Source organism: Odocoileus virginianus, chromosome 32 (assembly GCF_023699985.2).
Source record: "Odocoileus virginianus isolate 20LAN1187 ecotype Illinois chromosome 32, Ovbor_1.2, whole genome shotgun sequence".
NCBI lineage: Eukaryota > Metazoa > Chordata > Mammalia > Artiodactyla > Cervidae > Odocoileus > Odocoileus virginianus.
In genome coordinates, this window is record NC_069705.1 from 1,563,874 (window position 1) to 1,633,295 (window position 69,422).

Below are 69,422 nucleotides of genomic sequence, written 5' to 3' on the forward strand. Positions count from 1 at the left end.
AGGAAGAGGGCTCTCGTCAGGACCCACCCACACTGGCACCCTGACCCAAGTCTTCCAGCCTCTAGAACTATGGGAAGTAAATGTTGTTTAAGTCACCCAGTCCGTGGTGTTTTACTTTACTGCCCCAAGCTAAGACAGCAAAGAAGGGATTCACGAAATGCCCATCCCTGGGGGCCTCTAAGAAAGGCATAACACTGTCCCCTCTCACCTAGGAAGGTCCTCACTGCTTGTGACTCACAGCAAACCATGGTGGCTTAGACTTTAGTGACCATTAAAATGAAGCTGCTCCATTTAGTGAATTAACCAGAACTGCTGGAGATCTGGACCTGATGATCAATGATAAGATCATCAATTAGCATGTTGTAATTCAAGGCATAAACTAGATCTGATGACCCAATTTGATCCTGGATTTTAAGAGGCAAATTATTTTTGTGGGATGAAAAACCCAGGAGGAAATGGTTAGGAAATTAACTGAAAAGAGAAGGAAGGAATTGAGTAAGTTGTGTTTTTTTTTAATGAATGTTAAAAGACCAAAATTTCCTAATATTATGCCCAGTAGGCAGAAAACAATGGAGTCTGATAAAAATCAAGCTGTTTTTCTAAAACACAAGATGTCATGCTTGGAACATATATAGAGCAGAGTCAGGACAGTAACAAATAAGCCCAACCTAGGTCTTTTATGAAGAGGAAAGAGACCTATATCATGTCCTGAAGAAATGGCCTTTTCTCATCCAGTTAACTGGAGTGGTCCAGAAGGTCATAGAAGCTATGATCTTGGAGATGCCAGTGAATAGATATTTTTGTCCTGGAAGGTATAAATATTTGCTCACCTAACACTTGCATAAGACCAGACCAGAAAATATGAGTTGCCTTGCTGTTTTCCATTTGCCTGCAGCCCAACAGCCCTCTGCAGTTTTCGTGTCCCATACATACCTCTTTCAGAAAATCAATATAGTTCCTTACATCTGTAAGGTGCCTTTTGGTTTTCAGAAATGATCCTGGGCCGAGAGTCGGAGGCAAGATGGCAAAGGAGGAGGACTCTGAGCTCACCTCTTCTCAACAAGTACACCAAAATTACAATTAACTGCTGAACAACCATCGATTAAAAAAAAAAAAATGTCTGGGATCTACAAAAAAAATAAAAGGTATTCTACATTCAAAGCCATACAGAAGAAACCACAAGATGGTAGGAGGTCTGCACTTGCAATATAATCAAATCCCATACCACCTGGATGGGCCATCAAGCTAGAACATTAGCATGGAATTTGCAGTTAGAAAACGAAGCTCAAGCCCTACATACACACTTTTATCAACTCAGGAATGCTGGAGAAATGACTTCCTTATCTGTAAAATAGGGATGACAAAATAACACCATAACAAGGTTGTTGTAAGTAAAAAGTAAGATGAAGTATGGAACGGGTTTTGAGAATTCCAAAATATTTTGCACATAGAAATGGTTAACCAATTATTGCTTTCTTTTTTAAAAATTTGTTTCATTTATTCATTTTTGGCTGTGCTGGGTCTTCGATGCTGCTCTGACCTTTCTCTAGTTGTGGCGAGTGGGGGCTACTCTGCGTTGCGGTGTGCAGGCTTCTCATTGTGCTGGCTTCTCTCGTTTCGGAGCACGGGCTCTAGGGTGCGTGGCTTCAGTAGTTGGGACACACAGGCTCAGTACCTGAGGCTCCCCGGCCCGAGAGCACAGGCTCAACAGTTGCGGCACACAGGCTCCAAGACATGTGGGATCTTCCCAGACCAGGGGTTGAATTCGTGTCTCCTGGGTTGGCAGGCGGATTCCTAACCTCTGAGCCACAAGGGAAGCCCTGCCTTCCTTTATAGTACGTTGTCACAGGTGTCACTGTCCCATTGGAAGATGTATCGTGGCTTTTCCATAATCAACAGGAGGAGATTTGGCCAAGACTGGAACCCAGCCCTTCGGACTCAGAAGTTTAGCTGTCTTTTCCCGATTGATCCCCTGCTGCTTGTCCACTGGGTTTGTGCCCTGGCCTCCCGCTCTTCAGGCGGCTCACACGCAGGCTGGGCTTCCCAGCTGCCCCGTGGAAAACCTGTGTTGAATAGTGAGGTCGCTTAGTGTGCAGGAGCTCTTCTCCAGTTCTCACTCTGGTTGAGTATCTCCCTCCAAGTCAGGGTCTCTTTGTGGGTGAAGGATTTTTAGAATCTTTAAGACTTTGGCATATTCATGTGTGTGCAGGCGTGTTTCCGTGTTGAGCAGATTTAAGAGGTCTAAGGCATGCAGGATGAATGCACACAATCCTGATAAAAGAGGTCTAGATAATTGCCTGTGAAGCTGTTCTTGCAATCTACATGAGCGCTGATGGCAGTGCCAGGATCATGCTGAGCTAGATGCTTGGCATCAGCCAATATAAACAGAGAAAAACAAACTTACACAATGTAGGTCAACCGAAAACAGAGCTTTCTGAAAGTGCAAGAGAAAAAGAGGTCAAATCTAGAAAAGCACAGTCTGACTGCTTTCTGTTCCCCCCAAATAACTCGACATTTAACACAGTGGGAAAGTGGATAATAGAGAAATAGACGAAGCTCTAACAGACTAATACTGACAAAGCAAATTAGAAGTACCAATAGCATTACCAACATAGACTGCAAGGCAAAAAATACTAGCTAGGATAAAGAGGTTTATCATTGATTATATGAGATGAAACCACCAAGAAGATATAATAGTGCTTCACACACCAAATAAGATACTGTTGCAAAAATATGAAGCCTAAACTCTGGGAGAATATTCAAATTTGAGAAAAATACAATCGTCACAGGAGACTTGAACTCTCTTTTCTCAGAAACTGAAGATCAAGTGGAGGAACCTTATTTGAACAAACTGAGAAAACACTTGCTTTTTAAAGAAAATTTGTTCACATACTAGCCAACAAAGAAAATTTTAATAATTCCATGTTTTCTGCATGCTAGAAATTAAACCCCAAGGTGATTAGCAACCTTGCCGGTTTTATTCACCTTTGTATTGGAGCAGCAAACACATTGTTTAGCACACAGTAGGGATCCAGAAGTATTTGTTTCATAAGGAAGAAAGGATGAAGGATGACCCATGACACAAAAGCAACATGAAAAATGCATCCTCACCCCGATATAATCCTTTAGAAATTTCACTTACACTCTTCACAAGAATTCTTGTATCAAAGAGAAAATGAAGTGGGAATTAGAGCCTATTTAAAATGAAATGGCCATGAGAGTATTGCACATAAAAATGTACTGTTTTTTCTGTGAAAAATGTACACCCAAATGCATTTCTTGGAAAACATAAAAGGTGGAAAATAAATAAAGTATTCCACTGAAGAAAGTGAAAACAAAGTAGAAAAAGAAAAGGGGAAAATCATAAAATGAAAACAAAAAATCATGAGCTAGACAAAAAGAAAGTCACGCCTCTAAAATTTAAGAAAACCTCATCTGATCATGAAGAAAATAAAACACACAAGTAAAGTATACTGGGAATAATAAAAGGACTGCAGAGAACTTCCCTGGTGGTCCGGTGGTTAAGAATCCTGCCAATGCAGGAAGCACAAATTTGATCCCATGTCCGGGAGGATTCCATATGCCACGGGGCAACTGAGCCCATCCTCCACAACTATTAAGCCCACATGCCACAACTACCCGAGCCCCCTAGACCCGGTGCTCTGCAACAAGAGAAGTCACAGCGACAAGAAATCTGCGTACGGCGACTAGAGAATAGCCCCTGCTCACTGCAACCAGAGCAATCCCTGCTCATCACCTGCTAGAAGCAAGGAAGACCCAGTGTAGCAAAAAAATAAAATAAAGGACTGCAGATAACATGGAACTTTAAAAAAATTAAGAAAACACTATGCCTAACTTCATAGCACTATTTAAGTTTAAAGTTTACAGGAAATAGCTGATTTTCTAGGAAAATACAAAGGGTCGAACCTGACTCAGGAAGAAGTAATATAGCCTTGGTTGGTCAAATATTTCCAAATACATTTTACTAGTCTTCTGTTCTGTTGATTTTTTTATGGTGTCATTAGCCATACAAAATTTCTCACACCCCAAAACCATACAAATATTCTCCTATAATTCTTTCTCATAATTTATAGTTTCTTAAATTCTTCAGTTATTTTTGGTGTGAAGTAGAGTTCTACCTTTATCTTCCTCCAGCTAGATAGTCCACTCTGCCAATATAATTTATTAACCTAAGAGCTACTATCACTTAATTTAAAAATATACAAATGGTTTACTATAAAAGTTGGCCAGAGATTGGAATATGCATTTGATTGAGAAGGAAATGGCCAGTAAATCATGAAAAAATACTACTACCATTTTTGTTTAATCAAAACAATCATGAGATAGTTTTTCACCTATCATATTGGCAAGTATTTAAAGTTTGATCATTTTTAGTGATGGTGAGGATACAGGAAAAAGGCAATTCAAGGTTACTGGTGAAATCAGAAATTTGCACAGCCTTTCTGGAGGCAATTTGGCCATACTTACAGAATTTTTTAAACGTACCTTTGAACTAACAGTCTTCATTCTAAGTATCTGTCATGAAATTCTCACACATGTACACAAATGTATGTATACAAGACTGTTGATTGGACTATTTTATTAGCCAGAAACATTGAGAACCACTTAAATGTCTGTAGTAGAGTACAGTAGACTGAGATGATGGAATCCTATGCACTACGGTGAAAAATGGGCTATGTCTATATTAATATGAAAAGATGTCTAATATATAGTAGGTGAAAAATGCATATTGCCTATATATACTCTGAGGCTGTTTTTGTAAGAGTAAAATCTCCAAGCTATTTTATAATTAACAACCTCCTTCCTTTAAAAAAAAAACAAACTTATGATTGATTGAAGTAAAACACATATACAGAAGATTATGCAAGGGGCATACCTGAGTTACCACCACCCAGATCAAGGAGTGAATCATTATCTAGGAGTCTGGAGCACAACAGAAAGTTCCAGGCTAAAGGCAGAGACTTGGGAGTTAGCATAGGAAAGCAATTGAATATTGTCAAAATCAAATAAGGACATCCAAGGAAAAGGTAGAAACTCGGGGGTCAGGGGGTGAGACAGGAAGGTATAAAGTGGAAAATGTGAGGGCTGAGGACTCGGGGTACATTAAAGCTTAAGGGGTAGGGACAGTGTACTGGATCTGCAAAGGAGACTGAGAAGGATGCCCAAGATAAGAACCCTGAAAGAGACAAGATAGTGGAGTAGAAGGATGGGAGCTCACCTCTTCCTAGGAAAACACCAAAGTCACAAATAACTGCTGAACAACCAGCAACACAAAAAACCACTTTGTTGTTATTGTTCAGTCGCTGGAACCTACTAAAAATGATATCCAACTTCCAAAGACAAAGAAGCCACAACAAGATGGTCAGAGGGGCACAATTCAGTTTAGTTGCTCAGTTGTGTCTGACTCTTTGCGACCCCATGGACTGCAGCACGCCAGGCCTTCCTGTCCATCACCAACTCCCTCTAAAGGCAGGAGGAGAAGGGGACAACAGAGGATGAGATGGTTGGATGGCATCACCGATTCAATGGACATGAGTTTGAGTATGTCCATTGAGTCGGTGATGCCATCCAACCATCTCATCCTCTGTCATCCCCTTCTCCTCCTGCCTTCAATCTTTCCCAGCATCAGGGTCTTTTCTAGTGAGTCAGTTCTTCCCATCATGTGGCCAAAGTTTTGGAGTTTCAGCTTCATCAGTCCCTCCAATGAGTATTCAGGACTGATCTCCTTTAGGATGGACTGGTTGAATCTCCTTGCAGTCCAAGAGATTCTCAAGGGTCTTCTCCAGTATCACAGTTCAAAAGCCTCAATTCTTCAGCACTCCACTTTCTTTATAGTCCAACTCTCACATCCATACATGACCTCTGGAAAAACTATAGCTTTGACTAGACGGACCTTTGTCAGCAAAGTAATGTCTCTGCTTTTTATTATGCTGCCTAGGTTTGTCATAGCTTTTCTTCCAAGCAGCAAGCATCCTTTAATTTCATGGCTTCAGTTACCATCTGCAGTGATTCTGGAGCCCCCCAAAATAAAGTCTATCACTGTTTCTGTTGTTTCCCCATCTATTTGCCATGAAGTGATGGGACCAGATACCATGATCTTAGTTTTTTGAAGGTTGAGTTTTAAGCCAAATTTTTCACTCTCCTCTTTCACTTTCATCAAGAGACTCGCAAAGGAAAAAAGGAAAGATATACCCATTTGAATGCAGAGTTCCAAAGAATAGCAAGGTGGGATAAGAAAGCCTTCCTCATTTTTCTTTAAGCTGATTAGTTATGTTTTATAATACTCTTCTGAATGTATAATTTTTCAATAACTAAAAAAAAAGAAAAAAGAAAGCCTTCCTCAGTGATCAGTGCCAAGAAATAGAGGAAAACAATAGAAACGGAAAGACTAGAGATCTCTTCAAGAAAATTAGCGATACCAAGGGAACATTTCATGCAAAGATGGGCACAATAAAGGACAGAAATGGTATGGACCTAACAGAAGCAGAAGATATTAAGAGGAGGTGGCAAGAATACACAGAAGAACTATACGAAAAAGATCTTCATGACCCAGATAACCACAATGGTGTGATCACTCACCTGGAGCCAGACATCCTGGTATGCAAAGTCAAGTGAGCCTTCAGAAGCATCACACCAACAAAGCTAGTGGAGGTGATAGAATTCCAGTTGAGATATTTCAAATCTTAAAAGATGATGCTGTGAAAGTGCTGCACTCAACATACCAGCAAATTTGGAAAACTCAGCAGTGGCCACAGGACTGGAAAAGGTCAGTTTTCATTCTAATCCCAAAGAAAGGCAATGCCAAAGAGTGCTCAAACTACCGCACAATTACATTCACCTCACATGTTAGAAAAGTAATGATCAAAATCCTCCAAGCCAGACTTCAACAGTATGTGAACCATGAACTCCCAGATGTTCAAGCTGGATTTAGAGAAGGCAGAGGAACCAGAGATCAAATTGCCAACATCTGCTGGTTCATCAAAAAAGCAAGAGAGTTCCAGAAAAACATCTACTTCTGCTTTATTGACTATTCCAAAGCCTTTGTGTGGATCACAACAAACTCTGGAAAATTCTTAAAGAGATGGAAATACCAGACTACCTGACATGCCTGCTGAGAAATCTGTATGCAGGTCAAGAAGCAACAGTTAGAACTGGAAAAGGAACAACAGACTGGTTCCAAATCGGGAAAGGAGTATGTCAAGGCTGTATATTGTCACCCTGCTTATTTAACTTATATGCAGCGTACATCAGGCGAAATGCTGGGTTGAATGAAGTACAAGCAGGAATCACGATTGCCGGGAGAAATATCAATAAACTCAGATATGCAGATGACACCACCCTTATGGCAGAGGGGCACAATCGTGGCAAAATCAAATCCCATCCCTTCCAAATCATCAGCCTACAAACTAGATTCCCAGGAAAGTGTGAGGGCTGAGGACTTGGGGTACATTAAAACGTAAGGGGTAAGCTTCAGGTGGTCTCTCCACCACCTGAGACAATCTGAGCTGGCCCAGCAGAGGCTCGGAGTCCTGGAGTGCCGTCCAGGTACACTGGTGGGATGCTACTGATATACTTTGTATCCCACGACCCTGTAACTCTGGCCACAACTGCCTGAACCAGAGATCTTGGCCCAGGTCTCTGTACCAGCTCTCAGTAAGGGTCCAGGCGTGGTCTCCTTGAAGCGCACACACACACAAGTACAAAGTAGTGGGTCAACAGAGAATCCAACACAGAGAGAGAAGCCAGTAACAGGCGTGTGGCTGGGAGGAAACCGTGGTGGAGAAAAACAGCCAGAAAGCGGGCAGCTTGAGGAAGTCAGGAAAAGGCAACAGGAGCGGGGGAGAGTGCGGTGCGAGCCCGGGCAAGCCGCCCATTCCTGAAAGCCCATCTGTTTGCAGCCCAACGAGCTCGGTCCCCTCGCCGCGCGCACTCGCCTTCCCACAGGTGACCCGGAGCCCGCCAGGTCAGAGACGCAATGCCATCGCCTGGGCACAGTGTCTGAGTCACGCTTGCCTCTTGTCACATCCTTGTCCATTTCCCCCAACGTTTGACACGACAGGCTTTTCTGATAGGCTGTCTCCGCGGTGGCCTCAGTACGGCTGACTCTCCGGGGGGTCAGGATTATATAAACAGTTGCTGCCGGGGGCACCTGGTCTCAGACGGAGGAGCGACATCTCTGCCGCCGCGGCTGCCCGGTCCCGAGGCGGGGTAAGCGCTCCTGAACGTGACAGTTCGCTGGGCGCGCCGCCCTCCGCCCGGTTCTGACCGACCCTCCGTGTCGTTTCATCCCACGCGGGTGGGCCAGGGACCCAGGGCGGGAGAAGGGCGGTGGTGGGACGAGGGGTCGGGGGCGGCGGGCTGCAGCTGGGAACGGCTGGCCCTTCGGCCCTGTCATCAGAAGGCCTCTCCCCCGCTCTTTTCAAAGGTCCGGGTCGCCCGCGCGCCGCCCCATGCACCTCTGCCTCGGCCGGCGCGCACCCCCGCGGATCGGCCGCGGTGACCCGCGGCCCCGGCCGGCCTTCCGCTCCTGTCTGGCACCATCTCCCGAAGCCCGGAGGCCCAGGAAGCGGGTGGTGTTCGCAGACACCAAAGGGCTCTCGCTGACGTCCGTGCACAGCTTTGAGGATGCTGTGGGCGCAGACTCAGAGAAGGACTCCTGCGGTGGGTCCAGGGGCGCGCGCCCCGCACCGCCCAGCTCGCCAAAGCCAAGACCCTCGGTTCCGAGCCGCCCGGCCCCGGGCAGGACTCCGGGGTCCGCCGAGGCGTCTGCAGACCCCACGGAGGCCCGGAGCAGTGCGCGCGGCCGGGGGCCTCCCGCGAGGCGCCGTGCGGGCTCAAAGACTAGGTTTCCAGAAGGTGCCGACCGTGCGCATCGCCCTGGGTGCCTGGGGCTCGGTCTTTGAAGCGCCGCCACTCACGCGCCCGGTCCTGAAGGAACCGGCAGCTTCGCCCTCTGCGCGGGGTTGCCGCGAGGTCCCCCGAGCTGGGGAAATCATCCAGTTGTGCTTCTCTTAAGAGTGTGCTCAGCCGCTTTCAGCGGACGGTGATCAAGGTCAGAGTCACTGCTCGACACCCAGTTCACCGCCCTGCGCATCAGAATGAAACCGAACTCTTCGAGGGCGCGCAGACCGGAGTCCTCGCGAGTTACTTTCTCTGCGTCAAGCGAGAATCCCTGGCCAGGGTGTGCGCCTTTCCAATTTCCCCTGGAGCCCGTCTCAGACTCTTCCAGCATCACTGTGGGGAGAGGAGACAAACGCAACTCCTAGACCCCCAGTAAGCCTTGAATGCCTTGCATTCTTATCTCTCCAAGAAAGATGCGGCCAATGGCCCCCTTCACCCTCTGCAGAGAAGCCAAATATAAACAAAGCTTTTGCATATAATTACTTCAAAGGCCTGGAAGAGAGTGTCTGTAAGCAAGGTGCGGTGGCTAGGCGAGATGGGGAGGGGAGGGGGGACTGAACGCAGAAATGAGCTCTTTTACTTCCCTCTCCCTTTGGAAAGGGCTTATTTTCTGGTAGTTTCTTCAGCTTTTTCTTTTGGCCAGCCCTGCGGCATGTGGGATCTTAGTTCCCCAGGCCAGCGATGGAACCTCATCATTGCCTACACTGGAAGTGCAGAGTCTTAACCACAGGACAGCCTGGGAAGTCCCTTGCTTCTTCAACTTTTGCCAAAAGAAATGTTTGTTGAAGCATTTTCAAGCTGTAAGCAATTGACCTTTCTCCTCTTCAGCAGATAAGAGTCTGGGACAAGTTGTCTACCTCAAAATAGGCACACTTAAAAAAATTAATGGTTACACCTGCAATGCAGGAGATGGAGGTTCCATCCCTGGGTGGGGAAAATCCCCTGGAGAATGAAATGGCAACTCACTGTAGTATTCTTCCCTGGAGAATCCCATGGACAGAGGAGCCTGGCGGGCTAGAGTCCATCGGGTTGGATACGACTGAGCAACTAAGCATGCACCTTTTTTAAACTATAATTTACTGAGGCCAGAAGGCTTACCTTTGCTTCTGTGGACACCCACACTTTCCCTGTTGTATTTACCACCCTGTATTGAAACTGTCCACTGAACTGTCACCTCTGTAAAATAAGGAATGCTGCCCACCATCCAGTTCTACAAGAAACAAGTCATTAACCACTACAGTAGCTGGTCTACAACACACCCTGAAAGGAATTCAGGGCGAAAATCAGGATGAGGTACTCTGTGCTCCAGGAAAACAGGGCAGATGAGCCCTTAGAAAGTTAGAAATAAGAGACTCAGATTAAAAAAAAAAAAGAAAGTTAGAAATATTGCAGGAGAACTTTTCTACGAACCTGGATTCTTGCATCTTCGTCTACTTAGAAAAGCACTAAAATCATTAACTGAGATACATGCTCCTCATGACCAGCAGCGATCTTCTACTGAGACGTATGCTTGAATGCATGTATCCTTTTGCCAAAATCACATATATGCTGACCTGATCTCTTCAGAGCAGTTCCTCAGAGCTATCTGAGAGGCTGTCTCCCTGGCTACAGTCCTCAGTAAGTTCTCCAATCAAACTGAAACTCACGGCTTTCACATGGTGGGTTTTTATTTCAGTCAACACCTCCTTCAGGTCTGGAAAGGCTGCTGTGTACACTGCTGGCCCCAGACTAGCCACCCCTGACATGCTCAGAATGTGTGCGTTGGGATAATACATAAATTTTTAGTGTGTGTGCCAAGTATGCTTCTAGCTTCAGTTTACAATGGTCTGAGATCTCTAGTCTTTGGAAGACTTTACCCTCTTTTCAGAGATTGTTCATTCTCTCAGATTATTGTTCATGGATGACAAATTTTAAATAAATGTGTCTAAAAAAAACCTTTAGCGCTTCTGACCCTTGACTTCTTGGGTTACAATTGTCTGTAATTGCTGTGCTGGAAGCAGGCTGTATAAATACAGTCATAGTGGTTGAGCAAGAAGCATGTTCTTTATTTGTTTTTCTCCCTAAAGGGCCTGTCCCAGCCTACTCTATAAAATAACCAAGTGGTTAACAGCATAAAGACAGAGACAGCAAAACACACAGTCTTCCAGAGACAGTTTAAACACAGAGCGGCTTCCTCATCCAAAAAGGGAGGCTACTGTAAACACGCCGGATTCCTCCCAGCCTCTTTATCCTGCCTCTGGTCCTGACTCCATTAAGTAATCAGGAATAAGGTGAGTGGTCCCCACAGAATGTGTTGTCAGGATTGGGGGGGAGGGCACTTCCTGAAATTAAAGTTAGTAACAGTTGTCCATGAAAAATATAGTCAATTGACTATTAATCAATAGTCAATCTAAGAAAAAAAATGGAAAATTTTATCTGCGCCAACCTGAGGATTGTGACCCAGGAGACAGCCTTTAGAAGGTTCTAAAGACTCTTGTAAAGGCAAAGGAAGAAGTCCATATATAGGTGATTTTGGCAGTTGGTTTTCAAGCACTCATCTTGGTAGAAGGTTACTGCTGTTCTCGAAGAACAGACATCTTTCTTAGTGATTTTAGTGCTTCTCTAACTATGGGAAGATGCAAGAAAATGGATTCATATAATTTTCTCCTTGAAAATGTCTGACTCCTTGAGGGCCAGTTCTGCCAGTTTTCCCAGAGTGGAAAGTGCCTCATCCTGATCTTTGCCCAGAATTCCTTTCAAGATGTCCTGTAGGTCAGCAGCTGCAGTGGCTAGTGACTTGATTCTTGTGGCACTGGATGGTGGGCAATATTCTTTACTTTATAATCCCTTCCCTTTCAGTCTTAATTTCGATCAAGGTTTGGGAAGCTTTTGTGACTAGTCTGTCCCACAGCACTTGGAATGCTCACTTCCAGGTAAGACAAGGATTTTGTTGAAAGGCCTATCAATGGGCTATCACTACATTTGGTCCTGTTAATAGAAGCTCAAAGCCTCTGGATTGCCAGGCTTACTAGTCTCTTGTGGTCCAGAAATGTTTCCCTCTTGCTGTTTCCTCCTTTACCTAGAGTTATAATGTATTCTAATCATTGATTTATAGAATTATATATTTGATCAAGGGCTTGCCAGGTGGCATTAGTGGTAAAGAACCCACCTGCTAATGCAGGAGATGTAAGAGATGTGGGTTCGACCCCAGTGTCAGGAAGATCCCCTGGAGGAGGGCATGGCAACCCACTCCAGTATTCTTGCCTGGAGAATCCCATGGGCAGAGGAGCCTGGTGGGCTACAGCCATAGGGTTGCAAAGAGTCGAACATGACTTTACCCCACACACACATATTTGATCAATCATTTCAAGTTACCTAATCATCATCAATTATATTTGAAATTCAGTCACACATTTGCAAGAAACAAGTCTTGTAAAATTAGCAGAATACAAGTAATATCACTAGAGGCATTAATAAAGTCATAAGTAGGTATTTAAGAATGTCCATTAGGTGTGTCCCTAATGGGACACCCAGTGTCTCCCCAGGTCGTCTGACCAGTCTGTTCTTACCAGTTTCTACCTTTAAGGGATGTGATCTATTGGCATTGGACCAAAGATGTTTGTAGGTGCAAGGTGAGTGGTGGGTCATCGTGATCCCTTACAAGACTGAGAAAGGAATGTTATCATCTAAGGAATGTTATCTTCTGGCTGGAGCCAGAGGAAAAATGGATCTTCTTGGTTGAGCAGGTATTTCTGCCATTGGAGAGGTCTAGTTAATTCATAATGCAGATGACCAATGCACACTGGAGGGGAGAGAGGAGACCAAAAAGGACAGATTTTATAGTTATTTTATGTTTAAATTTTTGTTTATGTTTATGTAATGTTTATTTTATATTTATGTTTATTTTCTAGTTTGTTTTATTTCCATTTTTAAAATTTAAATTTCTCTTGTCTTGCCTTAAAATGTGAAACATTATCTCATCAGTGTCAACAGGAAAAATGAGTAGCCAGCTATAATGGTGACTTACCCCTACAATGTGAAAGTGAAAGAGGAGAGTGAAAAAGTTGGCTTAAAGCTCAACATTCAAAAAACTAAGATCATGGCATCTGGTCCCATCACTTCATGGCAAGTAGATGGGGAAACAGTGGAAACAGTGGCTGACTTTCTTTTTCTGGGCTTCAAAATCACTGCAGATGGTGATTGTAGCCATGAAATTAAAGGATGCTTACTCCTTGGAAGGGAAGTTATGACCAACCTAGACAGCATATTAAAAAGCAGAGACATTACTTTGCCAACAAAGGTCCGTCTAGTTAAGGCTATGGTTTTTCCAGAGGTTATGTATGGATGTGAGAGTTGGACTATAAAGAAAGCTGAGCGCTGAAGAATTGATGCTTTTGAACTGTGGTGTTGGAGAAGACTCTTGAGAGTCCCTTGGACGGCAAGATCCAACCAGTCCATCCTAAAGGAGATCAGTCCTGGGTGTGCATTGGAAGGACTGATGTTGAAGCTGAAACTTTGGCCACCAGATGCAAAGAGCTGACTCATTTGAAAAGACCTTGATGCTGGGAAAGATTGAAGGTGCGAGGAGAAGGGGACGACAAAGGATGAGACGGTTGGATGGCATCACCAACCCAATGGACATGGGTTTGGGTGGACTCCGGGAGTTGGTGATAGACAGGGAGGCCTGGTGTGCTGCGGTTCATGGGGTCGCAAAGAGTCGGACACAGCTGAGCAACTGAACTGAACTGAACCCCTACAATGTGCTATAATATTCAGTTCAGTTCAGTTCAGGCACTCAGTCGTGTCTGACTCTTTGCAACCCCATGAACCGCAGCACGCCAGGCCTCCCTGTCTATCACCAACTCCCGGAATCCACCCAAACCCATGTCCATTGGGTTGGTGATGCCAACCAACCATCTCATCCTGTTGTCCCCTTCTCCTCCCACCCTCAAATCTTTCCTAGCATCAGGGTCTTTTCCAATGAGTAAGTTCTTTGTGTCAGGTGGCCAAAGTATTGGAGTTTCAGCTTCAGCATCAGTCCTTCCAATGAATATTTAGGACTGATCTCCTTTAGGATGGACTGGTTGGATATCCTTGTAGTCCAAGGGACTCTCAAGAGTCTTCTCCAGCACCACAGTTCAAAAGCATCAATTCTTCAGTGCTCAGCTTTCTTTATGGTCCAACTCTCACATTTATACATGACTACTGGAAAAACCATAACTTTGATTAAACAGACCTTTGCCAGCAAAGTAATGTCTCCACTTTTTAATATGCTGTCTAGATTGGTCACAGCTTTTTTTCCAAGGAGCAAGCATTATAATCTATTTGTAATGAAACTGGATTTCTGAAATCTCATCAAGGAGCTTCTGAAAAAATGCAGCTCATGTTAAGACCCACCACTGGGGAGGGGAAGTCTGGAAGACGGTGTGGGTCAGGTCTCACAATTACTGGGGTCTGGAATCTAGACTTTTGGTATTATCTCCAGTATCGTTATGCATCCAACCACAGCTGTAGCTAACAGGATTGATAAAAGATGCTACTCATTATTGTCTTTGAATTTCACAAGCCTATATTGCACTTTGAATTCATATTTGATAATTTTATAAAGTTTTATTGAAATGAAGCAGTACTCTCTGGTCCTTCCCCCGCTCCCCCTGTCCCCACCACATCCTCCACCTGCCTTTTGTCTATGGAAAAATTTAGCCAGAGAACAAGTTTAATTGGGGAAGTGAGAAAACGCAGAAACAAAAGAAAACAACCCAACAAGACTAAACAATAATGATAGCTTAGTCAATAAGCATAGTTAAAGACCTGTCATTCTGCTCAAGGGCTATATTCTGAGCCATATCCTGTGAGCCTTCTTGTAGATACTGAAACCCCCACCAGGTAGAAGTTAACTACATGATGACTAGACTATGGCCATGACATAAGCTGCCACAATGATAAGAACTGGCCTCAAAGAAATGGGAGCGAACTGACCCTGGAACTGAAAAGTAACTGTACTTATAACAGTCAAGATGACCCTGGTCAGACCATCGATGACTAGTTTCCAGATGATGGTCAGAGCTGACTGTGCTGTTTCTACAAGCAGCCCACTCCCTCAGCTTATAAAAGCTCCTGCCCACTGGTTGGGGGCCGGGAGCCAGCTTTTGGCTAGGAGTCTGCCACGCCTCATGTTACCCCCACCACCAGTTGCCAGCATCCAAAATAAAGCAACCTTCCCCTTCCACCAACCTGGCCTTTTTTTGACTTTTGAGCAGTGAGCAGCCAAACCCCACTTTGGGCTACATTAGCTTGTAAATAGCACAGCTGTGTTTATTGCCCCTCTTTTCTATTAAAATTATTAATTTTGGAAATATATATGTACTATATGTCACAACTATGATCCTGTGAAGTTTTTTCTAGTGATAATCTAAAAAAAAAAAAAAAAGAAAAAGAAAAATGAAAGTGGCCCAGGACTCTTTTGACCTTTGAAGAATTGAGGCTAAGATAAACTGGCCTAATTTATAATGCTCTTTCTATCTGGGAAATGTGTCCATTCACTGAGCTCTGGTATTTTTCCTGTTAAAAACCCCTTTTACTATTTTTCCCTATACAGAGTATGTATTGTCTACCAAATTTCAGGCATTCAGTACTAGCTCATTGCATGATTTCATTAACTGCATAAATAATTTGTCGAGTTTCTGGTAGTTACACTGTGTAGTTTTTACCCATTAAACAAACATTGATTTTTGAGCAACTGTTATGTGCCAGACTTTATATTCACTGTTGGGAATGGAAAGATGAATTTTAGAAATTCACAGCCCAGCGAAGGAAGCCAGACACATAAAGAGATAACAAAAAAAATGAATAGGGAATTCCTTGCTGGTCCATGGTTAGGACTCCCCAGTTTCCCTGTCAAGGGTGCAGGTTCAATCCCTGAACTAACAGTGATAGGGACAGTAGAGAGAAATCAGAGAACACGCCCTGCTGGAGTTGACCGCTAACATGAGTCTCTAAAAGGTGACCAGATGTTAGCCAGAAATTGCATTTTAGTTAGCTTAAACTAAAGCTACTTTTTGAGTTATTATCAAACCAACTGAAGCTCTTCTTTTCTTTTCATTTTTCTTTTCTTGAGACTCTCAGAAAGGCAACTTAAAGGAGGTGGTAATGACAGGTGGGTGTGAATGTTAGAAAACAGAGAGCTGGGTAAAGAGAAGTAGTTTTCCGTATTCATCCAAGAGGATGCTCTGCTCAGCCAAGGTTTTCTCAGCCATGTGGCAGGTAGAATGCTATACAAGTAGACTTTGAGGGCGGGTGTATCCAACTGCTAGAGCCTTTAGAGTCACACATTCCATTTTTCTTTTCTTAAATTTTATAGTCAACAAACAACCTATTGATGATGGTTTAGTTTCCCAAGTAGATTTCCTGCTACTAAGAGTATAAACTGACCAATGGATTCTCTTATCCCAATTCTATGATTATCCTAATTCTATTAGTTAATTTAGCATTTCAGTTATCCAGCTAAATTAACTGAGCATTATCAGTTATGAATGAGCCTTATCTTGTTATCAGAGACTCCTGTAGGTTTGATTACTACAAAAATCAGTACCCAAAGCCAGATTATCCTGCTGTGAATTGGCAAAATCAAGTTCATGTATTTTCATACTGAGGACCACAAATACAAACTGAAAAACTCGTCTTCATTTTCCTCTTGCCTGCAAAGTCCTACTGAAGGTCGAATGTTCTTGTATCCATATTCTGATGAGTCTCAAATTTACATCACAAGCTTGGATTTCTCCTCCCAACTCCAGACTCATGTATCAAAGAATAACATCTCAAATGGTGGTTCCCCTCAATATTAAAAATAGAACTACCAAACAATACAGTAACTCCATTTAGGGATATATAAATAAGACAATTAAAAGCAGGATCTCATATATTTGTACATTCATATCATACCAGCATTATTCACAGTATCCAAAAGGTGGAAGCAACTTAAATGCCCACCAATGAATGACTGGCTGAAGAAAATGTGACCTATAACTACAATGAAATATTACTTAGCCATAAAAAGGAAGGAAATTCTGGATGAAGCTGGAAGACATTATGCTAAGTGAATTATGCAAGTCACAAAAAGACATGAATCTTATGACTTCATTTACATGAGGTATGAGTATGAGGTTTGAGTATCAAACTCATAGAAACAGAGAGTAGAATGGTGGTTGCCTAGAGCTGGGGAAAAGGGGAATGGGGAGCTTTGTTTAATGGATATAGAGTTTTCTTTTTTCAAGATGATGCATTTATGGAGGTTAATGGCCCAACAATGTGAATATACTTAACACTGCTGAACTGCATACTTAGAAGTGGTTAGGATGGTCAATTTTATGTGTATTTCACCACAATACATTTTTTTAAAAGAATCCAACTTTTGCTTAATTTGACATTTCCTCTTGAGGGTTGGAAATCAATGTTTCTAGTTGAGGATTCACCTCTCAATAAATGTCAAAGGCTTTGCACACAAAGCAGGTGACTTGGATAGGAGGAGAGAAGGTATACAGCACACTTGCGGGATGTTTGTACTGGGAGAAAGAGTATCTTTTGAAAGAAGTGTCTTCCCAGTTCATAGGACTGTGTGTCACACACACAGCCAATGCAGTGATTGTAGAGGCTCATTTTGGGAAATGAACTCAAAGTTAGTATGGTGTGGGAAGTTATTAAAGTTCTCACTGAGCCCCTGAACCCTGTGATCCCCAACTCTTAAAGGACTATCCTTCATCAGGTTTTTTAAATTACTCATGTAGTTTTTGTAGTATGAGAGTATGCTCATTCTAGAATGTGAAAATACCTTTAATAATAATCTAAAAGTATAAATTCACAGTGACAAGGGGTTTGCTGTTGGATATAAGTCTGATCATGCTTTCGGCAAAAGGTGTCCTCTGTAGGTAAACCTACTTCGTGTCTAATTTTTCAAGCATTCCTTGTTCATTTTCTTACTCCCATTTGTATTCCTCCTGCCTAGAAATGACCATGAGAGAGATGCGCCCGGATTATTGGCCTTTGCAAACAAAATTTTGGAGCCTAAGGGAACTATATTAAACCAGTTCTTATTGGCTTCCTCTTTGGAATGAAGTTTGATTACCTTCCTGAACTCAAGAGGATTAGAGACAGTCCCAGGGAATGTGTGTGCCTATTCTCACGTGTGTGTGTATGTGTGTGTTGATAACCTACAACTGAGTCTACTATTTGGTTGGGCAAAGAATTGATCAACAGCATTTGTGTTCACTCTCTAGTATATGTAAAATATTTTTAAATTTCAGAATTACTATGCACAAAGAACTGCAGTGTATGGTAAGAATCGTGAAGAAATTTAAACACGAATACGCATGAGCAAAGCAGGTGAATGGATGACTCCTACGTTTTGACTGATCCTGGGTCAAGAAAGGAGAGCAGATGCAAGAACCCAAAAAGCAGTTTTGATGGTGGGGGCCACTTTAAAGCCCGATCCCTGACACTGATGATGTCCAGTTTCTTCTTTTACAGAACTTAATCTAGTTGAAGATTAGAAACAGCCATGCATTATTCAGCTTTGCACCACTGGGACCAAAGTTCGTTAAACGAATGGATAAATGATTGAGTTAATGAATTCGGGAAAAGTCCCACAGGTATGGTAGCATTTAGAATGAGGAGGAGCAACCCTGTGTCTGGGAGCAAAGCCATCATTCTTACATGTCGATTTTGAGGTCTAAGAATATGGACGTTACCCTCAAGACCCACTGTCAGATCATTTAGCGTAAATTGGCAATCTGACAGCGGTGTGCAGAATAAACTAGGAGAGAGGGCTTGACCTTTTAAGAAGGAAAGGGCTAATTTTTTAAATAGGAGGATCAACTTTAGGACACATGATATAAGTTCGGGTCAGGCGTTTGAACTTTGAAGACATGGTGAGAAAAACACGTGCAAACTTCAGCAGGCAGTAACCAGACTTTAGCAGAGAGGTTGGTTCCAAGTTGAGGTAGACATTGGAAAGTTGCACCTTCGAGAGGACTCGGAAATGCCAACACCAACCCTTGAACTCCCTGGGTTTTCGCTAGCTGGCAAAGGAGACTCTGATGAATGTGGTAGTGGTGGTAATGACAGCTAGCATTTCTTGAGCGTGCCGACCGCAAGTGATCTGTATCTCACTGTATACTCACGACGGCCCCAAATTGACAAGGCCGTTTGGTGACTCAAGCCTCTTTTAGCTCATCAGGGCTGATTTCACTCTCTTCAGAACCTACAACGAGTGTTCCTAGGGCGAAGCAGCCAGTATTCAGGTCCTGGCGCAGCGCAGATGCGTGGAGACCCGTCTTTAGGAAATGGCAGCCCACTCCAGTTTCGTTGCCTGGAGAATCCCATGGATGGAGGAGCCTGGTGTGCTACAGTCCACGGAGTCGCAAAGAGTCGGACACGACTGAGCGAGTTCACTTTCACTTTTTCACTTTCCCCTTATTAGAGCTGGAGTCTCAGGAAGGCACGCGCCAGGAGCGCCCACGGCGCTCAATACACTGGTCTCTGCAGCAGCTAGCCCGGCCAGGGCAACGGTCTTCACCCTCCAGCTGGCAGCTCCGCAGCTCCTGGACGCGCCCACAAGGAGCTAGCGACACGGCACCCCGCCTCTCCACCTCCCGCACCGCCCCCTCGGTTCCCCGCCTCCTCGGCCCACCACTCGGGGCCCGGTCGGCCCATCTCCGCGCGCCCCGCCCCTCGGAGCCCCGCCTCCCCACCTCCCGGGCCCACCACTCGGCGCCCCGTCTGCTCATCTCCCGGCGCCCAGCCCCCTATCGCCCTGCCCCTCGGGGCCACGCCCAGCCCGGCCGGGCGCGCGCCGGCGCGTGGGTGCGGGGCGTGAGGTTAGACGGTGGCGGGCGGGGGTGGGGCTGGGACGCGAGGGTCACGTCAAGGCGGCGTAGACAAAGGGCGGGCGCGCGCACGTCCCTACGCACGCCTGGGGCCGGCGGCGGCGGCGGTGGCGGCAAGGGCGGGACGGACGGTCCGCGGAGGGATTTGGCGCCCGGAGCCTCGTGCTTGGTGAGTCGCGCGCGGCCGCCGCTTCCTGAAGGGCACGGGCCTCTAGCTGGGACGGGGGTTTGGGCCGGTGGCCGCGAGGGCCCGGTCGGGGGACCGCCCTCTCCCTGCGCCGCCCCGGCGTCGGGAGGCACCACTGCCGCTGCCGGGGTGGGGGGTTCCGGGCGGTGGAGCGGCCCGCCCGTCCTCGCCGCGCCCTCCGTCCGGGGCCGGGCCCGCGCCCCCGCGTCCCCGCGCCCCCGGCGTGTGAGAGGTCGCGGGGAGGCGCCTTCGCCGTAACGGCTGAGGCGGCCCCGGGATGTCGGTTTTCCGCTCTTGATACCCAAAGGAGCCCCATTTTGCTTTTCTTGAGGATTTCTCAAGCCTCAAAATCCTTGCCTTTCCGTTTTGATTTCACGACCCGCAAAGCATCCTCCTCCCAGAGGAATTAGTTTATTTCCTGGCTTACCGTGTCACCGAGGGCTTTTAACTCTTGCCGTTGAAAAGTTAGGGAAAATGTAGACCGTATGAAACACCACACTTCTGTGGAAGACAGCCCCGTACCGGACCTTAGTGCCTCACCGCCCAGGGAAGGTCTCTGTGCCGTGTGGACCTGCTTGTGAATAACCTTATTGAGGTCCGTTGAAGAATTTCCCTTTCTGGTTCATTTCCCTTAATTTTGGTTGAAGTTCGAGTACCTCAGCCCCGTGTCGTGTAGAGTCTACCTCAAACCAAGAGAAAGGGCATCAAAAGCAGTTATCCTTAGACCAAAGATTGTAGAAAAAGAGCCCTGTGTTAATGCCAGTTGGATAGTCTTTTCTCGTTTTCACGATTTTTGTTTTAATCTTGTAGTTAGAATTTCAGACAGAGAAGTAGATGGAGCAGTGAACCAGCGTGTATGCCTCAGCCAAACTCACGAGCTCACCTATGACTGAGCTCATCTCATCCCACTCATGCCACCCCCATATCTCTGGGATAAATCCTTGATGTCAAAAGTAGCTTAAGAGTCAGAATAAAAATCTTACTTTATGACTGCATTGGGACTGAGCCTACCATACAAGGCCTTCAACTCAGAAACACACAATGGCATTGAAGAAGGATCGGAAAAGACATCTAAAATAATTAAGCGACTGGAGGACAGGTTAAAACAAAAGGTGGGGATGAGAGCTTCCAGAGCATCTTGTCTTAACTTTCATTTCTGATGAGGCCTCAAGGCCCAGAGAGGTTCAGTGACTTGTCCTGATCTGCAGGAAGTGAGAGGTTGAACTGAGGCTGGAAAAGACATCTCCCAAGGCCGCATCTAGTCTTCCTCCTGTACCCTGCTGCTTGCCTTTGGCGTTTTTTTCTGGAAAAGAGAAAAGTGTGAAAGGGCTGTGATTGAAAACTCTTCCAACGAAGGGCTAGGGTGGGCAAATATGATCCTTTCTGCCAAAATCTGGAATAAATGAAACTTTGGGATAGGCCTTAAATTATTTCTTAAGCTAGACTTGGGATAAATTGAGTTCTCACCATTGCTTTGAGGAAACATGGGAAGATGTTTTTTTTACCCTTAAAAGTGGAATTCCAGACTGAGAATGAGAACAAACTTGAAGATTTAGATTACACTCATAGCTATTTAATGAAGTGTGACTAAGAGAAACTGGAATGTTTTTTAGGGGGGTTAACCCTTGGTTTCCCTGGTGGCTCAGACAGTAAAGAATCTGCCTGGAACCCAGGAGTCCCGGGTTTGATCCCTGGTTTGGGAAGATCCCCTGGAGAAGGCAATGGCAACCCACTCCACTATTCTTGCATAGAGAATCCCATGGACAGAGGAGCCTGGTGGGCTGCAGTCCATGGGGTCACAGAGAGTTGGACAGGACTGAGCAACTTACTTACTTACCCTTGATGTTTTGCTCTTGGTAGCCTGGAAAACAATAGCGTGCTCCCATAAAATATCCTTCCTTGATGTGAGCAGATAAGAATCCAGCACTGCGTGTGTTGCATTATGGGTTAGACTTTTTTCTTTTAAACCATAATCTGCATTTTCTAGTGTACTTTATCCAATTAAGTTTCCTTGTCTCAAGTAAGACAGGTAAATTCAGTATCTGGGCCTTAATTTTTTTTTTACCCTTAAATGCTGCCCGAGGGATGCTGTGAATTCTTGTATGTAGACTTCTCTGAGTTTGCTTATAAGTTCAGTTTGTATGATATGACATAATTGTTTATAAATTTACTTTCAGGATGGACTTTTCTTCTGTGAGTTTGTGACCTAAATACAGTAATTGTCATGCACATCTAGCTTATGGAAATGCAGCTCCAGTGAACAGCATCTGGGTATCTTGGTAAACCATTACCCCTGAAGACATGGGGTGGTTGGGGGGAATTGTTATTTTTTTTTTTTTTTTGAGGGGCGAAGGTGGTGTGTGCTGGAGAATATGGTCCTGGTCAAGCTTGAGCTGTACTGCAGAATTGTTTCTTTAGGTAAAACAACCTCATCACGGCAGGTCATTTACTTCTCACTGTATCATTAGGCTCATGGCAGGGTGGGTACCTGAGCAAGTGTCATCAGTGCCCTGCATAATAACACTTACTGTAGCGTGAGGAATGAATTTTAGAGTTAGGAGAAGCTTGGGATTCCCCATAAGTCCTTTAAGGCGCTCTTTTCTATATAAAACATGGACATGCACACGCCACCAGCCATGTGGAGGCTGGCCTGCTCTGTTGAAGCATTTGTTGTACATAAGAGTTGTTAGGGTATTTGCTTCCTATTAAACTGTGAGCTCAAGATCTGCAACTCCAGAAAAGTACTTTGTAAACCATAGGCATATAGTATACTTATGTTGACGTTTTAAATAGAAAAACAAACCAAAAAACCAGTAAGGGGACTTAAATCCACAGAAGGCGAATGACTTATTGGCAGTCACACAGAGCAGAGAGGAACAGAGCTGAGCGTCCAGCCTCAGACTGGATTCCTGAGTCCAGTTCTTAGCCCCTGCTTTGCAGAGTTCTCTTCACACCTCAGAGGACTAGGGAGGGGAAGATACTTGGCATGTATTTTTTTCCTTACCCATTGGAGATTTCATTATCTTCAAGGTCTGCCTTCAAAGTTTGGTCAGTGCTAAGTAAAACAGGTGAAATAATTTTAATAATTTAACCCAAATTGTCCAGAGTATCTGTTCAACATGTAATCAGCATACAAGCCCTTTGTTAATTTATCTATTTTTAATTGGAGAATAATTGCTTTACAGTATTGTGTTGGTTTCTGCCATGTATCAGCATGAATCAGCCATAGGTGTGTGTGTGTCCCCTCCTTCTTGAACTTCCTTCCTACCTCCCACTGCGTCTCACCCCTCTAGGTTGTCACAGAGCGTCAGAGTTGAGCTCCTTGCATCATACAGCAAATTTCCACTGGCTGGCTAATTTTACATACAGTAATGTATATGTTTCAGTAACATACAAGCTCCTAATGAGATCTTTTACATTCCTGGTTTTTCAGCTTAAATCATTGAAATTCCAGTGTCTGTTTTTACAGCTCATTTCAATTTCTACTGTCCACATTCCCCAGTGCTCAGGGGTTATACGTGGTTAGTGGCCGCTGTGTTGGGCAGCACAGAACCACTGTCAACCGAACACAGAGATGAAAGAGCGTTTTATGTTCCTGGTAGAATGCAGGTCTGAGGTTGGAGTTTTTTTTTCCGTTGCACTGGGTCTTTATTGTGTGAGCGGGCTTTCTCGAATTTCGGTGAACGGGGGCGGCTCCTCGTTGCCATGCACAGGCTTCGCGCTGCACTGGCTTATTTGTTGCCGAGTGTGGTCTCTAGAGCTCAGGCTTCAGCAGCTGTGGGGCTCAGCCTTAGTTGCTCCATGGCAGGTGGAATCTTCTCAGACCAGGGATCGAACCCCTGTCCCCTGAATTGGTGGTCAGATTCCCATCCATTGTGCCATCAGGGACGTCCAAGTTTGTGGTTTTGGTCATGAGTTTGTTTTTTTCTTTCCTGTTGAGGTGATTTCTCTTTGCCTATTTAGGGTTGTTGGTACCTTGTGGCAAGTTGAACAAAGAAGTCCCCCGTGTTTCACAGATTTTGCTTTTGTGATGAAATGCTTTCTCATTTTAAGTAAGATTGCTTAGTCATAGGGGTGAGGGAGCTTGACTTTTAAAAAATGACTAGTGACAAAACTCAATAATAAAATAACCCAATAAAAAATAGGCAAAAGATTTGCACGCTTCACCAGTGAAAACATACAGATGGCTGGTAAGCACACTAAAGATGCTTCATATCATTGGTCACAAGGGAAACACAAAACTGTGAGATACCCCCTCACATCTATTAGCCTGTCTAAAATTAAAAAGATTGATTGTAACAAGTGTTGGTGAGGATGTAGAGCAGATGGAACTTTCAGACACTGTTGGTGAGAATTAACACAAGATGGTCCAACCCGTTCGGAAACCGGTTTGGCAGTTTCATCAAAAGCTAAATACTACCTCTTTCCACTCCTCGGTATTTGTGTTTATCCAGGAGAAGTGAAAGTGTGTGTCCTTACATGGCTGGTAGGTAGCGGCTTTATTTGTAACAGTCCCTGACTGGAAGGACCATTTGCTGGGTGAGTGTGTAAAGAAGCTGTGGCCTGTTCTACCCAGGCAACAGTTCAGCAGTAGGGACTGCCATGGGCAGCCCTGAATGGTTCTCAAAGGGATTATGCCAAGTAAAATAAACCAGACAGAAAGATCTTGAAAAAAGAAGGGCAGGAAGATGCTTCCAATTACACATACAATACTCAGATATCAAAGCACCAATTTTGAAATGGAGTTCTGAGAGCATTGTTCAGGGTCTTACAGCCCCAGCAAATCAAATTGCCCTTTCTTCAACTGATTACCCCAGAATAGCAATGTGTCTTGTATCTTTGTCCTTTTTTTTCTTTTCCAGTGACGTTGCTTTATGTTGAACTTGGTTCCCCGTTACTTATTACCCAGATCCAACTCACGGGAGGCCTTTCCGGGCAAGGAGAAAATATTTAGGCCTTAACTGAGGTTGACCTCAGTTAAGACCATGACCCTGAAGCTGACCATATTCCTGTCTTCTTCCCAGTAAGTTGAATCATCCTTGAGTCCGCCATATCCTGGCTTTGTCTGAGACCATCTGTTCTATCCAGGATTGCTGTCGGCTGTAAGCGTATCCCTTGTTTTTCAGCAGTTCAGATTTGCTTCACCTAGCAGCTCTGGGCTGCCCCGTCTCCTCGGAAAGGTGTTTACACCTTTCCTCCTGGGCAGCAACATCCTACTCAAGCAAGTTTCTTACACTCCACTCCTCTGACACGCTCAACATCAGATTCACCCCAGCGTACATTTCCTCTGTGTGCGTGCCTTTATTTACCATCTTATCAAAATGGGGGCATTTGCTGGGTCTGTGACCTGACCGAGTGAACTCAGAAAAGTGGATACTTGCTTCAGAGCAAAGGAGAGGCCAGCCTAGGGCACAGAAAGACCCTGAGAGGGGGATGCAGATCTGAGGTGTAGTCCTGCCTCTAACAGGCCAGCTTCGTGGCTCATCTCAGTCACTTAACTCTTCCAAGGCTCAATAATTTACGCCATTAGAAGAGCTTGGATTAGAATTCTCAGTGATTGACTAATAAAGTTGTGGCTTGCTCTAGCCATCTTCAGGGTTGTAAACATCTTCCTGCAGCAGTAGTGTCGAAAACAGATTTCTCCTTAGTGTTACGTCGTGACTTCTTGGGAAACACCTTCCAGTGCCCCTTCTCTGTAGTAACAGGAACTTGGCATAGTAGTAATAACAGTTGATGTGTTTTGAACATTTCCCTTGTTCTAGGCTTCCCTGGTGGCTCAGCTGGTAAAGAATCTGCCTGCAGTGCGGGAGACCTGGATTCAATCCCTGGGTTGGGAAGATCCCCTGGAGAAGGGAAAGGCTACCCACTCCAGTATTCTGGCCTGGAGAACTCCATGGACTTTATGGGGTCGCAAAAAGTTGGCAACGACTGAGTGAATTTCACTTGTTCTAGGCACTGTGAAAAGTGAATAGTTTTTTTGGTAGGTGTTGTTGAACAGAAGCTTAAAGAAATTTAAGTAATTTACCCAAAATAACAGACTGGGCTTCCCAGTGGGGTGACTGGTAAAGAATCTGCCTGCCAGTACAGGAGACTGGAGTTTGATCCCTGGGTTGGGAAGATCCCCTGGAGGAGGAAATGGCAGCCCACTCCAGTCTTCTTGCCTGGGGAATCCCAGGACAGAGCAGCCTGGCGGGCTGTGGTCCACAGGGTCGCAGAAGAGTCAGACCTGACTGAAGAGCAGAGCACACATACACACGCACACAGACTAGTAAGGTGATCAAGTTAGGGTTCAAATCTAATGTCTTTTCTTTTGATTCCTGTCTACGGACATGGTTCCAAGGTGGGTAGAATCAATTGCCCCAGGTTGAGAACTACTGTTCCAGTTTATGTTTAGTATGAGTTTTTAGAAGTATAGTTGCTGGACCTAAGGTTATATGTAATTTAAATTCTGATGCTGATTGCCGAATTGTCCTGTGTAGAGGTCATACCCTTGTACATGCCAGTCAGCAGTATTTGAGGGTGTTTCCTTTTTTTCATCAATAGGATGGGTTATCAGGAACGTTTTTTGCCACCTCACTGTAGTCTTCATTCACGTTTCTTGACAGCTGACCTTTGTCTGAGCTCTTAGTGCTTGCTAGGCACCATGTAGTAGCTTGTGGTTTGTGGATTTTGTGATATGTTTTGAAATGCCTTCCTCCCCATCCAGCCTCTTAAAGTTTGGTACTTAGAATTGTGGACAGCACTTAGGTCATAATCTGATAACAATGAAGTGATCATAGGTACCATTTATTGAGCTCTAACCTGTGCAACAGACATTGTGCTTAGTATGCTTTAAAAATATACTATCTCTGTGTCGCCTAAGCACTTATTTTTCATACAGTGGCGTGTCTTCTTGTTTCTGAACGGGTGTGTGACATCTCCCTGGACAGCAGGTGTGGTCTCCTGAAGTGCAGGGTGTGTCACCGAGCCACGGAGAGCTGACAGGAAAGAAGCTCCTGCAGCTGGGAGTGTAGTAGTCCCTGCCTGGGCTTCCCGGGGGGCGCTGGTGGTGAAGAGCCTGCCAGCCGGTGCAGGGGACGCATTCATCCCGGGTCAGGAAGGTCCCCCAGAGAGGGAAGTGGCAGCCCACTCCAGTACTGCCTGGGCTCCCCGGGGGGCGCTGGTGGTGAAGAGCCTGCCTGCTGGTGCAGGGGACCCGTTCATCCCGGGTCAGGAAGGTCCCCCAGAGAGGGAAGTGGCAGCACTGCCTGGAGAGTCCAGAGGCAGAGGAGCCTGGTGGGCTGCAGCCCACAGGGTCGCAGAGTGGGGCCCAGCCGAAGCAGCGCGGCCCCACGCGCCTGGTGAGCGAGTCAGATTGGTTTAGAAGCCCCAGTTTAAATTTGTAAGATCCCTCCCTCTATTATTTTCTCTTCCAGGACTCTTTTTTTTTTTTAATATATATATATAAATTGAAGTATAGTTGATGTATAATATTATACAAGTTACAAGTGAACCATATAGTGATTCATAATTTTTAAAGGTTATACTCCATTTATAGTTATTAGTATTATAGAATATTGACTGTATCATCAATGTTGAATAGTATGTCCTTGTAGCTTATTTTATACCTAATAGTTTATACCTCTTAATCACCTACCCTTTTGTTACCCCTTCCCTCTCCCCACTGGTAACCACTGGCTTGTTTTCTGTATCTGTGACTTGGCTTCTTTTTTGTTACACTCTCTAGTCTCTGTCTGACTTATTTCACTTGGCATAATGCCCTCCAAGTCCATCCACATTGCTGCAAATGGCAACATTTCATCTTTTTATGGCTGAATGGTATTCCATTGTGTGTCATTATGCATTCTTCTGTTGATGGACACTTAGGTTCCTTCTGTATCTTGGCTATTGCAAATAATGCGGCCAGGAACATTGCAGTGCATATATCTTTTTGAATTAATGTTTTTTGTTTTCTTTGGATATATGCCGAAGAGTGAGATTGCTGGATCGTATGGTAATTCTGTTTTTATTTTTTTGAGGAAGCACTATACTGTTTTCCACAGTGGACACAAGAGTTTAAGTTCTCATCAACAGTGTATGAGAGGTGCCTTGTTTCCACCCAGGACTCTGTTCTTGTTGACAGTCATCGAAGTGTGAAGTGATGACTGTGTGTGCCTTTTTGCTGAAAGCGTGCCCGTAGGTGTGTTTGTTTACTACAGCATGCTTTCATACCTAACATGGAGTGTGTGCCCTGAGCTAGTCACCCTGAGAACTGAGAAGCCCTGAGAAGTGACCCATTTGGGGGTTCCAGTTTGCACCCCGGGGTTGAAGAGTCTCGTTAGCTTAGAGGTGGACTGTCAGCTTCCTAGGATGAGACCACCTTCCCTCCTGAAAGGCTCAGAACTCGTTGGCTCTTAGGGTTTCCTTGGACTGGCTAGACTCCTGGGGGAACGTTGGTCCAAGTGACTCTGGATTTGGCTGAAAGTGGGGGAGGTAAAGAGAAGGAGTGACTATTGCTTTGAGCTGATGATTTCCCCTGCTTCCTGTCAAGGAGTTGCAGTTTTGTTTACATGAAGCAAAATGGTTGCCTTTCCTATAAGAGCATTTATCTAGAAACTGGTGTGACAGAGTTCTGATGTGAGCAGTTTGCCATATTTCCAGAGACTGAAGTCCGTGTTAAGGAGTCTTAAGGCACCCTCACCTCTGGCTGTGATGGCTGCTCCACGATCCAGCAACATGTTTGGGGGCCCGTCTGATACCCACAGCTTTCTTACCTCCTCCCTACTTCTAAGAATCCACAGGAGGATTGTTCAGAGTTGGCTAGTTGCTGTTGTGTGTCCTGGAGTCTGGTACTCCAGGGTGGAGTCTGGGTAGGGGCTAGGGACAGTGGGGCAGGTTGTTGTCTCTGAGGGGAGGAAGGAGCAGTGGGGTCAGGGGTCTGCAGGCTGCTGCTGTGAAGGGTCGCCTAGTAGATAGCTGAGGCTTTGCAGGCTGTGGTCCTGTCACATTATTCTGTACCTTAGGACTGTTTATAAAGATGTAAACACCGTTCCTGGGTCATGAACCTTATCAAAACTGGCTCAGATTTGGCCTGGGGACCTGGTGTGCCCACTTCTGAACAAGGTGAAGTAATTAGTTTATTGCTAAATGTGTTTACTTTCATGTTTTGAGGACATGAACCCAGAATAACCTTGGGAATTCTCAGTTGGTTGTGGTCCAGAGTAAAGAGATCTAAGCTCTGGCTTGGGAAATCAAAGTCACCCTGGTGTCTGTCACCTTGGGCCCATGGACGTCAAGGTGATCGTGGCTAATGTGACAGCAGGTATCCACTGGCACAGGGATGGGCAAGTGGGATGGAGGTGTGGCCCTGGGATTAGGCTGGCATTTGACAGGTTTAAGGAATACAGTGACTCAGCCCATTGACTTGATTATAGTCTCAGAAATAGATCTAGCTTCCTGAATGTCCGTTGGGACACGGTTAGAAATTTGGCATGTACCAACAGCATGACCAGTTTATAGAAATGGGCAAGCAGGTTTGTACCTTGGATTCTGAGAACACCAAATTCTGCTATAGGAACCCATATTTGTCTTGTGGTTTCTCCCTGGTCACTAGAAGTTCTACGCAGCTGGCCTGGCATGGAGGAAGTGTTAACGTAGCTCAAGGTGTGTGAGAGATGAGAGGGCCTGGGGGTCCCAGAGTGGGCTGGGAATGGACGCACTTGTCCACGTGCCGCCTCTGCTGGTTGCAGCTTCACCCTCTCCGCCTCTGCTCCCTCACCTGTCCAGCGGGGTGATTGACTCCACCACAGCGCTGCACTGGGGGTTCAGTGAGGGTGGCCCATGGAGGGAGCTCATTGTATGCGCTCAGCGTCCATCCAGGTGGCGTTTGCATAAGCATTAGCGATGATCATGAGGAAGTGGAAGTGGAGGACACTGCCGCTGAAGCAGCCTTGTCTTGGTTTCCCTGCCAGGTGTGTGGGACGTGGTGGGAGCAGTTAGGGGTCAAGGAATGGGGTCCGGGTCTCCCTGCTGAGTTCCCTAACTGGTAAAATGGAGAGAAATGGGGAAATGGTAAAATGGAGAGAATATATATCGACAGGTTGTGAGATAACATGAGAAAGGGCTTTGAGCTCTCTACAGCAGGGGACAGGACTCACAGTGAAGTCAGTCACCTGTTTACTTGGTCCATTTCTTGAACTTTTAAATGTACTGGAACTGAGCCAGAAGGAGATTGGTGTGAGGACAGAAATGTTTGCCAGAGAAAAGTAAGAGGATGGCTCCCACGTTTGGAACAAGGGACTGTATTGAGTGAAAGAAGCCAAGAAGGCTACATCCTGTAAGATTCCAATTAGATGACATTCTGGGAAAAAATCTAATTGGAGACGGTGAAAAGATCAGTTATTGCCAGGGGTTGAGGGCAGGGAGGGATGAAAAATCAGAGCCCAGAGGATTTTTAAAGCAGTGAAGATACTCTGTACGATACTGTAGTGATGGGTACAAATCACTGTACACTGTACATTTGTCAAAAACCTTAACATGTACAACCCCAAGAGTGAACTCTAATGTAAACAGCCTTTATAATAAAAGAGAGGGCGGAGCCTGGTGGTTAAGAATCCACCTGCCGATACAGGGGACACGGGTTTGATCCCCGGAACGGGAAGGTTGCACCTGCCCCAGAGCAGCTGAGCCTGCGCGCCACAGCTCCTGAGCCTGGGCGCAGAGCCCTAGAGCCAGGCGCTAGTGAAGCCCGTGCGCCTGGAGCCACCACCGGGAGGGGCGCTGGCGCCGCGGCTGGAGAGCAGCTCCTGCTCGCCGCAGCCAGAGGGAGCCTGAGTGCATCAACCAAGACCATCTTGGCCAAAACCAAAAACAGAATAATAAATCTTAAAAAAAAAAAAAGTGGCCAGAAAGGCTGGAGGAGTTAATCTACAAAGAAAATGTGACAGTAGCTTGTAAAACTGAAACTGTACTTCTGGAAATTCCCTGGTGGTCCAGGGGTTAGAACGCAGCACTTCCATCACAGGGGCCACAGGTTCGATCCCCTGTTGGGGAACTCAGATCCCACAAGCCACACAGTGCGGCCAAAAAAACCCCTGTATTTCCCAAGTCAGAAGTGAAAGACAGATACTGTATATTCTCACATAAATGTGGCATCCAGAAAATATGAACTTGCAGAAACAAAAGTATGGTGGTTATCAGGGGCCGGGGGTAGGAGAAATGGGGAAATGTTGGGCAAAGGCTAAATACTTGGAGTTATGAAATGAGAAAGTTCTGGGATAGTGATTACAGTTGAAAGTTGCTGAGAGGGTAGATCTTACATGTTCTTACCACATACACAGAAAAGGTGACTGACTGACACTCTGGATTGTATCAAATCCTGTTTTGGCTCTGCAGAGTTGCTCAGTGTTAGTGTGTCAGTGTTAATGTGTCGATATTATCAGTATATCAGGGGAAATAAAAGCAAGAGTAATTTTTTTTCCTTAAACCTCAATTTCCTTTTCTCCTGTAATTCCATCTCTAGGAGTTTATCCAGAAAATATATTTGCACGTGCATTTTGGATGCTAAGTCATGTAGACAGGTTCATTGCATTGTCTGTAACAGCAGAAGGGTGGAAAACATTGGTGTCCACCCTCAGGAGAGAGCCGTTCGTCGATTCCCGGAGCGTTCTTACAGCTGAGAACTGCGCCCGTCTGCAGGAAGGGAGCTCCGTTGGTGCAGAGGCAGCACTGTCCCAGGACGTGTCAAGCTAGGAGATAGCAAGCAGCGTTCCAGCGCACCCTTGCTGCTGCCTGGGCCGCGGGGGCAGGCGCGATCCTCAGGTGTTTCGTGGCCAGGATGTGCGGGAACATCTCAGGAACCATCCACAGCATCCTCATGTTGGGGCTGCTGCTGTGGCCCAGAGCTTCAGGCAGCCGGGGACAGCGAGGAGGCCCGTCTTCTCCTCGGAGTGTGCCCTCTTTATCTCTTGAGAGGTGTCTCGTGTCCATGTCTTTTCTTTTCCTTAATTCATTTTTTAAATTTGAGGTCTCTAATGATTTTTTTTTAATTGAAGTATAATTGATTTATGTTGTTGGGTTAGTTTGTTCTGTGCAGCAAAGTGACTCAGTTTAAACACGTACATTCTTTTTCATATTCTTTCCCATTATAGTTCATCAGGACACTGCATATAGTTCCCTGTGCTACATGGTAGCATCTTGTTGTCTGTCCAGTCTACATGTAGTAATTTCCATCTGCTAAGCCCAGACACGCATGTATTTCCTATTAGAGAAGTGTGAGTGGCCCCAGCTAGTACTTACACCAGCAGGGTTGAAAGCCGGATGAAATGCCTGCGGTTTTCGTCCACGCCCGCATGTGCCGCCTGTTTGCCCCGCCTGGTCCCCTCGACCTTGGGGCTGAGAGGGGCTGGCCCTGGCTCCCGGCCGAGCCTGACTGCCCTTGCCCCCACCCCCGCGCGCAGTGGTGTCCCCCACCTCGGTCTGTGTCGCCTGCCTGACACTGTTTTTGTCTCCTCCTCCAGCTTCGGCAGCATGTAAGCAGCTTCTTGCCAAGAACCCAGGTCACCGCTGAGAAGAGGGCCTGAGGGAAGAGCATCCAGAGGAGCCCAATGCCAGGCGCGCCTGGGATTACACTCCCCGCGGGCAGCATGAGCCGTTCTCTGCCAGTGCCTCTGTGCCCCTGGCAAGGCCTGTAGCTCTCCAGGGAGGAGGGTCCCAGGAGCGGCGCGCCAGGAGCCCCCAGAGGAAGGATGGGGCCAGATGTGAACGCAATTTTCAGCTTATGAAGGAGTTTTAAGGAAAACAATTATTTAATTTCCACTTATTCACGTTCACAAGACTTCTGTGGGAAGTGCCAGCAAGTCACACCCCCCCCCCCACCCCCCGCTGGAGTTATCAGGCTTTTTCTGGCAGCACGTTGAACTCTTCTTGGTACTTCTGGCAATGACAGACCTTCAGGACAGATTTATCTGCTAAATGCTCTTGGGCAGGAGATAAAGGGACACTTCTGGAAGCAGTGCCAGCGGAGCAGAGCCCAGAGCGTGTCCGGGCCGCTCACTGGCCAGGCCACCCCGCCTGGCCTGAAGACTGAGCCTGCCCCGTCTGCCTGCAGCCCGTCTCCTCCAGGGAGGCCCTCAGGGCCCCCTTCTCTCATCCTCTGCCCAGTCTCCATTCCGGCCGTCGAGGGATGCGAACTTGGGAATGGAGTTGGCGCCCCTCCCCAGGCCGGTGCTGACGGAGAGGACCATCTGAGGCCAGCTTTGTTCGCGGGGAGGAGGGCGCTGGCCTGGTCTGCATCCCCCACCATGTTCCTGCTGCTGCCTTTCGACAGCCTGATTGTCAACCTCCTGGGCATCTCCCTGACGGTCCTCTTCACCCTCCTCCTGGTTTTCATCATCGTCCCTGCTGTTTTCGGAGTCTCCTTTGGTATCCGAAAGCTCTACATGAAAACTCTGTTAAAGATCTTTGCGGTGAGTGTGCCGTCTACAAACGGTTGCTTCCCCAAGGAGAGAAGTGGCGTTAGCCAAAAAAAAAAAGAGTTGTTTCTGTCTAGTTGGTTGTGAGCTCTCGGCAGGACGTGGAGAGTGTTGGTAGAGTGGGAAGGAAGTGGCGTTTTGAGCAGAAAGGATAACTAGCATGAGCTTGTGAAGCCTGCAGCAGTCTTTTCCTTTGAGCTCAGGTACTTGGTGTTTGGTTCATCTGAGCAGAGGAACCACACCTGGCCTGTTTATTTCAAAAGGAGGGACTTAGCATTAAAGAAACAGTCACTGCTGGACACAGCCTGTGATTATGTAACAGATACTGAAAGTCAGAGCTGCTGCTAGCATGTTCCCTCACTGATGAGTATGGGAGGCGCTCTCTTTTCTGTTTCAAACATTTATCTTAAATAGGTTCTTGCACTTCAGTCAAAAAGGAGTCACAGAGAAGTGCATTTGAAGAATTGTGCTAGTTTCTTTAAGACAGAGGAGAAGAATATTTCCTAACGTATGTCAGAACCTAAGTAGGTAGACTGCTGAACAGAACTGGTCATGGGGTTAAGGAAATGGGCAAGAAGTGGTATTTCCTGGAAGTTGATCTGTGCCATGAGCCTTTCAATATCTCTTCAGAGATTTGGTAATTGATGAGCAATATCTGTTTTCAGTAGTCACCAGATCTTCAGGTATTCTTTTCCACGGCTGAGACCATGTGTAATTGGGGAAATGCACTCATAATAGTGAAAACAATGCAGGTGTATTTGTTCAGATAGTATCTTATAGTTCAGAATAATTTCAGTTGCTGTCCTTTGGTTCTTTGTAGTTCTGCAGTGGACCAGAGTGTCTATCAATGATAGATTTTATCAGTGAAGAAATAGTGATTCAGAAAGATGAAGTGAGCTAGATGAAATGCTCCATTACAGCAATAATATTTCTGTGTATATCATTGAATCTTGTGTTTTGATATTTAATATTCGTGTAAGAATATGACTTTTCACGTTTAAAAAATCGAGGTGAAATTGACACTACAGAAAATGAACCATTTTAAAGGGAAGAGTTCCTCGGCATTTCCCGTAGCCGCAGGGTTGTGTGACCGCCACCTCTGTGAAGTTGCACGGCCTCTTCATCACTCTTAAGAGGAAGCCCCGTGCTCATTAAGCCGCTGCCTTTCTGTCTCCTGCCCCCACCCCCTGGCGTCTGGCAGCCATGAATCTGTGCTCTGTCTCTGGATTTACCTATTCTGGGTATTTCATATTAACGAAATGATATAAAATGTGCTGTTTTGTGAGTGCTTTTGTTTAACATAACTTTGTAACACATGTCAATACTTTGGTTTTCATGGCTGAGTAATATTCCACCCTGTGTGGAATCTACTATGATTTGCTTATCCACTCATCCATTGATGGGCTGTTCTGTACCTTTTGGCTCTTGTCTATAGTGAGCTATGGTGTGCTTGTACTTACTTGAGCACTCGTGTTTGGTAGGAAGATTTCTGAGTGCTCCGTATGGTCTCTGGGGGTGTCTTTGCTACTCAGAGCATGCTCTGAGATCAGCAGCTGAGTGCCACCTAAGACATTGGAAATGCTGCCACAGGCCCCCTTCAGACCAGCTAATTAGAATCTGTGCTCCAAGAAGCCCAGGTGCACGGTGAAGCTTGAGAAGTGGCAGTCTAGTCAGTCATTAGTGTTTGTTTCAATTAATCATGAGATGTAATTTTCTTGAACTTTAGTCCAAGAAAATTTTCAGTAGAACCCGGGGTTCCTGTGAACCAAGTAACTACCCACGCCCACTTGCCGCTGGAAACCGTGCATCAGTATAGAGTGAGTAGGACAGCTGATAAACTTTACGGTGATGGCTAGCTTTTATTCACGTTTATTTAAACAAGCAATTAATTCATAGATCTATGGGAATCCTTAATTTTAAAACATAAAAATAAGAGTAATGAAATCAGAGTCCTTTTGTAGTAGCTAAATTCTTAAAATTTGGGTCACTTTGGGTGAAAAAGACCTAGAATGTATGTACATTCCCTATTCCATTTTGAAAATGTCTCCTCAAATCAGTATTTTAAATTTCCATGGGACAGGTATTCCTGAGCCATCAGAGACTGCTGACCACATCTTGAAAATCACTGGAAATGGAAGTTGTGTGTGTGCGCGCATGTGTGTGTGTGCCCTCATTGGTGACCTCCCAGATTTCAGGATCTCAGTTTGTACCTCGTATTCCCTGGAGGTGTGTGTCCGGCACTCGGACGGTTCTGGGTACCCCATGGCTCCTGTGCTGTTGAGCTTCCTGGATGATGGTGACAACGTGGCTGTGAGCCCAAGGAAGGGGTGGGTGAGGAAGGGCTGGTGCGTGCCAGCAGGGGCAGCAGGTGGTTCTGCAGGAGCGGTCCTTTCTCACTATCTGAGCAGGGTTGTTGCTCTGATTTGATCTTGGTGGACATTAAGAACTGAATCAGCCATTTTTATCAGCAGTAGTATGAGATGCAAGTTGGATTTGGCCAAACTGACTTTGGATCTTGGAAATACATCTGAGTATCCATGTATACATCTAAAATACACCTAAACTTGTGGGCACTTTTAATAAAGACAGCACCTTTAGTTTGCCTTTTTTGTCATCTTCATCCCGTCATAAACTGGGTTACTCTATGTGATTTTGCAGTTGGAAGGAGGCTTAGAGATCATCTTCGTTTCGTGGGTCTCTTCCTAACTACACATCTGAATCACCTGGGGAGCACTTAAAAAGTAACTTGTTTGGGAGCACTCTACTACCCCCTGGAAATTTGGTTTAACTGGTTTTGATGGACATTTTTAAAAGCTCCCCCAGTGATTCTAACACCTACCATCATAAGGTGGAGTCTGATTGACTTCCTCGGGAGTGGGGCCGTGCCTTGGTGAATGTTTCTGACCTACAAGACGTGGTGCCCTTGACTCTGTGTGACCTGTGAGGTTAGGGTGGGAGTGACAGGACACCTTCCATCGGACTCTGGAGACTTGCCCCCGGAGCCTGGCCGCCACGTCGTGAGGAAGCCCAGGCCCCGTGTGGAGTTGCAGCTTCCAGTCCCGGGAGGCTGTGACAACAGGCTGATGGCATCAGCCGCCACCCTCGGGAGCCCGCCGGCCTTCGGGGAGTTTCAGCCCCTGCCTTCAGCCTCCACCAGCCATGCCGGACCCTGTGTGGTTTGCAGATTCGAAAGCAGAGTAAATGGTGGTGGTATTTTAAGCCAGTGAGTTACGGGGTGGTCTGTTCCACAGCAGTAGATAACCAGACAAATAATAATAGTTTTGTGTTACCTTTTGGTTGTGGTACTATTTTATGACGGTCTTAACAGACTGTGCATATTATTTTATGTCAGCATTTTATTTTACAATCTTATCAGCCAGTTGTTTCGCACATTTTACTAGATAATCCTCATAAAGATAAATTGAGCTGGTTGCACAGTACATACACGCCTGCCTTTGGAGGACCTGAGTCAGTGCAGCTGGTCTCCCGTCATAGCTCACCTCTCTGCGTACCTTGGTGCTCCTGCCCAGGGGTGGAGGGATGGTGGTTGGTGTCTTTCCTCCTGGAGGACAGCTTGCAGGCCCTGTTAACGCTGAGTTGAATGCTTTAGTTTTCTTAATGTTTGTGCTTCAGGTTTACACAGCACAATGGTGGTGATTTTTGGGGGTACAGTTCCTAGAAGTGGACTTTCAACTGAGTTGAGAATGATTTAGGAAAGGAAGAGTGAAAGAAAGCCTATGTATAAAGGAGACAGATGGGGGAGGGGGAATGGCTTGAGTTTTTTGCCCGATGTGAAAGGGATTGATCAGGTCAGAGGAGAGGAGGTGGCTGTAATGTGCTTTGACATCAGGCTCCACAGCAGAACTGCTTGGAAACCGGTGATGGAGGTGAGGAGGTCGAAGAGACTGGACAGGCGGCGGCATTGTGGCAGGTGGGCGCGGCCCTTCTGAGGGTTTTCTTACCAACTGTGAAACTTGACCTAAGTCCTCAGAGTCTCCAGTCTGCTTCCTCCAGGGGGTGGGGGCGGTCATGCCTCCTTCACGAGGTACAGGTCCAGGAGGGGATGTGCGTCAGCGGCACCCCTTCCCGCCCCCGTGGGAAGGGGTATTCCAGTGTGACTGGGAGGAAGTAGCTCAAAGGACGAACGGAAGGAGATGAGAGTGGGCTTACTGCAGGGAGGGTGCTCAGAAGTGGTTTTGGAGACCTTGATGAAGAGAAACCTTGGTCGTTGGTGAATTAAACCCAGTCCTTATTGACTGCCTACTAAGTTCCACGGGGCACTTGATCAGACTCCGCTGCACCGCACGTCTGGGCGGTTCTGGCTCCTCCCACTGAGGCAGCTGTAGTTGAGTAGGAAAGACCTACTCTAGATCTCCTCTGTAGACCTGACTCAGAATGTGACACCAGTTACAATACGCAGGTGGGGTGAGCTCTGACTGCAGGAGTTGGGGAGGTACCATTTCATCTGAGATTTGGCCTTTGATGGGTTTGCAAAGGAAGCAGCTTGCGGAATGCCGTGGATGGGGGCAAGAAGGGGCAGCCTGGTGTAGACACAGTGCCTGCTTCAGGAGAGGAGAGCCCTCGGGTCCCCAGAGGGGCTGAGGTAGCTTATACAACCGCTGTTCTTTAGGCTTTGAGAAGCCACTGAAAAGCCCCTGAAGGCTCAGGCCAGGGGATGAGACCAGAGTGTGCGTCCGTATGGCTTGGAGGGAGGAAGGAGCAGGGTGGAACCTGTTGCAACTGTGTAGGTAAGAGATGACGGCACTGGCCTGACTCAGACAGCTGGGGAGAAAGCGTCCGGGGCGAGCTGAGAGGACTGGGTGGACAGATGGGGAGCCCGGCAGTTTGGGGAGCCCAGGAGGAGGGCGGGTGAGGGGAAGGGGAGCATGGTGGGGTCCAGGCGTGTGCCTTGGCCTCTCCCTCTCACACCGGATGCGAGGGTGGAGGGGCGCTGGCACGTGGTCACGACCAGTAGGGTGATCAGAAACGTGAGATGTGAAGTCAGGACTGTGAATTTAATGGCAGCTGCCGAGTGATTCCCTCATAGCTCAGTTGGTAAAGAATCCGCATACAGTGCAGGAGACCCCAGTTCAATTCCTGGGTCAGGAAGATCCCCTGAAGAAGGGAAAGGCTACCCACTCCAGTATTCTGGCCTGAAGAATCCCATGGACTGTATATAGTCTGCGGGGTTGCAAAGACTTGGACACTTTTTCACTCACTGAGTGACTCTGGCCAGAGCAGGGAAGGAAGAGAGCGTTGTCCCAAGACGCCTCTCTGCCGGGGAGGCGGGAGAGGGTGGGTGCTGGGGCCCGGCTTCTCTGGGGGCTGACTCTTGGGCATCCACAGTCCGGTTGGGGAAGGTGCGGTGCAGGCCGGCTGGAGAAGAGGGGAGGTCTCCCTGGGACGAGGCTGCCGAGGTTCTCCGGCCATCCCTGGGAGCTGGGCTTCTGAGCTGCCATGCAGCAGAGCCACTGACCGGCAAAGATGCACCCGTTACCCCGCCCACCGTCTAAGGGTCGGGCCTGCGTGTCACCTGCCGAGAGTTGTCTCGGGTTTAGTGTTCCCTACAGGGCAGCGTGTCTGTGCCCCTAACAGTCTCTGTGCAAGAGAAGGTGAGAACGGAATAATTAAGTAATCTGACCCTGAACAACGACGTAAGTGGCATCTTGGGTCAAGGAAGGAAGAGGAGAATTTGGGGAAACGAGCCCTGGACCTGGGGCTCTCACTTTTATTCTGGATATCTGCACACAGTACTTTTTAAAAGGGGGCTCAGAAGCAGGCGTGTCATTCTCAGACGTTGCTGATGCCAGCACCCCCTCCTGAGCCCCTGTGCCGGGCGAAGCAGCTGGTCCCAGGCAGCCCCGGCCCCGCCCTCTACCCCTGCTCTGTTGCCTGGGTCCTGAACACAGGCATGTTTTGTGATGTCCCCGAAGTTTGGGAAAGCAAAGCTAGAAGTGCAAAGCAGGAGGACGGGGGATGTTTACGATGGAGCCAGAAGCCACATTGAACCAGCATCTTCCCAGTTAAAGCAGAAACCACAGCCTTCTGGACCTTTCCATCCTGACTAGGTGCTCACAGATCTATGTCTTGGTGCTCCAGTGGCCTGAGGGCATGTGCTCCCTGCCTGTTACAGTTGAATCCGTGTGTCAGAATGGAGAAGTTCTGAGCGATGGAACTGTGTCTTTGTACCAGGCTTGCTGCACACTCGCTTGCCCCTTAATCACCTCTTCCCTAGATGGCATTCCCAGATGGGGGTTCGTCTTCCTCCACTGCAGCAGTTATGTTTACATTTTCTTCTAGAAAAAAAGTCCTCTGTGCCAGAAGCTGTCAGGGGCTAAGAACCTGACGGGTTGTGTGAGTTTTCCGCCTCAGACCTTACCGTGGGTGATTTTAAGCGGCCTGTCTTCTGTGGACCATGATGTCTGAGAGGTTTCCACACGCGGCCAGATCGCTGATGAGGCGCACGTCCTGCTGCTCGCTCCGCTGCCCTGCTCACACTTCAGACTCCGCCAGCAGTCTCACAGAGGCTTTGGGCCTGTGGATTCCGCTGCATCGTGGAAGGACAGGCTTCTTCTCTCCCTTGCATAACTGTGGAGACAGAAGTTTGAAAAGAAACCTTTAAAATGCTGGTTCTGTGTCCTTGCTCGCCACGGTCCTGGCTTTCTGTGCCGCGTGCCCATCCCGTCCCGTCCCGTCTGGTCCCCTCCTGCTGGCAGGGGCCGCCCAGCCCCGGGCTCTTGTGCGGCACTTCAGAGGGTTCTGATGAAGGGCGAGAGGCTCTGGGAAGAGACTCTTCCCTGCAGTCTGTGCTGTTTCAGTCATGAGGGCCCTGGGGGCTCTGCAGGTCCCGAGTCTGTCACACATGGCCTCCCGTGTCCTCGTGAAGGGGAGGTTGGCCTCCATCACCCACTTGTGTGGATAAAGGAGACCAGCATGATGGGATGAATTGCTGGGGGCACACAGCAGAACTCTCGAACTTGGGGTTTGAACCTAGTTTGTTTTTTTTTTTAACACTTCTTTTTTTTAAAATTAACACTAAGCTGCTTTCAAGCTTTTTGTGTCAAGTTGTGGCGTTTCCTCTGAGATTACTCAGAGGGTAAATGGACAGTCCACATATACATAATATTTAAATCTTTTATCAATTCAAAAGCTAAAATCGTTGTTCTCTTGGAATAGTTTGGGAGGCAGGCAGTACCTTCCCGGACACTTGGCTTGTCAGTTGGCGAAGAGATGTTGTTTGGCAGAAACAAGGAACCAGTGGGGTCTGTGGCCGGGCAGCCGGCCGGCTCCTTCTTGACCCAGGAGGCGGGAGAGGGGTGGGGGATGGCAAGCCCCAAGCTCTCCTGGCTCCTCAGTTCACAGCTCTTGACCGCCGGGGACGAGGCTCAGTCCAGGTCGTCAGGGACGGTCTGCCCAGAGGAGAGGGCTCCGAGCTTCCCCAGAGCCCACGCTCCCAGCTGCCGTCTGATGGGGGTGACTGGGCTTGAGGCTGTCCCAGACCAGACCTGGAGGAGCCCCCCGAGAGGGGAAGGGGCTCAGCCTGTGCGTTGCTGTTCCCCCTGCAGTGGGCTACCTTGAGGATGGAGCGAGGCGCCAAGGAGAAGAACCACCAGCTCTACAAGCCCTACACCAATGGTAAGACGGGGCCTCGGGCGCCCCCTGAGCCCGCCCCACCCCTGCCCCCTGCGGCAGGCAGGGGTCTGCCCCGAGCGTTTCTGACACCCTTCTCCCAGCAGACCACCTGACGGCACTGTTCTCTTGCAGGAATCATTGCAAAAGACCCCACATCACTGGAGGAAGAGATCAAAGAAATCCGCCGGAGCGGGAGCAGTAAGGCCCTGGACAACACCCCCGAGTTTGAGCTCTCGGACATTTTCTACTTCTGCCGGAAAGGAATGGAGACCATCATGGACGATGAGGTGACCAAGAGGTTCTCGGCAGAGGAGCTGGAGTCCTGGAACCTGCTGAGCAGGACCAATTACAACTTCCAGTACATCAGCCTGCGGCTCACTGTGCTGTGGGGCTTGGGCGTGCTCATCCGCTACTGCTTCCTGCTGCCGCTCAGGTGAGGCCGAGCCCCTTCCCCGTGCTCCCACTTCAGAGGAGGATGGTAGGGTCCTCCCACCGGCCAGGCCCTTTGGCCCTCAGAAGAGTGCCCGGGGTTATCCTTTAAAAGGGCCCTGGGTTGTCTGCATAGCAGACAGAAATAAAAAAACAGTTGAATTTCTCAAAGACCGATCGCTTGTCTGGACGGACTAAGCCCAGGGACAGGAGCACGGTGTTCTTCATGGCCCACCTCCCCAGGCCTGGCTGGTTCTTTCCTGCAGCTTCCTCTCCAGGACAGAGGCGGTATTGATCTCCCGGGTCTCTGCGCCACGTGCTGTTCTGAGTAGGCCTTGCCGGCTGCTGGCACCTTCAGACCCTACTTCCTGCTGCTTCACGGAGAAGCTGTGCTTCTGCCAGGGCTTGAAGCCAAGGGGAAGGGTGAGGCCGCAGGACAGCAGGTGCCTGAGGGCAGCACGGCCGGCCATCGGCTGTGCTGTGCTTCTGGCCGCTGCCCGCTGCCTGAGGAGAGGGTGTCTGTCGGCTGAGAGCCAAGTCCATGGTGCCCTGGCACGGGGCAGCAAGCGACCCTGGTTCTGATCTCGCTGGGAGTCCTCTGGGGCCAGCGAGCACATCTGCCTTTTTCACACATTCAGGCCTATACTCGGGGCAGGGATTTGTCTGCTGTGTAGTAACCTGTCTTTTCGTTACAGGGTAGCTCTCGCCTTCACGGGGATCAGCCTCCTGGTGGTGGGCACAACGATGGTGGGGTACCTGCCAAATGGGAGGTGAGCGGAGCGTGGGCCTCGGACTCTGTGGGTACCACAGGGAGCAGGAGGTTTGGCCCAAACCACAGGCTCTTAGATGGAGTCAGTAACTCCATGGTAACTGACGAGGCAGCAAAGCTTTTTCCCCCTCACTGATCTTATCTGTGACTGTTCTTTTTGCTCTCCAGCCCTGTATTCTTCCATTTTTAAAGACAAAACAGAGAAACCACAAAATGGTAGTGTCCAGGGCTAGCAGGCTTTACAAAGCAAGTAGTTGGGTTTTGAGCATTCTACTGTGTTGATGAACTGTTGAAAGGGTAAGAAGTATAAGTAGGTAGGTCCTTTTTGTTTGCTTTTTCCTTTTTTTTCTTTTTTTAAAGAAATGGGCTCCTTCCTGGAAGTTCTGGGGCTGACAAACCTCTCTCTTCTGCCCCAGTTGGTGGGGAGGTTTGACTATATGGCTCCGCCTGCCTCTGTCCGTCACTGGCAGGGAATGTAGGGGACTCACCTTTGCTGGAAATTCTCGGGCTAATTCTGAGTCCATCACCCGCGGTGAATTGAGCCATCCTCATCATTTCTTCCTTTGTCTGTAGACAGAAAGATGCTAATGCTTACCGTAGACACTAATAAGTATAAAAATACATTTATATACAGTTGTGAAGGGCGTAGGCAGTGATGGTTAGATGGTTAGACCTGGCACCCTTTGCTGACTCCCTGTATGCGTGTATGGTAAAAGCAGAGCTCTCTGTCCTGTTGTCGCAGGTTCAAGGAGTTCCTGAGCAAGCACGTTCACCTCATGTGCTACCGGATCTGCGTGCGTGCGCTGACGGCCATCATCACCTACCACGACAGGTGAGGGTCCGCGGGGGCTTGGGGTGCTTTGAGGGCTGGGCTGCCAGGACTTGGGGGGCTATAGCCGCTGCCAGATGCGCATTGCAGATGCATTGTCTCATGCCGGTTTCCATTGCTCCTGGTACCTTGTGAGCAGGAAGAACCGGCCTAGAAACGGGGGCATCTGCGTGGCCAACCACACGTCTCCCATTGACGTCATCATCCTGGCCAGCGATGGCTATTACGCCATGGTAAGGCTTTCCCTCAGATTCCTCTAGCTTGTCAGGGCTGGGAGCTTTTCTCCGGGGGGTGAGCGTGCTTTCAGACTCGGGCCCCAGCCTAGGCTATCGCCTTTGTTTCCGTGGCCCCAGGGGCTCCTTGGGACCTGGGTGCTGTGAGTGGAGTGGCTGAGCATATGGGGAAAGTGTCGGTGGGCAGCGGAGAGGGGGCTGAAGGTGGGGAGGGGGTTTTCTTTTTTTTCCCCAGACTTTAAACTTTTTATTTTGTGTTGGGGTGTAGTTGATGAACAGTGTTGCGGTTCTTTCAGGTGAACGGTGAAGGGACTCAGCCATAGGTATACATGTATCCATCCTCCCCTAAGCCCCCAGAGAGGGCGATTTGAAGGGACAGGGTGCAGAGGCCTTGGAGAATCTGCCCAGGGAAGGAGGGCATTTGGACACGGGGGGTCCTGCTTCACGGTTCTTTTTAGGGTTTTTAGTAGCACATCTCTGGTATCACAGATTAGAAGGAGAATTTAAATTCAGAGAATCTAACTAAACAGTGGTTTCTGAACAATGAGGAACCTCTGGTTACCAGCAAAGCGTAGGGGTCTGGAGGTTGGGAACCGGGGACTTTGTATGAGGATGGGCCTGCTCCCCTTGCCCTTCCTCTGCGAGCAGGTGGGACAGGTGCACGGCGGCCTCATGGGGGTCATCCAGAGAGCCATGGTCAAGGCCTGCCCCCACGTCTGGTTCGAGCGCTCCGAGGTGAAGGACCGCCACCTGGTGGCCAGAAGGTAACCGAGCGACACCCAGAGTCTGATTTTAGGGGAAGTTGTGCCTCCAGCCTTCTCCCCTGAGCCCAGCCACTTCCTTAGCTGAAGTGTGGAGTATAGAGAGTGTGAAAACTCTAGTCTTAACAAGTTAGTAGTGTTTTTAACCTTTTTAAATTTAATTCCTTGAACCCATTGTCATGAACAACCTATGAACTTTTACCGTGATTTCAAATCTCAAAATGAGTTCACTGTCACACGTGAAAGCACACTTAGAGCAATAGAATAAAGCGCAGCTCAGTTTTAAGGAAAATAAAAGGCAGACGTGGCACAGGTGATGGTGAGAGCGTTGCCATAACTTGAGAGGAGTCGAGGCTCCCGAGACCACTCCCCAGAGCCAGTGGGCTGCCCTGAGTTCCCTGCACTGCGTCTCGGGGCTGCAGGCCCACCCAGCACGGCCCTAGGAAGTCGTCGCAAGCATTTCTCGAGGCTGCTCTGTGGTGAGTGAGCCCGTTAGGCAGTCCCAGATCAGAGCCGCAGCCTCTACACTCAGACTCACGCGCTTCACTCAACAGCTGTTCGTTTAAATAGTAATCAACCCAGGTTCCCTGTCCTGAGGCCTATTGTCTGTTAGATCGTGGGTTTATAAAAGAGTTGTATTCATTAGCCTGCCTTCTTACCACACCCACCCAGCGTCACATCTAGACAGAGTATTGACAGATGCATGGATGGTGATGGACGTGAGGCTGTCTGACCCTCCCTTCCACTTCTCTCTTCTGCAGGCTGACCGAGCATGTGCAGGATAAAAGCAAGTTGCCCATCCTCATCTTTCCAGAGGGTAAGCTGCTGTGTGGGGAGGCCGTGCAGGCAGGGGAATCCAGGGTTGCGCTGGAGGAACCCGTCTTCCCTGCCTCAGATGGGGGCCCTTTAGGCTAGTTCTAGAGCTGGAAGCCCAGGGGACTTAGTGTGGACTGTGAGTGCTGTCGCGTGGCCTCCCCAGTGCGGGAGCGCCTCCTGCGTCTTTGCCCACAGGCTGCCTGAGCTTGTGGTACGGTCCTTCCCGACTCGGCGGGGGCTCTTGCCTCCCCTCTGGGCTCCATGGGACCCCGGGAGGTGGTCCTGTAAGAAGAGAAGAGGAGGCACTGCAGGGATCTGCTCACCTCTTTCCAGCATGCCTTCCCGAGCTGGGCAGAAGACGGGCTTATCCTCTCAGAAGAGCTGTCAGAAGGACTTTATTATATTTAATCCATAAGCTATTACTAATCTCTGGGGTAAAGGACTGAAAGGAAAACATTTTACCCTCTTTTGCATTTTAGGAACCTGCATCAATAACACATCAGTGATGATGTTCAAAAAGGGAAGTTTTGAAATTGGAGCCACAGTTTACCCCGTTGCTATCAAGGTAGGAGCCCTCCGAGGGCCAGTGGTCATCGCCGCGGCTGCCGCGGAGGGCGGGCGGCTCCAGTCTGCTCGCAGGTCTCCCCACGTGTTCCTCTCTGTTCATAAACCCAGCAGCGCGGAAGGCACTCCACCTGAGGGGGCCTCCTGTGGGGCAGGGGCGCCCGGGGCATCTGTGCGTTTGCTTGGAGGTGCGGGTGGGCGGGCACGGGACGTGTGTCCTTGTCACTGGAGAAGGAAACGGCGCCTCTGCTTTGGCTCACGTGGCCGCTCAGGGAAACAGAGCGGCCTTAGCAGCTGTCCTGTCTGCCCCACTTGCAGGAGCTGTTCAGACTCGCTTAGAAAGACGGGGCACACTTTGCCGGCTTCCCTCTTTCCTCCTTCCTCTCTCTCCCTTCGTATTCATCTGCTCTTATAAATAGATGCACGTTATTATTGCTAAAAGAATGCTGTTACTCACATTACTATCTCTAAAAATACACAGCCTTTGTCACTACTTTTAAAGTATTTAGGTTGACAAATCAGGGCAAGGGTAAGCTTGAGTCAGAGTGATGGTTAGAATTTCGCGTGCCTCGGTTGTCTGCAGAGGCTTCTGTAGGAATGGTTCTTGTTTTCACTGGCGGCAGCTGGGGAGGCGGCATTCCCCTGGGAGAAGTGCAGGCTCCCAGGCCATGGCGCTTTCTCAGGGAGGCGACAGGCCAGGGCTGGCGGGGGACGAGCGGCTGCAGGGTAACTAGCTGGTTCCTGGACCAGGGCTGCCGGGGAGTTGTTGAGGATGCTGGTCTGGAGGAACAGGGGAGGCTCTGTCCACAGGGTCTGCCGTGGTGTGAGAGTGGGGAGCGATGGTGTGGCACGCATGTCGTCCCACAGTGTAGCATCCTGGGGCTCAGGGCCTCCCCCTGGGTGTCTATTAAAACCAGCTGCTGCACAGAAGCCCCCCTTCCTCGCTCCAGTGTTGAGTGTGTGTTTCTGGTTGCTCTGTGCGCAGGCTTTCTCTGGTTGTGGTAAGCGGGGGCTCCTCTGCGTGCGGTGAGCAGGCTTCTCTCACTGCAGCGGCCTCTTACTGCGAGCGCAGGCTCTAGGCACAAGGGCGCAGTGGTGGAGGCTCCCAGGCTTAGTTGCCCTGTGGCACATGGGATCCTCCCGGACCAGAGAAGTGGAGCCCTCCCCTGCGTTGGCAGGTGATTCTTACCCATGGTGCCTGGAAGCTCCGGCGTTGGGTCTTCACATCAGCTGGTGGGGCTGTGAGCATGCCCTTTGCTGAGCCCCACACCCAGAGTTTCAGAACTTGCATTTTGACCCCATCCCGGGTGCTGCTGGTGTTGCTGCCCGGGAATCTCAGTAGGAAGCTGCTCTTGGCATTTTCAGAGCGTGGACCCTTGGACAGCTACAACCTCTCTGGAACATGGGCATGGCCATTTTCCTTCCATCCAAGGCTGAGGAAAGCCCACATATGGTTAAGAACTTTTGCCTCCCAAGTAGTTTTCTAGTTTTTGTGAAGCTGTCCTTGGTAACCAGACTTGCATAACCTCAGCGGTTTCCAAGCTCTCACTGCATTTCCACCAAAAGTAAGCTGTTATCTGATCTGGAGGAATGTATTGCTGATCTGAGTGTTGGCCTTGCTTTTCTCTCCATGGTGCCTGCCCAGTGTGGAGCAGAGGCTCAGGCCTCAGCAGAGGGCTCTCATGTGAGGTCAGGTTTCTCTCCGGCCCTGCTGCGTGAGCTGTGGCAGTGTTTGCTCCCGTCCCACACGAGCTGCGATCTGAGGTCCATTCTCCCTCGCTTACTGGTGGTGGTGTAGCGTGAGCCCAGTCCGCCTTCAGGGCTCCATCTGAAGTTTCCAGTTTCTGTAAGTAAGCCTGAGTGCCTTCAGTGCTGTAGTTGGGCTTGCAGTGAGGCACAGGTCTCTAACTTTTACTCTGAGAGTCATAGAATTCAGGCTTGAAAGTCCTGGAAGAAAAGCATGCAGTTCAAACCCAGCCCCCCCGAAGCGTAAGAGGCTGCGCTCGGGCGTCTCAGCCGGTGTCCCTTCCCACTGACTTGGGAGGCGGGGGGGGGGGGCCACCGAGTCTGGGGTCATCTCTGGTTTTCCGCTCGGGTCCTGGGTGCTTGCGCTGCAGTCACTTTCCGTCTAGCATCATGTCTGGGAAAGCCCCAGACCCCATGGCGGCTCAGCCCTGACCCTTCTCAGGCCTTCTGGAGGACGTGGCCCCGCTTGCTGCCTCTTGTGTCACCTCCCTGCCCCGCCGCGCTCGTGTTTGGGAGAAGGTGGGGCACAGCAGTGGCCGCGTCACCCACGACGTGTCCCTTGGCAGGGCCTCCACCAGAGGGGAGGGCAGGGGACAGCGTCCAACGGGCACTCCCCCGGGAAAGGTCTCTGTGCCCGCACGGCCTCTGCGGCTTCTCACGGTCCGCGAGCCCCGTGAAGGGTAGGACAGAAGCAGAGCTCCCTCGTCGTCTGCTCCCGGGTCGGGGCCCCAGAGGTGGGCTTTGAAGGCTGGCCATCGTGTAAGGAGGTCTCTCTCTCTCTGGGGAGCTGCGTGTCGAAGTGCTTGTGAGTGTGTGACGTGCTGGGAGTGGGTTGCAGGAGTGTGGGGACTCCGGTGGTTGTTGGCTTGGGGCTGGGTCTGTGAAGCCGCGGTCCCATCCTCTGTGCGGGGTCGTCTTGAGGACAGAAAGAGTAGATGCCGGATGCCCGTGGGGGAGACAGGACGTGGCGGGGGAGGGCTCTTCCCTGCTCTGCCGAGGAGGCAGACGCCGCTGGAGGCCAGCGGTGCCCCGGGTGCACTTCCTGGGGAGTGTTCGGGTCGTGGGGCAGAGAGCCATGTCCTCGTGCTGACCTTGCCCCCAGGTGCGGGGCGGTGTTCGGAAAGGTTGCTGCTCACACACGCAGACACACACACAGCTGATCCACACAAACACACATGCACACGTATAGAGCCGTGTTGACACTGTTGACGCACACACACTGTTGACACATTTTTGCACGCGTGTGCGCACACACCTACCCCCTGCCCTGTCGCCCCGCAGTACGACCCGCAGTTTGGGGACGCCTTCTGGAACAGCAGCAAGTACGGGATGGTGACCTACCTGCTCAGGATGATGACCAGCTGGGCCATTGTCTGCAGCGTGTGGTACCTGCCCCCGATGACCAGACAGGTGGGTGCCCAGCCCGCACCTGGGGCCCCCTGCGCTCTGCGCCCGGCTCGGGGGCTGCACGCGTCCTCTCTTGCAGGCGGAGGAGGACGCGGTCCAGTTTGCCAACAGGGTGAAGTCCGCCATCGCCAGGCAGGGCGGCCTGGTGGACCTGCTGTGGTGAGTCGGGGACCCGCCGATTCTGGGGATGGGGTTTCTGAGGCGGGTGCTGCCGGGTCGACTCCGTCCACGCAGACGCCCGCACCCTGGGTGTGGGGGGCGCACAGCCGGCCGGGGCGGGGCGGGTGTGGGCCATTGCTCGGCGCCCAGCCCTGCCGCGCTCTCGCCAGGGACGGCGGCCTGAAGCGGGAGAAGGTGAAAGCCACGTTCAAGGAGGAGCAGCAGAAGCTGTACAGCAAGATGATCGTCGGCACCCAGGAGGACCGCAGCCGCTCCTGAGCCCGCCGCCCGGCCGCCCCGGGCCCCTGCCCGCCGAGTCCGCCGGAGCAAGGCCACTGACGTCCCTCCCCACCGAGCCAGAGCGGCCTGAGTGCTGGGCGGGAGCCCGCGTCCCCTCGGGGCCTGCGGCACCGTCTGCCTGAGGCCCGTGTGCAGGGGACCTGGCCGGCCAGCACTGCCCCAGGAGGGCCCGGCCTCGGGGCCAGACTCCTGGGAGAGACTGTGACTGCAGGCCCCGGGGACTGCCGTTCTCCCCGAGGGGCCGGCGTGGCCGCGGCTTGGTCCCCCCGCTCAGCCGCCGCGCCATGCGCGTCTGCCCCCAGTCTGGGGGCGGGGACGCCTGCCTCCCCGGGTTGTTGTGAGGGAAGGGCGGGCAGCCCAGTGTGGTGGTGCGGGGACCGGGGGGCGGGCGGGCGGGAGAGGGAGAGCCAGAGCCAGCGGGGGCTTGGTCTCTGTTCCTGTGAGTCAATAAAGTTGTCTTTGACGGTGACTGAATCGTGGGGTTTCTCCCTTCACGCTCTCTCCCCCGGCTGTGACCCTGAGCAGCGGGTTTCTCACCAGCGTTACGATCCCCTGAGTTAACCTACACGGGGGCTTGGCTTCCAGAATGGGGGCTTGTGGCGTTGGGAAGAAGGTGAAGCCCCCTCTCAGATGTCCGCACATCTCTGGGTGACTTGGAATCCCCAGCACTGTTGAGATGGCGTTTCCCCCCATGTGGGTGCCGCGGGGTTGAAAATGGGTGACATTGGGGGCTAAGTAGGAGATGATCTGGAAGTACGGGTGGGGGGATCCATGCGGAGACCTGGGGGCCAGGCGGGAGCTGGGGCGGGCAGGCATATGGTGCCCCGCGGGCTTCGTGCAGCCAGAAGGAAGCTGTTGGTCTCCCTTGCCCACCTGTGCTCACTGGAAGGCAGGTCCAAAGCCAGGCCCCTTCCCGGTGTCCACCTCCAGGCTTCACTGGATGCAGAGCTCTCAGGAGAGAGCTGCGTCTCCCCCCTAACTCATCCGTCTGTCCGTGCATCCGTCCCCCCCCTGCACTGGCACAGCAGCCCTCATGCTTGGGCGTCTTGCAGCGGCTGTGGGACGTGTCACTGGCCGAGCCGTCCTCTGGAGTCGACGCGGGCAGGTGGTGGCCATGGAGCCCGGCTCGGGGACTCCTGACCGACAGCGGCACCTCCTGGGACCTCAGTCTGACTCCCAGCCTAGCCGCCCCCTTCCCCCCGAACAGTCTCCCATCTCCTCCCACACATCCCCCGCCCGCCAGCGAGGAATTCTCTTTCTACTCTATTCTCAAACCAAAACACTGTTAGGACAGTAAGAGCGCCCTCTTATGAACTGTTTTACAGAACGTGCAAGGATAAACTGATTGTTTAGACTTTTATACGCAGTACTGTTTGGTGGTTTAAAAGCTCACTGGAATGGTCTTTGTAAAAATCAAGTTCCCTCTTGGAAAAGCTTCCTGCCGTTGAGTATGTTTGCTTCATGATTTTCGTGGGTACTTTCAATCACGTTGGTTTTCGTCTTCTCATGTTTTAGCACATTAGTTTGTTCCTGATGACGCAGCAGAGTATTGTAAGAACCTGATCTGGAATAGCTGTTATGTAAAGAAATACTTGAGACTAGTGATTATTTTTACTTTTACCAACTGAGAAGGGATGGGAATTAATCCCTTTAAAAAGAAATCTCTAAAAGTTCTACTCAGTGCTTGTTACAAGCATACAGACTCATCATACTGCTCCTCCATCCTTTTAAACTGGGGACCCTACCACCCCCCAGATAGTCATTAGTTATTTGTAATTGATTTGGGGTAACTGAGTCAGCCGTGTGGGAAGTCAGACAAAATGTCTTGACACTTCGGAATGACAAAAGAACCACATAGAGCGACGTAATGTACAAAATGCACCCACTCCTGGGACCCCGGCAGCCAGGAGGCCCGTCTTGGAGTGAAACCGAGTGGTCCTATCGGTGGGATGAGCGCTGGCCAGCTCCTAATCACCCCTGTGGACCTGCTGCCGGTTTGCCGTTTGGGCCTTATTTCTCTGTGTTCTGACCCAGAGCTAGGGACTTGGGTTGGATGACCTCTAAGGCCCTTCCCACGTCTAAAATGTAATTTTTAAATCCGTGGTTCAGACTTTGGCTCTGAGCTCTGAAGTCGTCTAGGTTCAGTCATAAGTGAGTTTGGATCCATTTGGTTTGTGCAGAACATCAGGCTAGCGAAACTCAACCCCTTCGGAGAGCGTCCCACGTGTCAAGGAGGGTCCCAGGGTTTCAGGTGGTCATGGGGCTGGTTGGATTTGATTGTGGATCTCGCAAAGAGTTTTTTCACTAAAATGTGAGAGACTCGTTCCTCAGCTGTTTGGAGAAGGAACTTTGTGAAAAGGCAGGTAAAATTGCCATGGGGGGAAGCCTCATATAGAAGTCTTTGCAGGCCAGGGCTCAGTGAGCAGTTTGGGATGATGTCCAACTTGGGGACCTGATTCTTTACTGGGTTAGACCCCACTCTGGGTTGCTGCCCTGCAGCCTGATGTGGCGGGGTGGGGCAGGGGACAGCTCCACAGAACCCTGAGTACCCAGACCAGGCAGCGACGAGCCCTTGGGCATCACCCTGGCTCAGCCCTTCTCAGCAGCATCTCCCCAGGGCACCAACCCTGCTGTCCTGCGGAAGCCTCTGGGTCCATACACCTCTGTTTCCTTCCTGAGTTGACCAAAATGTCAGGATCTGTGAGATGGCTTCTCCCCACAAGTCCTTGACAACCAGATCCACCTGGGGTGTGTCCCAGGCAGCCAGATCTGATTTCTCAGACTGCCCTCGTCCCGAGAGGCTGGATGCCCGGGCTGGGAGGGCAGCTGCCCGCATGCCGACTGTGAACGGGCTCAGAGACGACCATCCTGCCATCCATCTTGCCCTGCGCTCACCCCCTCTCCCCCTGAGTCAATACGTCTCTCTCCGATGGGAAAGTTAATAAATTTTGCTCTAGATTAAAAGTATTGATCATTTCATTTGTAAACGATAAATAAAAAGGGGGAACTTTTCATTGCACCAGGGGTAGCGTCTGGTCTGTGTTGCGGGTGGAATTGCGCCCGCCAGCCAGGGGGAGGGCTCCTTGTATGCATCCCGGCCGGCTGGCGCATCGATTTCCTATTAGTCTCCCAGCACCACCCAGTACCACATCATTCCAGTACCTGCTATTAATGGTCTTTTGATAAATAATCACTTGTAAGTCAATAAATTTTTATTAAACAGTGTGGCTCTCTGATTTATTAAAATCCGACCGTGTTTGTCTGGGAGAAAAGGGATGCTGAATTGAAGTGGAGGTTTTCATACATCTTCCTGACGGGCGAGCAGTCACGGCCACCCTCCAGAGAAAAACAATTGCATTTTAACAGAAACAAAACAGCCGAGTTTGGAACTTGGGTCTGGGGAAACTTTATCTCCATCAGCCTGAGGCTCACTCTGCAGGGAGAAGCTGCCAGCACCGGGGGGCTTTTGAGTCCAGAAGTTTGTGTCTGCTTCCAGGAGGGGCAAGGTGCCGGGGCTGGGCAGCACAGACCCTTATGCTGTGAATGGCCCGCGTGCACCCTGGAATAGGTGCTCTCATCAGACAGACTGAGATCCACGAGATCACAGCCTTAGGATCCACGAAAAAGTTGGGTGACGTTTTAGCATCCTTCCTGGCCAGATAACGGAAGTCACAGCTTGTGGCAGTGACTGCCAAGGGATGGTTCGTATTTCACATGGAGATCTGGCTGTATGGATTATCTTAGAAAGTGGGCCAAACTGCTGCAGATTGGAATCTTTTATGACTGAGACTGTCATCAGCATACAGTTCGCTGGAGAGGGTTTAATTTGCGGTAGAGGGTTTGGCAAGTTTTCACTGAGACTCCCCAGACTTGGGTCCAGAGAGGCCCAACCACAGGGTAGAGAACCAGCACTCCCGGCCCAGAGGGACGCATGAGACCAGGAACTCCCTGCCCTGACCCACCTCCTCCGTTCATGTCCAGCATGACCTGTGTCAGCAGGAAGGGGTTCTGAAGCGGGATGGCTTGTAAGTTCCGCTGAGGGCTTTAATGTTTTTAAAACACGTTATCAAATCTTTAAATCACGTGTTAAGATGTCCTAAAAATGGAATGTTTTAAACCTGCTGCGAGATTTCTCTTGTTGCTTGAGTTCCGCTTCTGTCCTGGTCTTGGGGGCGACAGCTGTGGCGTCAGGGCACTGAAGGTGGGCGGGACGAGGGCCTGCAGGGGACGAGCGTGCGGCCGTCCTGCTGGGCGAGCCGGTGGTGACGCGGCTGTCCTGGACCACGGCCCGTCCTGCCCCCTCTGCAGGGGGTGCCCGAGGAGCCCTGGGGCCCATGCCGAACGCTCGGGTCCCCTCCTCCCAAGGGAGGTGTAGAGGTGACCCCGGGCAGGGGAGCCACAGGACAGCCTTCTAGGACATGCATCACAGGAAGGGTATTCTGCACTTCAGTGTGGACTTGTTAGTCCGACTCTTTGCAACCCCCACGGACGGTAGCCCACCAGGCTCTTCTCTCCATGGAATTCTCCAGGCAAGAATACTGGAGTGGGTTGCCATGCCCTCCTCCAGGGCATCTTCCCGACTCCGGGATCGAACCCGGGTCTCCCACATGGCAGGCAGATTCTTTACCGTCTGAGCCAGCAGGGAAGCCCATTCTGCACTTTACCCCGTGCACAACTCAAGTCCACTTCGGAGGTGAAACAGGAGACCTGGGCCTGGCTTCACCTGGGGTTCACCTCCAGCCTTTGTTCATTCTCCCTCTCTTCCCTTCCCCCATCCTTGTTCATTCCACTCTGCGTTAGGGACGCTGGAGAAGATTCACCTTAGGGTTTCTCCGTGAATCGACCTGCAGGAGATTCTGAGTCAAGTACATTACCTTGGGAGAAGGTGAGTCCTGCGGTGTGGCTTCTGTTAACCACCGCCGGCGGTGGGGGCAGCGGGAGTGAGTAAGGTTGGCACGCGGAGTTACAGGGGCATCTGGGCAGCACCAGGTAGGTGCCTGAACCATCTGTAGGCAGAGCCAGGCAGGAGGCAGGGACAGTGGACAGAGTGGGCAGTGGACAGGCTCCGGCTCTTGAGAATAAGGGTGGAGGCCTGAACCTTCTAGAACAGAGGACCTGGTGATCCCAGAGTCCAGAGTCCTCAAGCTGCTCTTCACTGCACGTGACCTTCTGTGGGCTTCAGACTCAGTGCAGAGTGGCAGGCGGGGACTGGGGTCAGGAGGCTAGCTGGTCCCTCTGCATCGGATGCCATCCAGAGCCCTGAGCCTAGGTGTTCTGTTCCCCCTGACCCCCTGCCCTCTTTTGGGGTGTCTGGGCAGACACTGCCCCTCCAGAGCTGAAGAGCGTCTCTGCAGGAGGACCCCAGAGGGGAGGCCGAGCTCTTGGGGCGCCGGGTTGGGCGGCTGCAGCTCAGGCTCGGGAAGGGCTGTGAGCACTCAGATTGATCCCCCGGCCGTGATCTGTCATTTCTGCGAGGCAGGCGCTGTTTTCTCCTGCTTCAGGAGCCCCTTCGACACCTGCTTTATTTTTCTTCTTGCGCTGACGTGACGGGAGACAGGTGTTAAACTACTTAATCACTTTAAAATTGTTTTAATTTTCTGTTTTTTATTGATCTCTCCAGCACCAATTAATCAGCTCACTGGACCAGGCAGTTAGTACATTAAAAATTGTCAGGGAGGCCGTGCATCTTGCAAAATGTCTAAAAAAATATTCGGCTGGCAAATTTCGTTTTTCTTTGGCATGCAACAGTCCTCAGGCGGCAGAACTCCCACTCAGGAGGGGCCTCTGCCTCTGGGGCTCACATACGGGAAGTATTCAGGGTGCTGGGGGGCTTCCGGGAGGAGGTGACCTTTTCATCCCTGATATGCATCTTTCCTTCCACTTTTGTTCCCGGCATCCCACGTAGCATCGGGTCTCCTTCCCCCAAGAGCATTGGGAATTTTCAGGAAAGGGGCGCTTGCTCGGAACCTCCCGTCCTGACCGCCATGTGGACAGGACCTCCCCATCTGTAACTGCCCTTGGGACCGACCAGGCACCAGGCCCATAGTCAGGTTTCCGTTCCCTGGGATGTCGGCACTTTTAACTTGTCCTGACGGTGCCAAAGCCAGCTCTCTGGGGCAGGGTCGCTGCTAAACTTGGTAAACTCTGTCTCTTGGCAGGTGGCTGTGTATCACGCTGCCCTGTCCCTGGCACCCAGTGATGCGCCTGAAGTCTGTCCATGGAATGTTCTGGACAGCCCCACCCACGCAGTCACACTGTCCTTTGTGGCAAACCCTTGCCACTTGTCTTTTATCGCCCCTCTTGAAAATGATTAACAGCTTGGCTGTACTTTCTTGTTTAATTTATTTATTTTAAGTTTTGATTTTATTGAAGTGTAGTTGATTTACAAGGTTGTGTTAGCTTCAGTATACAGCAAAGTGATTCAGTTATACAAAACCACACACACACACACACACACACATATATATGTATATGTTCATTCTTTTTTAGATTCTTTTGTACTTTCTGAATTAAATAAAACATGGGCAGCATAACCAGGGGCTTCAACATCATTTCTTGGGGGTAGAAATTTGTTTTCTGGTTTTCCCATTGTTGTCACTGTTTTGCATTTTTTTCTGATGACTTTCCAAAGCAAGCCCCTCTTGTATTTTTTTTTTTTTTTTTTTTTGGTGTCAAGTGAAGTCCCTGCATGGTCTGAGCTGTCTGCTTCCTTCCGGAGGGCTCCATGCCCCCTCTCTCTCTCACCCACCAGGCCCTCTCCCTTCACTCCCCATGGGCTGAGGGAAGCTCTGTGTATCTACCCCCCCAGGCTACACCGTTCACTCCGGGCCCCCAACTCTGGAACCAGGGCCGGCAGCCCCCATCTGAGCCGCGGGGAGGGGGCAGTGGACAGGGTCGGCCCCTGCCGAGGGGCTTATCTCTCCCCTGCACCCAGCGCCACCCGCCCTTATTAATTGGTATACGATGGGGCTCGGGCATATAATCTCATATTGATTTTCTCTCTGGACGCCACAGCTTTATTTGCTCACATCTGCCTCGTGTTTAACAGGCGCTTTGCTCTGGAAACGAGAGACCTTATCGGGCAGCTCGGTTTCTTTTCCTGGTGCACACAGGCACGCACACACCCTCACGCTGCAGTCAGTGGCCCAGGCTGGCCTCTCCCTGACCCTCCCTTGGCGAGGCATTCCTGGGAGGCGGGGGCGGAGGACAGTGACCCGGAAGGGCCGTCTCCGAGACTTCCTGTCTTTGCACTTGACCTCGCGCATTGGGTCTGACCCTGCCTACTGCGAAAGTGCCTTTGGCTTTGGGGGTCAGACCTGGGTTCAAGCCCACCTGCTCTCCGCAGGTGCCCTTGACGTTGGCGTTGTTCTGCACTGCAGTATCTTTTTAAATTAATGAATGAATCTTATATTTTTAAGTTATTTATTTTGGGGCGCTCTGGGTCTTTGTTTCTGGTTGCAGTGAGTAGGGGGGGTACTCTCAAGTTGTGGTGCATGGGCTTCTCATCGCGGTGATTTCTCTCCTTGCAGAGCATGGGCTCTAGGGCACTCAGGGCTCAGTAGCTGTGGGGCATGGGCTTAAATTGCCCCAAGGCATGTGGATCTTCCCAGACCAGGGATCAAACCCGTGGGACCTGCATGGGCTGGCAGCATTCCAACCACTGGACCACCAGGGAAATCCTAATCTTCCTGAAGTACAGTTGATTAACAATGCGGTGTTAATTTCTGCTGTACCACCTGCAGTATCTTCTTTATCTGAAAAGACAGCATACCTGCTTTGTAGGACTCTCGGGAAACGAGTCTCAGGCATCATGCACAGTGCCAGGCACTTAGTAGGTGCTCAGTAAACATTGGCCATGGTCAGCCCCCGCTGGCGTGAGAGATCACAGCCTTGTGTGCTGGGGAGAAAAGAAAAAAGATACCCCCGACCGGCCACCGTGTCCCGTGGGGCGGGGAGCACAGGTCCCAGGCCCAGGGTGCAGCGACAGAACCTGTGCCCCGAGGCAATTCGGCCTCTGCCCCCTTGTCTGAGCCCCACCTGCGTCTGGGGGTTTTGATTTTCTCCTCTGATTACCGTCCTGCCTCTGGTCTGGTCCGTCCTGGGGTTTTGGGAGCAAAGGGAAGGCGTAGAGGCCAGAGGTAAACACCAATTTCCTATTGACACAACATTAATTCTCCTGCTCAGACAGGTGAATGTGCTTCACTCACTTTACCAAGATTAATGATGTGTGTTTGCCCCACTAGGAGAGGTCTAATGGGGGGTTCTGAACGCGGGCCTTCTGGGGGACTCTGCGGAAGAGGCTGGCAAGCAGCTCCACGTGGGAAGGACCAGCCCCTCCGCCACTTCCAGCGTCATCCCTCCCCCTGAAAGGAGCAGGAGGAATTGTTGGTTAAAGAATGTGTCCTGCCCCCGGGGGAACTCTGACTGAAGGGGAGGCCTTCTCCCCAGACCTGCACCCTGAGGTCTGGAGGTCAGCTCCCCCACACTCCCTTGGCTGTCCCCCGAAGCTCTCTTCCCACCTGTGCAAACGGGGGGAGGGGGTCCTCACCTCTGCTTGCACCCGAGGCTGTTGTCAAAGGTCGGGTCCATCTCTGGGGCATTGCTCTGAAGAGTGACAGAGTATTAGAGTGGACAGGCCAGGCCCTCTGAAGTGGGGCTTCTGGTAGAGAAGCATCAGGACCACCGTGGGAACAAGGTTGGACCCTGGCAGCTTCTGTTTTGTTACTTTGCAGGTTCAGTACAAAGCTTCCCTGCTGGCGCAGTGGTAAGGCATCTACCTGCCAAGCAAGAGATGTGGGTTCGATCCCTGGGTTGGGAAGATCCCCTGGAGAAGGAAGCGACAATCCACTCCAGAATTCTGTTCTGGGGAATCCCATGGACAGAGGAGCCTGGTGGGCTACAGTCCATGGGGTTGCAAAGAGTCGGACACAACATAGCGACTGAACAACAACAGTAGGTTCAGTGCAGCTCAAACATGGCAAGAAGGGGCCCACGGCTCCGCTCTTTGCAGCTGAACAGGTCAAGACAGATAGAGGAGGTTGGAGGGTCGGGGAAGGAAATGGAGGAGGTTGCTACTCCAAATGCTGGACTATCAGGGTCCCCTAACGGTGTCCTCAGCCTTGAGGGGGACAGACAGACCAGGCCATCTCCTCCAAGGCAGCCTGAGTTGGCAGAGCCCCGAAAGGAAGCCATGTCGCTCCCCACAATGAGGACTGGGTGCTGCTCTCATCAGGAATTGACCACGGCTTGGAGCTATTAAATACCCGAGAAAGGGAAAGTAAAGTGAAAGTCACTCAGTCGTGTCCCACTCTTTGAGACCCCATGGACTATACAGTCCATAGAATTCTCCAGGCCAACTGCAGTGGGTAGCCTTTCCCTCTTCCAGGGGATCTTCCCAACCCAGGGATTGAACCCAGGTCCCCTGCAGTGTAGGCAAGATTCTTTACCAGCTGAGCCACGAGGGAAGCCCCAGGAATACTGGAGTAGGTAGTCCATCCCTTCTCCAGCGGGTCTTCCCGACTCAGGAATTGAATCAGGGTCTCCTACATCACAGGTGGATTCTTTACCAACTGAGCTATGAGGGAAGGACATAACACCAGGGATGGGAGATTTAATCCAATTTAACCCAGTCCCTTTCTGTCACTAAGGATGGTCCATTATCCGGGGCCAGAGCTGAGAGAAGATAGTGGGGAATAAAGAGACGAAGCCTGGGAAATCCGAACCCAGGCCAGCTCCCCTTCGTCCGTCTTGTCCCCCAAAGGCTCCGTGGCAGGGCCAGCCTGTACGCAAACAACAGGGTTCACAGAAGCATTTTCTTGCTCTATTAGTATTCTTCAGCTATAAATTTTAGAAACCCAACTCATCCTGACTCAAGACACTAGGATGTGTCTTGTGTCCTGAGAAGGCTAGAGGGACACCACGCCTGGCTGAAAAAAGCGCCACCGGTCCAATTCCACTCTCTCCCGCCTCTCAGGTCCCCCTGGGGTGGCCCCCTTCCGGGACAGGTGGGTGGCCAGGCCACAGAGTGCTGCAGGTAGAGCGGGAAGCCCGCGCTCCCAGAGCAACCGGGTCCTTCGCTGGTTGGCTGGGACGGAGCCGCAGGCCCATCCCTGAACCAACGGGTCACATGACCAAGGAGCTGGCTTTCGCTGATTGGCTCAGGGCCGCGTCACTCATCTGCACCTGGGGATGGGGTGAGCCCGCCCGCCCACACAACATCAATCAAAGGTGGCAGGAGGGTGGTTCTGGGTGGAAACTCAGGGTGGCCTTATCAGAGGCCGCAGGGATCCATGCCCGGCGAACCCAAACCACAGAGCGCTCTCCTCCTCACAGGAAGGAAGCTGCCGTTCACTGGGCAGGGCACAGTACTCTATAGTGTTGCTGCAGCTGGGCCACAGAGACCCCGCCCTGGCCTGTTTCCTCGTGGTCCATGGCGCCCCGGCCAAAGGGCACTGGAAATGCGAGGCCGTCGCTGCTTCCTCGCCCAGAACCTAGCGAGGCAGGTGAGCAGATTCCTCAGTTCGAGCAGGAATCCTTGGAGGTTTGAGTTGTCGCAACTTCCCACAGAATCACAGCCACAGGGCTGATGCCGGTGACGGCGGAAAACCGGAAGGGTCCTGCCATCCCTCAGTCTTTCCTGGGGAAGAGCATCTTTTCCACTCACACCCTGGCTGCCTTCCGCGACTATGCGATTATCTGTCCTCTGGGCAGGAAGGGAAGGCTGCGGAACTCTTCGCAGGTCACCAAATAATTCAGGGAGAGCCGAAACTCGTGGATGTAAGTCAAACTGGCTGTCAGAGGTCACCATTTGTGAGGGACTTCCCTGGTGGTCCAGTGGTTAAGACCCCACCCTCCCAAAGCAGGGGTCCTGGGTTCCATCCCCGGTGGGGGAGCTAAGACCCCACATACCTCAACTACAGAAGCCCTTGTCCCGCAAAGAAGAGCCGCTGTGGCAGCAAAGACCCAGCACAGCCAAAATCAATTGAGAGCTAGACAGATTAAAATGTATTTGTTAAGATCACACCACTTGCCAAATTTGTCCACTCCCAAGTCCTGGGGCACTTGGTAACCAGGCACATTCCAGGGCCTCACCCACCCAAGGGGGAGTATCCCAGAAGGGCCCTACGAATCTGTATCTCTGGCAAGTCCTGTGGTCACCCAAGCTTGGGAAACTGTCGAAATGAACATCTTCTCTGGCCGTGGTGTGTCTGCTGCACCCAGGAACACTGGATGTCAATTATACAGCAGCAGAAACCAGACGGAGGGAAATGGTGTACACTTCAGCCGTGCACTTGATCAGTGAGCCTTTGATGAGGGGACCCTCTCGAGTCCTCTGTAGCTCTCAGGTCCTCATACACCTGCAAGCTGACACAGCCCCGGCTTTCCAGGGTGGCTCAAAACGGTAACGAATCTGCCTGCAATGCGGGAAACCTGGATTCAATCCCTGGGTCGGAAAGACCCCCTGGGGAAGGGAATGGCAACCCCTCCAGTATTCTTGCCTGGAGAATTCCCATGGATAGAAGACCCTGGTGGGCTACAGTCCATGGGGTTGCAAAGACTAGTGAGCGACTTTCGTTTTCACTTGCACATACCTGCGAGCCGACACAGCCCTGGCCTTAGAGTGGAAGACAAGGAATTTTGACCTTGGGTAGGTAGATTCACAGCATTTGAAGCCACGTATTAATAAAACAGGAGAAGGGAATGGCAACCCACTCCAGTGTTCTTCCCTGGAAAATCGTATGGGCTACAGTCCATGGGGTCGCAGAGTCGGACGTGACTGAGCCACTGAACAATAACAACAATAGCTGATTCACTTTGCTGTGTGGCAGAAACTAACATGACATCATAAAGTAGAGATACTCTAATAAAAGTAATAATAAATGTTGTTGCTCAGTTGCCAAGTCATGCCCAACTCTTCACGACCCCATGGACTGCAGTATGCCGGGTTTCATAAATAAATAATTTAGTATTTAAAATAAATAATTTGTTATTTAAATAATAAATAAAAGGAGGAAAAAAGAGAACGGGGCATTTCAGCATAGGCCCCCAAAGGCATTTGGCGATACAAAACTCAGCTTAGGTCAGTGCATCTCTTTGCGTCTAAGTTTTTGTTTGGTTTTGGTTTTGGTCTCACTGTGACCTCCTCGCATCGCGCCAGCTTTCTCTCTGTTGCAGAGCATGGGCTCCAGAGCACACGGGCTCAGCAGTTGCAGCCCGTGGGCCTCTCTAGTTGCGCAGGTTGACTTGCCCCAGGGCACGTGGGATCTTAGTTCCCTAGCCAGGGATGGAAACTGCGTCCCCTGCCTTGGAGGGTGGATTCTCAAGCACTGCACACCAGGGCAGTCCCCTGACTGTTTTTTTATTGAGCTCCTAACTTGGGCCACGCTGTGTGCTCTGCGGAAAGAAGGGCTGTCTACACCCACTTATGTGGTCATACGTGCCCTCCATCTTCTCACACTGCCGTCGTGTTCCTACAAACCAACTGGAGATCTTGTTAAAAATGCAGATGTGGATTTGGGAGGGTGGACATGTGGCCTGAGAGCCTGCTTTCCTGACAAGGTCCCAGGTGAGGCCGCTGCTGCTGGTGCGTGGACCATATCCAGGGTATCCAGGCTTTAGAGCAGGATGGGTCAGGCAGGGGATGGAGCCCGTGGGGTCCAGGCCCAGAGATATGCTGGGAAAGGGGGAGGATCACCCCCTGGACGAGGACTGCCTACAGACCAGTTAAAGTTTCTATAAAAGGCATGGTTCTGTCCCAGAGAAACATATCTGCAAGCTGAATCCAGCCCTCGGCATCTGGCTTGGCTCCCTGTCCCAGAGTCCAGAACCACAGGCTTTTATTAATAGCAGGTAAATAGATCTGGTCACACACCAAGCCTTCCATAGCCTCTATAGATAGCGACTGACCTGCCGGCACTTGAGTACTTTCAGGACTGGGTATCTGTGACTTTGAATCTGCCTGTCCTGCTGTAGAGAAGACCCATTTAGGACGGACTCTGCCACTTCCCGAGCTTTGCAGGTGGCGCTAGTGGTAAAGAACCCCCCTGCCAATGCAGGAGATGTAAGAGACACGGGTTTGATCCCTGGGTCAGGAAGATCCCCTGGAGGAGGGTATGGCAGCTCCACTCCAGAATTCTTGCCTGGAGAATCCCATGGCCAGAGGAGCCTGGCAGGTTACAGTCCACGGGGTGGCAAAGAGTCAGACACGACTTAAGCGACTTAGCACGCACGCACTACCACTTCCTGGGGGTCTGAATTTGAGGTGGAAGGAGGGGGTGTCCACTCCATTTTGTACCTTGTAGGTGATTTCAGCGCATCTTCTGCTGGGTCTTGCTGACACCCATGTCAGCTTCACTTTATGAACTGGATTTCAGGAGGTTGCCTAACTTGGTCACAGTGACCCAGGGACTACTTGGTGATGTGGCAACTCAAACTGGAGACTGTCGGGGTCCACGTCCCTCTTGAAATAACATAGCAGATGCTGTTGGGTGTCTGTACAGGTCAGGCATGCCTGTGAGTTCTGATCTTGAGACCCTGCAAGCTATGTATAATTAGTCCCATCTTACGGATGAGTAGACTGAGGCTCAGTGGTCATCACTCACCCAAGAACACAGACAGTGGTGTTGCCAGCATTGGAGCCCAGCTGTGACGGAATGCAGTTCCCTCTGCCTCGCTCAGGGAAGACTCAGGCTGGCTGATGTCTGGGGCAGGAAGAGGGCTTGCCAGTGGTGTGAGTTTAGTTCCCAGTCTCCTCATTGATTGTCACCATTGGGATATGGCCACTCAGAACCTAAGATGCTGCCATCCTTACCTTCACCCTCGCCCTATTTGGGACAGGCAGACCTGGGTTCTTTCTACACTGGAAGCCACAGACAGGAGGGCTGTGGATGGGACAGAGTCTTGCCTGCTTGCAGGAGCCTAGCCTGGGCTGCTGGCAGGGAAGGACTCTGTCACTCCTGGGAGCCCAGGCCGAATTGCTTTCTCTTTGCTCATCCCCAAAAAGCTTGTCATGTGGTCAAATTGCAAGAGGCATGAATATTCTAAAAGTTGTGTTGTTTCTTTGACTCAGCAGCTACAGGAAGGCCCTTTGTGACCAGGAATGAAAAGGGGAAGTGAGGGGGAGTCTATGACTTACGATTTCTTTATGATGGATGAAGCGAAACAGTCCTGAGTTCCCCCCAGCTACACACCACACATGCTTGTGCTCACACGTGCACACACATGCATCTGCAGAGGGTAAAACTTGCCCCAGATTACCCTCAGCCATCTGGGCTATTCATTCCTGGCCCTTCTCCTCCTTCAGACTCCTAGTCTGGTCCCTGGACGAGGCCTGAGCCATGCTTCTCTGTCGCTTGGCACCTGTGCTCGGGAGCAGGGGTGTGATAGGGGGACGCCAGGAAGGCTGGACTCCTTGGTCCTGAGATTCCAGGGACATGGGCCCCCAGAATTTGGACACTGTAGGAGATTTTGTTTAGTTTAGCAAACGTTTCCCCAGCAGGAAAAAAACTTTCCCTGGGTTTGATTTAATACTGACCTCAAACAACGTGGACTTCCCTGTGGCTCAGAGGGTAAAGTGTCTGCCCGCAATGCGGGAGACCTGGGTTCAATCTCTGGGTTGGGAAGATCTCCTGGAGAAGGAAATGGCAACCCACTCCAGTATTCTTGCCTGGAAAATCCCATGGATGGAGGAGCCTGGTAGGCTACAGTCCATGGGGTCGCAAAGAGTCGGACACGACTGAGTAACCTCACCAAACAGCATGAATCAGACACGCAAGAATTACAGCTGTAATAGAGTGTTAGGATGGTAATATAGTTACAAAGAGAGCAAGAGTCTGCTTTCTTGTGCCTGACTGCTTTATTCCTCCATACTTGCCTCATGACTTTGCACCTGGAGTATGCTGAGAGGGGCTTCCCCAGTAACTCAGCATTAAGAATCTGCCTGCAACGCAGGAATCGCAGGAGACACAGTTTCGATCCCAGAGTTAGGAAGATCCCCTGGAGTAGGAAATGGCAACCCACTCCAGTTTTCTTGCCTGAAGAATCCCATGGACAGAGGAGCCTGGAGATTAACAGTCTACAGGGTTGTAAAGAGTCAGACATAAGTGAATTGACTTAGCATGAATGTATGCATGCATGCACACATATGTTGCAAGTCTCCTCCAGGCAACTCCTCCTCCCAAACTCTCTGCAAAGTGCTCAGGAAATCCTGGGCCCCTACCTGGCCTCCAGAGCTTTTTTCTCTGTGGCTGTGCCCAGAGGGTCCTCAAGTCCTCCCAGTGGCCCCACCTGCTGCAGCTCATCCTCCCGTGTTAGCTTGTGGCCAGGAGCACACACAGGGGATGTTTGTTTATTTCCTTCCCACCTTGCAAGGAGAGAGACTGCGCATGGCCTCCTCGCGGAGTTAGGGTTACAGCTCAAAAGCATCCGAATCTTCTCATCACCTTCCCCATCCTCTGGGTCCGCTAGGGTTATGGTGAAGGGTTGGTGCCTCCATTTCTGAGAGACCCCAGAGCTAGGGTCACCCTCCTGCTCCAGGCTGATTCTACCAGCCCGATTCTCCCACCCTGGGGGCTCGAGGGATCAGAGAAGGACTTGCTGGGACAGCAGAGGTGGGCAGGCTGCTTATAGCTCAGAGGCCCTTGCTGGTGTTGGCACAGGTGGTTACAGCTGGAAGGCGCTGAAAGCACGTCTCCGCTCACCTCTGGTTTTGCAGGAGGTGGTGAGCAGCATCAGCTCAGGTGGCCTCGCCCACTTCCGGGACTTGGTCTCAGGACTGTCTGGGTGTATGTTTTCCCATCCCAGGTTTCTGGTGGGGTCATGGGAGACGGTCCAGACCTTCCACATGGGAGGAGTTGGTAGATGTTCAGTGGGGTCCGTGATGCTCTTCTCTGCTCAGGGATCTTTTCTTTAAGGCACCTTGTTCCCCATAGATAAGTTCCCCAAGGAGGAAATTCCTGGGGGAACTCCTGGGAGGACTCTTGAGGGATCAGGGACCCTGCTAAACGCCCTCGGGTTTCTCTCCCACCACGCTGTCTGGCATATACCACCTAGACTTCAGGTTGTTCAATGCCCTGCAGGTTCCCTGACTCCCTGACCCCCTGGGGGCAGAGACGCGGTCATCGGGAGGGACCCCCCGAGCCAGCACACCTGGGACACCCCACAGCCAGCACACCTGGGACCCCCACAGCCAGTTGTCTGGAAACACACGAGCCTTGGGGAGGGTTATGGGACTTTTATTTTTACTTTTTATATTTTAAAAGCCAGGGAAGATGGGCCAACTCTTACTCCCTTTTGCCACTGCATGCCTCTAGGGCCACCCCCTCCCGCCTCCCGAAGCCCCAGACCCTCCCACCTGGTGGGCAGTGACCCCCTCCGCAGCACCCGCTCCAAGGCCCTGCCACAGGGCATCCCAGGAAAGTGAGGGTCGTGAGTTCCATGCAAGCCCCGGGTGCCGTCCTCTCCTCTCCTGCGGGGGTATCCCACCGGAGGAGCAGGGGTCCTGAGGTCCCTTCCGGCCCCGAGTGTCCCCCCAGGAAGGATGATCCTCTCTCTCCAGGGTTCCCATCCTTGCTCTGGCCCCGAGGGCTGCCCGGTGGAGGCTATGGGACGCAGCATCGCTGCCAGGAGTCTCTCCTGCTTTCTCTGCTTCTGTCCACAACCTTCGTCTTTCCCAGCCAGTGGGGGCTTCTAATCTCCTCCTGTCCTGGGTAGAGGGGGGATGCCCTCTGAGGGCAAGGTGGAGAAAGGATCGCAGGAGGACAGCTCTCTCCGGGGGTGTGATCCGTAAGTTGGGGTGTGGGGGTGTTCCTTCTTGGCTAGACCCCATTTCCCCGCCCCTGGTTGGGGGGGTCCTCCAGCCTGGGTTCAGCATTTAGCTGTTGCCCCTGAGGTGGGATCCTTCTTGTGCCAGGGTCTGGGGAGAGGCCCTGGACTTGCCCGCTCTTCTAATCAGCCTAGAGGGAGACCCCTGACTGAGCCAAGGGCTTCCCGGAGGAAAGGCCCCCACACCCGCCCAGCTCCCGCGGTGGCGTGTCTGGGACCCCGCGGCCAGTGTCCTGGATGCAGAGCTTGGTCGCTCTCATCCACCCGTGCACATAAGAGTCTGCAGAGCTGGCGAGGCCAGGCCTGGGCCCACAGAGGCGCAAGACGGCGGGGGGCCAGGCTCGCGTCTGGCTCTTGGCTCCCTCCCCGCGCCCCCCGCCTGGAGGAGGGCAGGGCAGCCCACTCCAGGATTCGCGCCTGGAGAACCCCCATGGACGGAGGCGCCTGGAGGGCTACGGTCCATGGGGTCGCCAAGAGTCGGACAAGACTGAACACGAGCCCCCCGAGGCTGGCCTTTCCTCCCCCTCCTTCTTCCTCTTCTCCAGCTCCTCTCCCTCCTCCGCACCCCGCTCCGCCTCCTCCCCTCCCCGACCCCTCCTCCCTCCTCCTCCTGCCCCGCAGCCCCCGGGAGCCCGCGCGGGGGCCGCGGGGACCCCAGAGTCGGCGGGCGGGCGAGGTCAGACGCCGCCGTGCGCGCCCAGGCCGAGCGCCGAGAAGGCGGCGCGGTGCTTGCGCAGCAGCAGGCGGATCTTCTCGTCGTCCGAGTCCGGGTCCAGGGGTTTGTTGTACTCGTCGTCCTCGGTCTCCGAGGCCGCGCGCTCCCCGCCCGCGCCCGCGCCGCCCGGCGCCCGGGGCGTGGACGACGAGGGCTCCAGGGCGCTCTTCTTCCGCCACTTGGTCCTCCGGTTCTGGAACCACACCTGGGACGAGAGGGGCTCTGAGGATGGCGCGCGCGGCGCCCCTCTGGAGCCGGCGGCTCCCCGCGGCGGCAAGCCCTCTGCATCCTGGGCTAGGCACGGCAATGGACCAGGTTGTCACCGTCACACGACTGTTTTCTTTCTTTTTTTTTTTTGGAAGGAGGGCAATAAAATTAAAACAGTGCAGCAGCTTTTTCGGCTTCCCTGTAACCCTTCCATGTGATGTATATCTTTCCTTTGCCATCTGGGTATTGGGGTGGAAGGGGCTGAAACGCTTTTAACCTCCTAGACGTGCACTGAACTTCATGAATAATTTCTCCAACAGTAAAACTAACATATGCTTCCTGCTGGGGATAGAACCCTGTAGAAAGGACCCAAAAGAACAGCGCCACGTGGAAAGGGCGCTTCCTCTCCAGCCGAGTTAGCACTGGGCGGAGGAGGCTGCGGGGGATGGGGGACGGGGGACGGGAGATGGAAGTGGCTTGGGGGTCCTGGGGGAGCCCAGACCGGGTCCCCAGCTGCCCTTGTGCCTCTCACTGCACTCAAGTCCATCACCTTGTCACGGAGCCAGGCAGTTCCAGCACAGCTCAGAGCTAGCTGAAGATGGTGCCCGAGCCAAAGCCCCTCAGGGCACAGTGAGCCTCAGCGTTACCAGGGTTGCCCCAGAAGCCTGAGAAAGCAGAAGCCCACATACTTTCAAGTGGGAGGTGTGCAGTGAGAGGGGGTACCCCCGCTGAGCCTTGCCTCCAGATGGGCAGTCAGGCTCATGGGCAGTTGTGGGGAGGAGTTATATTCACTTTGAAGTCCTTGAAATTTATATTGGTGGTGAACCAAGGTCAAGGTTGCCTAACAGAACAAGCCTGAAGTGAGTTCTGATCTGGCCCAGAGGCTGCCATCAGCTCTTGAAGTTTCCAGCCTGGGCCATGCAGAGGCTGGGGAAGGCATGGGGTTGGAGCCCTGTAATCCAGGTTTGACTGCCAGCACTTACTAGCCAATTACCTTGGGCAAAAAACTCGGCTGAGTCGGTGGGTGGCTCAGACTGTAAAGAATCTGCCTGTTGTCAAGCAAGTATCTTTCAATTAAAAAATAAATACATTAAAAAAAGAAGAAGAATCTTCCTGCAATGCGGGAGACCTTGGTTTGATCCCTGGGTTGGAAAGATCCCCTGGAGAAGGGAATGGCAACCCACTCCAGTATCCTTGCCTGGAGAATCCCGTGGACAGAGGTTATAATCCATGGGGTCGCAAAGAGTTGGACTAACACGTTCACTTTTCACTTTCAAGTTGGGTAACAAGACCTCCTTCCACTGATAAGGTTGCTGTGAGGTTTAAATGGGCAGCTACACGTGCAGCTCTCAGAAGAGGGCGCCGTGGATGACAGCCAGCAGGGTGATGGTCACTATTGGCGTCTCCAGGGTTGGGCGGGCAGGTGGTGCCCACACGCCTGAACATCCTCCCACTGAGCTGCTGTCGCCATGAGCGCGGGGCTGCCTCCCCGCCAGGCAGTGGCACCCTGCCCTGGCGGGCTCCTCACTGCCACGCAGACAGCCTCTTCGCCCACCCGGACTCACCTTGACCTGCGACTCGGTCATCCCCAGCGAGTACGCCAGCCGCGCCCTCTCGGGGCCAGCGAGGTACTTGGTCTGCTCAAAAGTCTTCTCCAGCGCGAAGATCTGGTGGCCCGTGAAGGTGGGCCGGGTGTGCTTTTTCTTATGGATGCTGTCGCTCAGGGGGTCCGGGGCTGGCGGGAGGAAGGAAGTGTGCCCTTAATGTGCTGAGTGTGGGGGAGTCCCAGCCCTGCCCTGCCTGCCCCACAGGGCGAGCGCCCCTACCGAGGAGCCGCTGAGGTTGCGGGGTCATCGGGGCACCTCTCACCTGAGCAGCCTGCCTCTGCCTTGTCTGGGTGGGCAGGGACCCCAAGGGCACCTGCCCCCAAGTTGTAGTTAACTACGGCCAGAGGGTGCTTGGAACTGCATCTCCCCGTGGAACGTCCTCACTACTCAGTGATGCCGCCCACCCCTGCCAAGGGGCAGGAGAAGCCTCCTCTGGGTCTTCGGGATGTCCCTTCAGGTCACCGAGAAATGGATTTGATGCCTTCTACCAACCATCAGGGCCCGGGGTGGGGGGTGCGGGCGGGGGACCTGGGAATTCCTCCACTTTCTTGCTCTTGGGATCCCATTTTCCAGGTTCCTGGGAAAACCAGAGCCTTAAGCTCCAAGTGACTGCCTGGTCCCCAGGCCTGGGAGCCACAAGGGCTTCAGCCCCACGGGAGAGTCTGGAGGCGAGGCCTCAAGAACTGAGCCCTGGGTCATCCCGCAGCTTCCCGCCAGCTCTCTGTTTTACGTGTGACCATATATATGCTTCAGTGCTACTGTCTCAGACCCGGGGAGTTCAGCCTGGTGCTCCGTGACTAGTAGAGGGGTGGGATGGGGTGTGGAGGTGGGAGGGAGGCTTAAGGGGGGATACATATATATATATACACTTATGGCTGATTCACATTGTTGTATGATAGACACCACCACAACATTGTAAGGCAGTTATCCTCCAATTAAAAATAAATTAAAAAAATGCTCAAAACAGTGTGGGAGGGGGGTGAGAGAACTGACCCCTGCCCACCCAGG

General features: G+C 50.6%; 2 protein-coding genes and 1 long non-coding RNA gene across 4 annotated transcripts in view; 2 read left to right on the forward strand and 1 right to left on the reverse strand.

Annotated features, from left to right (window-relative positions):
* The first annotated feature begins 7,812 nt into the window (after positions 1-7,812).
* On the forward strand, positions 7,813-10,459 carry LOC139032557 (uncharacterized). Its single transcript, XR_011485079.1, has 2 exons — positions 7,813-8,229; positions 8,447-10,459. It is a non-coding gene; the product is annotated as an uncharacterized lncRNA (long non-coding RNA).
* A 9,373-nt stretch (positions 10,460-19,832) lies between these two features.
* Positions 19,833-49,533, forward strand: GPAT4 (glycerol-3-phosphate acyltransferase 4). 2 transcript variants are annotated; one of them, XM_070459726.1, is made up of 13 exons: positions 19,833-19,950; positions 32,466-33,413; positions 40,985-41,054; positions 41,184-41,484; positions 42,176-42,250; positions 42,992-43,081; positions 43,218-43,311; positions 43,960-44,075; positions 44,834-44,889; positions 45,368-45,453; positions 48,480-48,608; positions 48,685-48,764; positions 48,935-49,533. In XM_070459726.1, exons 2-13 carry the CDS (start codon positions 33,249-33,251, stop codon positions 49,041-49,043), a joined length of 1,371 nt encoding a protein of 456 aa, XP_070315827.1. In that variant the 5' UTR covers positions 19,833-19,950; positions 32,466-33,248; the 3' UTR covers positions 49,044-49,533. The 2 variants fall into 2 exon arrangements, with proteins under 2 accessions (XP_070315827.1, XP_070315828.1); XM_070459727.1 differs by lacking the exon at positions 19,833-19,950 and adding an exon at positions 38,050-38,167 and having other exon boundaries at positions 33,344-33,413.
* Positions 49,534-66,562: 17,029 nt separating this feature from the next.
* The window catches only part of NKX6-3 (NK6 homeobox 3), a 4,472-nt gene continuing 1,612 nt past the window's right edge, over positions 66,563-69,422 (reverse strand). The window contains exons 2-3 of the mRNA XM_070459718.1: positions 68,373-68,542; positions 66,563-66,805 (exon numbers count right to left, since the gene is read on the reverse strand). Of these exons, the coding sequence (XP_070315819.1) occupies positions 66,563-66,805; positions 68,373-68,542 (413 nt within the window). The remainder of the gene's footprint in view (positions 66,806-68,372; positions 68,543-69,422) is intronic.

What these genes read in the sequence shown, in the direction of transcription:
- GPAT4 (XM_070459726.1), top strand. Translation starts at nt 33,249, where the DNA reads ATGTTCCTGCTGCTGCCTTTCGACAGCCTGATTGTCAACCTCCTGGGC. An exon ending in TGCTTCCTGCTGCCGCTCAG is followed by an intron (nt 41,485 to 42,175) that starts GTGAGGCCGAGC and finishes TTTTCGTTACAG; the next exon opens with GGTAGCTCTCGCCTTCACGG. An exon ending in GGGTACCTGCCAAATGGGAG is followed by an intron (nt 42,251 to 42,991) that starts GTGAGCGGAGCG and finishes CTGTTGTCGCAG; the next exon opens with GTTCAAGGAGTTCCTGAGCA.